Source organism: Phascolarctos cinereus, unplaced genomic scaffold (genome assembly GCF_003287225.1).
Source record: "Phascolarctos cinereus isolate Bilbo 61053 unplaced genomic scaffold, phaCin_HiC Scaffold_4;HRSCAF=312, whole genome shotgun sequence".
Lineage (NCBI taxonomy): Eukaryota > Metazoa > Chordata > Mammalia > Diprotodontia > Phascolarctidae > Phascolarctos > Phascolarctos cinereus.
This window is the reverse complement of record NW_027555847.1, coordinates 555,956,164-556,028,252: the sequence shown is the minus strand read 5'-3', so window position 1 is coordinate 556,028,252 and position 72,089 is coordinate 555,956,164. Positions and strand designations below refer to the sequence as shown.

At 37.7% G+C, this 72,089-nt stretch overlaps 1 protein-coding gene and 1 pseudogene across 1 annotated transcript; one reads left to right on the top strand and one right to left on the bottom strand.

Annotated features, from left to right (window-relative positions):
* Nucleotides 1-399: 399 nt before the first annotated feature.
* Nucleotides 400-6,622, bottom strand: LOC110208766 (diacylglycerol O-acyltransferase 1 pseudogene; annotated as a pseudogene).
* Nucleotides 6,623-34,687: 28,065 nt separating this feature from the next.
* Nucleotides 34,688-46,405, top strand: RBM24 (RNA binding motif protein 24). The gene is made up of 4 exons (XM_020986805.2): nt 34,688-35,235; nt 36,374-36,497; nt 38,131-38,185; nt 44,200-46,405. The coding sequence occupies exons 1-4, from the start codon at nt 35,068-35,070 to the stop codon at nt 44,558-44,560; spliced, it is 708 nt and encodes a 235-aa protein (XP_020842464.1). The 5' UTR covers nt 34,688-35,067; the 3' UTR covers nt 44,561-46,405.
* Nucleotides 46,406-72,089: the final 25,684 nt, after the last annotated feature.

Genomic DNA, 72,089 nt, shown 5'->3' with positions numbered 1-72,089 from the left:
GAAAGAATCCAACCATAGAGAATTACTACAGGAATAGAGAATACCAGGGTCCATCTTCAGAGGAGGATATTGAAGCAAAGAAACCCTCTTCAAATGGTCACTTGCCCAGAAAGAATTCATAGAAGAACTTTAAGATGACTTTAAGAATTAAATGAAAGAGATTGTGGAAAAACTAAAAAAAACAAAAAATAAGAACAATCCAAGAAAAACAAGAAGATTATGAAAATAAATTCAACCAAGTAGAATCTTTTTTTTTAATGCATCCAAACAAGATTTATTCAAGGATATTCTTTACACTGGCTACTAAAGAGGGATGCTATAGGCTTACGAATCTTCTTCTAGGTTTGAGTCACCACCGAGTGACAGTTCCAGCAATGGCTTTCCAGCTTTTCAAGGGCTCTAAGGTGATGACTGTGCCATCATGCTGGTGAAGGACCAAGGCCAAAACATCCTGAGGGGGACACTCATGAGGTACTCATGAAAGAAGGCCAGGAACACACCAATCTTAGCCACCCACTTATTGACCCCCATCTTCATCACTGGCTTGTAGAAGTGTCTGAGGCACCATTTGTGGACAGGAATATTCCAGTTCTGCCAAAAGTAAGTGACTGACTCTGAGTTCCACCAGTCCCTGTAGAACCCTCGGTCACCAACCTGCATGAGTTCAGCCATAGCACTGAGTCAGGAGTGGAAGAAAGAACCAGCAGAAAAAAATAAGCCAGATAAAGTGGTTGGGGACTGCCAACTTCAAAAGCCATTCTGTGATACAGAAATATACCATATCCCTGAATGGCTTCATGAGGTTCTGAATGTGGGGACCACCACTGCTGGATGAGCCCCACCAGTAGCTGAGTGAAGAAAAGCATCTCAAAGAGCTCACAGACCAGGAAGTGTTTCAGGCTCTGGGGAAATGGAGCTCATAGCACAGAGTGGGAGCAAACAGGAAGTAGTACAGATCTCAATAGGTCAAACTGGCAGGGTACTTCACCCATTGGACACCACATCCCCACTGGCCTTTTTGGTTCCTGAGGCTGCTTGGCTCTTGGCCCTGCACTGCCTACACCACAGGTTGACATGGTAGTACGAGACCATCTTGAGGAAGAGAACAGTGTAGATACCCAGAGCAAACACTGAGCCCACTGATGTAATAGATTTGATCAGAAAGACCACAGCTGCAGGGAAGCAGAGCAGGGTGAGCAGGTCGCCCAGCAAAGTTAAGCATAATCCTGAATGAAAAAAAAATGCACAGTTATTGAACGCCAGACTTTCAGGACTTTGTTAAAAAAAGAAACTGAACTTAATAGAAGATTTGACAAACAAGAGCTAAGAGAAATATAAGATACATACCAAAGACTAATTACAAAAGATTCACTAAGGACAGACTGTTTATGTATGTAAAATGTAAAATATATGTCTAAGATTGTTTTTAGTAATTGCGTAGTTCATTACAAAGATTAGGGTAGACCTGAGTATGATATGACTTTTAAAAGTAAAGCTATTTAGGAACAGCTGAAAAGAATAATTATCTATACAAATGAGGTGCAGGAGGAAGAAACAACATAGAGGAATTAGATGGTAGAGGAGGGCTCTTAGTTCTGGAAATCTATTTTCATCAGGAATGGGTTCAAGAGGAAACAATACACATATATACATACATATATATGTATGTATGTGTGTGTATGTATATATACATATATACATATATACAGAGAGAGAGAGAGGAGTATAAAAGTCTAAATTCAGAAAGAAATAAAATGAAGGGGTGAGAGGATAAGGGAGGGTTCTCTAGAGGGGAAGGTGAGGGAATAGGTTAAAGGGGGTATAAAAGGATGTTTAGATTTATAGGAATGGAAGGACAAGGGAGGAATCTTTGAAGGGGGTAGGTTAAGTAATAGGAGGGCAAGGTAGTGGGTAGAAGTGAAGTAGAGGAGTCAGGCAGGACAGGAAATAAGAGACAAACAAAAACAAACATCGGGAGTAGAATTTGTTAGGAAAAACATATCTATATGTATATATGTGCATATATGTTATATGTGTGTATATACCTATATATAAATATATCTGCACTTAATTGTAACCTTCTAGAGGTGAGGGGGAAGGAAGAAAGAAAAAAGAACAAAGTAAAATTGCATAGCAGAGAACAAAAGAAAACTTACAAGGAAGCAAAGAAAAGATGGGCAGCTCTCAACACAACTTGCAATATTTATTGTATAAGCTTTCTTGAAATAGAAATTTATTGCTATATATTTTGAATCCTCTCTTATGTTCTGCTATGCACATGACATGCTTTTTTTCTTTTCTTATTTTGTACTTAAGTTTATAATATGTTTCTTTTTCTTTTCTCTATTGCTTATTTGTTTTAGTATTTAAGTCTAAAACAAAAGGAGAAAAGAGTACTTAAGGGACTAAAGATTTAAGGGGACCTTGAAGATTCAGGACAAGAGAAGAAGCATTTAATTAATATTCCATGGATTCCCTTTAATTGAATTATTATTTTTGTCAAAGGGATAACATAATGAGAAGTTACTTGAGTGAGTACAGGAGTACTAAGAGACAGAATGGAGCTAGGGAGGAACCTCATTTCGTACAGAAATGAGCAGAGAAGTGATAGTAATTTCTTTAGTCTTTCAACAAGGAAAGGAGTACTGAGGGAGAGTAGGATAAAAGTAATGGAAAAGAGGGACTGGGTTGGGAGGAGATCAGAAACTGATTTCACACCCAGAAGAGGGAAATGAAAGAATGCAATTAAAGAATGTTCCTAGTTTCTCTGGGCAAGGATTTTTTGTACCTCCAAGGACTGCAGCCCAATCCAGGAGAGAAGTTATATAAATCCTGGCCTTAGAAGGGGTTAGTGATTGTGATAAGGGATGGGAATTAGATCAGTCCTCATGTCTGAGGAAGAAAAGTGGCTCTTACTACATGACACAGCTTCCATTAAATGCTATTTCACTCATGTATTGATAAATCTAAGAGAAAGGCTCAGCAGGAAAAGGTCCTAACCAAAAACAAGCAAACAAACAAACAAAATGAAAGAAGATCTACAAATGCAGTGACGTAGAGGAGCTCAAATTTGTTAATCCAAAAGCTTTACATTAAGGAGAGATATAGAATAAAGAATGAACAAGTACATGTGTGGCCAATGAATTGAAGTATATAATGCAGAATATACTCGTATGGGAGAATCACCCAGAAATTTATGGAGCCATCCAGAAATACTTATCTATTATACATTTCCTACATAACAAGTAAGCTGGATAGTCAAGGAGATTTCTGCTATTTTGGAAATTTGGGAGGGAAAGGGTAGTTTGGGATACTTTGATGGAAGTTAGAGCTCAAAAATTATGGTGGATGAAGAACAGTCAGATGAGAAGAAGGCATTAAGGAGATAAAAATAAGGAGCAGAACAAACTAAATGAAAACTTCATGGAAAGAGAAGAATCACAAGAATGTTACCTAAATTAGATGCTGAGTGACATGAGTGAAAGCTGCAGCTTTCATCCAGCCAATCAGTTCTTAGCAAAGCAATGCCTCTTTTCCAGTCAACACAGCTCCTAGCAAACAGATGAAGAGTCTGTCTGGTTTTAGTCAATTGTCTCAGCTCAAAGCAGCTGCGGTTTTTCCCTTCTGCATTCTGTCTTATTGTTTCTGATGTCTTGGCTCCTGCAAGCAATTATTCTTGTTACTTTCTCTCTCTTCTGTCCTTTGCTTCTTCCTACCTCTCCTGTGCTTAGTTTCTTTAATCACTGACTCAAATCAGGGTCTTATATACAGTAGCCCAGGTTGAATGATTCAGATCCTCAGTTCTATCAGGTATGACACAAAAAAGACAATACACACAATTTTCCTAAGGTGCACAAATGATTCTTTGATTTATGCTCTCTTAGCTATATTCTTCAATATTCTGAAAGTAATCATATGCAAATGAGTTAATGAGCCATAATTCATTGCATTTATGGGTAGCTTGTGTTACTCTAAGGAATACCATTATAGTATATCTCTTTAACTTCTAATAAGTATAAGTAGGATCCTTGTCCACATGTATGCCATACCTCAGCCTTTATTGAGTGGAGTATAATGACTCCCCTCTGAGATTACCTTCTATCTCCTCTCTCTATCTTGTATGTACATATGTTTGCAAGTTGTCTCCCCCATTACTCTGTGGGCGCCCTGAGGACAGGAACTTTGTGTCCACAGGGCTTAGTACAGAATCTGACACATAATAATTGTTTAATAAATGCTTGTTCCTTTGACCTGATACAAAATTAATCCACAAAATAATCAGCATTTCTATATAGTCATAACAAAAATAAAGAGGAAATAATAGATATCAATGAAATAATTAGATACCAATCAGGGAGCTAGAAGGGAAAGAAACTTTGGAGCCCATCTAGTCCAGTTCCTCATTTTACAGGTGTGGAAACTGAAGCCCAGGAAAATCACATGACTTGCTCAATGTCACACTGGTCCTATGTATCTGAGGAAAGATTTGAACCCAGATTCTCTGACTTCAGAATCCTTGCTATTCCCAATGTTCCATAGCAAGATAATTCAAAATTTAAATAAATACAGTCACAAAATACTTTATACAGAAATAAAGGATGACATATAATTGGATGGTTAGTCATTTCTCAGAGTTAGGTTGTGCCAATATTATAAAAATAATACTACATAATTTAATTTACAGATTCAGTGGTTATATATAACCAAGCATGCATTTTGTGGAACTAGACAAAATAATTTTTAAAAGTCATTTTCAAGAACAAAATGTATAGAACTTTGAGGGACATAATGAAAAACTAAGAAGAAAGTAGGAATAGCACTTCTAGATCTCTTAGTACATCATAAAGCATTAAAACTACTTAATACCAATTTTAAAAATACAAAAGTAAATCAATAAAATAGACTGCAGAAACAATTGAACTAAATAACCAAATGTTCAATAACATCAACAACTGGAGAAATAACTCTCTGTTTGACAACAAATTGCTGGGAAATCTGGAAAGCAGATTGACAAAAATAGATTAAGACCAGCTCCTCATACCATATATCACAATAAGTTCCTGTGATAGAACTGCAACTCTGCCACAATGTCTTTCCTCCCACCCACAACATAGGGAGGCTTTATCAAAAAGAAAAATCTGTCCCCGGGGATTGATTGGCTTCAAATTCCCTAACACACTTTCCTCTCCTCTCCCAATTCTCACCCCACCTCACTCCCCACAGCTAGTGTGGGGTAAGCCCAGGACATGGTCCATAGAACCATGTTGGCCCTGCTTCCCAAATATAAGAATTGTTGTACTACCTGAAAGTTGTGATCAAAAAATAAACTGGATACAATATTACAAGAAACTGTTAAAAAAAAAATTGCCCTGAAGTTCTGGAACAAGAGGGCAAAGTAGAAATTGGGGGGGGGGAACCCTACCATTCCCCACCTGAAAGAGATCCCAGGAGGAAAACTTATAGGAATGTCATAGCCAAGTTTCAAAACTGCCAGGTTAAGGAGAAAATATTGCAAGCAACAAGAAAAAAACAATTTAAATGCCATGGAAATAGTCGGGATTTTACAAGACCTAGAAGCTTCTATTCTAAAAGACTGTAGGTCCTGGCACGTTATATTCCAAAGAGCAAAAGAGCTGGGGTTGCGTCCCAGAATAATCTACCCAGTAAAGTTGAGTATAATCCTGAATGAAATAAAATGGATCTTTGATGAACTGAAAAACTCTCAGGTACTTGTAACTAAATGACCAGAGCTCAATGGAAAATTCAATATAAGGAACATTAAAGACTAATTATAAGGCATTCATTAAGGTCAAACTATTTATTATATAGTTTGAAAGAAAGGTTAGGGCTGAGTTGTGCATGATGGGGTGATTCTAAAAAACAAAATTGGGTAGGAAAAGGTAAAAGTGAGCAATGATATTATAAAAATGGGGCATGAAAGGAAGAACTAATACAGAGGAAGCAGGTGGGAATAGAAGGCTGGTAATGTTAAAACTTATTCTCATCTGGGTTGAAGAGGAAACAAAATGGGGAGACAGGGTTGGGGAGGGACGTTTAGAGGGGTGTGTGGATTTGGATTTGGGAGGATAGGGGAAAGGGGTTGGGACTCTTGAAGGGGTGGGCATTGGGCTTGGAATCAGAAAGACCTGAGTTCAAATCCAGCCTCAGACATTTACTAGCTATGTAACCTTAGATAACTTACTTAACCTCTGTTCCTGTTTCCTCATCTGTAAAATATCAGCTAACTACCAGAATTATTGTGAGGATAAAATGAGATAATATTTGTGAGGCACTTTACAAACCTTAAAACACTACATCACATTCTAGATATTAATATTATTATAGATAGATGAAGCATTTATTAAGAACTTGCTAGTGCTAGGCACTGCGTTAATTCCTGGAGTTACAAAAACGAACAAAAATACAGTCTCTTCCCTGAAGGAGTTTACAATTTAATAGGAGAAACAACATGGGCTTCTGGGAAATGTAGTAGTCTAACACTCCATCTAACATGACACCCAAACATCAAGAATACCATCAGTAAAAATTCATGCTTAAAAATGGTCTAAAAACTATGGGCCACTTCTACTCTACCTGTCATTCCAAAAGCAGAAGGAGCCATTTTGTGTTTTTCTTTGTTTTATTTATTGCCATAACCAAAAAAATTATCAGCTTCATCATCAGCCTACTGGCAATGAGCTTCCTTGTGCTTAGATAGGGTGTTCTTCAGGCAGCAGTCACAGTCTATCACTAGTACCTTCCTTGAAACCTATCTGATGTGATAGAAATGTTCAGAGCTTGCACTCAGTAGACATGATTTTTGAAAACCTAGGGCCAGCCACTATGAGGCATTAGAATAAGACCTGTCTAGTACATGAAGCATAGAAGTGTTACTTTGAAAGCAGTACCTGAATGACATTTTACAAACTTGATAAAAGACATGAGGCCAAGTTGTCATGTTATACATGATTACTCTCCTGTCAACTACATTATTGCTAGAGTTGAGAACTCCAATTCAAAGTCTTTCAATGTGTCCCAGCTCTCTAAAAAGTTGTCCTTTTAGAAGACATGAAAGTTTCACTATTCAGTTCAATTAAATTCAACAATAACTATGTTCAGAGCACTGTACCAGGTACTAGAGGGAGATACAAAGCTTAGAGAAAACACAGTTCCTGACCTTGTGGGAAATTATAGCATAGTACAGAAATAAAGCTCAAACACACAGGTGTTTGGAGAGGTGAAAAAATAGAGCTCTATGAGTTACAAGAGGGGTGGCCATTACTGGCGGAGTGATCAGGGAGGGCTTCCTGGAGAAGGAAACATTTGAGCTGCACTTTAAAAAATGAGTAGGACAGATAGAAGGAAAGCCAGGAGAGCAGAGTGTCATGAAAACCTAGAGGAGAGAATATCCAGGAGAAGAAGGTAAGCAACTGAGTTAAATGCTAGAGAGAGTTCATGAAGGATGAAAATTAAGAAAACAGAAAGTTCATAAATAAAAAAGGGACAAAGAATTTCAAAGGATAAAATAGATTTAAAAAAATTTTTTTTAGTTTCACAAGCAAAATCAATGCAGCTAAGATTAAAAGGCAAACACTTAACGGGAAAAACTCTTTGTACTAAGTTTCTCTGATAAAAGTGTCATTTCTAAGACACATAAATAACTAATACAAATTTGTAAGAATAAGAAACATGAATAAATTATCTAAAGATATGAACAGGGAGTTCTCAAGGTAAGAAATCTAAGCTATCATATGAAAAAAATGCTCCAAATCCCTAATAATTAGAGAAGTGCAAATTAAAACAACTCTGAGATTGTATTGCAATCCATCATATTGGAAAGGATGGCCAAATAAATAAATAAATAAACAAACAAACAATAATAAATAAATGAATGAATGATAAATAAATGTTGAAGGAACTAAGGGAAAATAGATATGTTAATGAAACTGGTGGAGCTGTGAAATGGCCTGGCCATTCCGGGAAATAGTTTAGAATTATGCCCCCAAAGTCACTAAACTTTGCATTCTCTTTGACTGTTACTAGGCCTATACTCCAGAGATAAATGAAAGGAAAAGGACTCATCTGTATAAAATTATTTATAGCAGCTCTCTTTAAGTAACAAAAAACTAAAAACTAAAGTGATGGCATCTATTGGGGAATGACTAAACAAATTATGTTATATGAATGTAAAGGAATTATCGAACCATAAGAAATGAAGAAATGGATAGTTTCAGAGAAACCTGGGAAGACTTGCATGGACTGATGCAAATGAAGTAAGAAGAATCAGGAAAACATTTTATACATAAACAACATTATGTTATACAGAAAAAAGCAAGTTTAAAAGACTTGAGAACTCTGATCAATGCAATGACTAACAATGATTCCAGAGAGCTGACAATGAAGCATACTACCCACTTCTTGACTGAGAAGTGATGGACTTAAGATACAGAATAAGATAGAATATTTTAAACTGAGCCAATGTGGGAATCTGTTTTATTTGACTATACATATTTATTACAAGGACTCTGTTCTCTTTCTTATTTTCAGCTTTATTGTTGTATTTTGTTTTTACATTACAAACATTTACAGATTATTCCTACTTCATGAAAGGTCTCTTGTAATAAAAATAAAACAGTTAAGTGAAACTAATAAGATCTCATCTGGAAGTGAACATACCATTTCACATCTGTAGTACTCCTGACATTTCTATTAAAAAATAATTAACAAAAATGTGTTTTCTTTCTCACTTACCCCCAACTCCACTGAGGGGGTGGGAAGAGAAAATTTAAAACAAATGTCTTGTAATAAATATGCATAGACAAGTGAAACAAATTTTCTCAATGGCTATGTACATATATATACAAAATATGCACATATATATATATATATATATATATATATATATATATATATTATGTGTATATACATAGATCTCTGTCTATGTGTGTGTAATTTTGTATCCTAAATCCATCATTTCTCTGTAATGGATAGCTTGTTTCATTATTGGTCCTCTGAATTTATCAATGGTCATTGTATGGAGGGGATTGGGAGTTGAGGAGGGATAGAGCTAAGGGAAAGAAAGGGAAAAAAGAAGGAAAGGGAAGGAAAAAGAAGAGAAGGGAAGGGCAGGAAGGAAAGGGGAAGGGAAGAAAAAAAGCAAAAAGGAAAAGAAACTACTAACAGCTAATAATAGCTAACATTTATATAGTGCTTATTATGTGCTAGGCACTATACTAAATGCTTTACAATTGTTATCTCATTTGATCCTTACAACAATCCTGGGAGGTAGGTGTTGTTATCCCCATTTTACAGATGAGAAAACTGAGGCAAACAGAAGGTAAGTGATCGCATGCAGGGTCACACAGCTGAGGCTGGATTTGAACTCAGGTCTTCCAGGCTCAGTCCTCTATCCATTGTACTAACTAACTGCCCTGCTGAGAAAGAAAAGAGGGTCATGGAAATATCTTTTTTTAATGCAGAGAAGAGAACAGAAGGAAGGCCAAAAATAAGCATAAACAGTATAACTTTGAAAGCTACAATTTCAATTTATCCTATACTTTAAAAGAAAAGCACAGCGTACATAAAGATCTGCAGTTTCATGTACTATCTTCTTTTTTCTGCTCTGCCATGTATATGGGAATACCTATTTGATTTGTTATTTGTTAAGTTCAGAACTTTTTTTAGTGAAAAAAAAACCTACTTGAATGGCTTGCTTCTGCCATCCACACATTTCAAGGCTGCCTCTAGCCAACATGAGCTCAAGAACACAAAAGAATTTCAATGTTAGCATTTAATTCTTGAAAAGAGTCATCAGAAAAGTAGATATGCTTACCAGAAAAAACCCCAAAGAAAAAAAATTATATTTTGGATTGTCTACTCTTTTGGATCATTTGTGCCACCATTTTCAGGGACAGCTGATAATCCAGAGGAGGCTGTGAATTTCAGTGCCCCTCCCCAGGGTTAGGCTATCAAAGAAATGCTAATCAAGTTGGTTGTCCTGCTCTCAATGCCCCAGAGACCCCAGTTTTCAGGAGTAAAGCTCTAACAAGAATGAATGGCGCACAGAATAATGAGGGAGGACTTTGTAGTACAGTCTAATGACATCCACTGATCTCTGACATGACAGGCATATGGTGTTTATCAATAAATAAAAAGGATATAATTACGTCGAGGCTGCAGGATTCAGGAGCTAGGAACATTTGGTAAGCTGGCAAGCTGTCTGCCCCTCTCTTTATTCTGACAGGTGGAATAAAAAAAAAGTCCCCACGAAATCCATTCATGGTAAATGATAGTGTTTAGTTGTCTTTCAGTTAACAGGCCATGTTATTGGATTTCCCCAATGAAACATTAGGTCATGTTCTAATTTGTGTCCATAGATGTATGTTTATAAATTATTTAAATTACTTTTGAGGTAATCTTCAATCAGTCCTTACCCTTTCAATACACAGACCCTTGGAAACATCACCAACCTGATGACAGAGACTTGTCAGCATTAAATTAAAATCATGGCATGACAGCTGATATAACTCTGATTATTACAACCTCCTATGGGCTATTTAAAATTGCAATAACAAACTCAGCTCTGGCCTCAGCTCCTACTGGTTGGCAAAAGTTGACTGACCCAATATTGGGGAAACACCTCCTAAAAGACCATGCATGCCAAGCACAAACACAAACCCAGCAGTAACCCTTTGCCCCTCCATCATCCACAACCTTGAGTCTGTCTACATGAGAGCAAACAGACATTTTGACAGGGAATAAAATGCTGTTCAACCAGCAGAAATAAGTCTTTAAATCTGTTCCTATAGAACCCGTAGAAGCTGTTGTAATGCATGAGAGGAATTCAAGAAGTGATTATTTATGATTGCAGTGTTTGGTAATTGTGATGCCCTAACACTGGCTAATTTTTTCAGTGCTACCTCTATTTGTATAAATCTTTGATCTTCACGGTGTAGATAAAACTTCCATGGACTCCTGTTAAGAACCTCTACCTAGATCTACCAGCATTATACTAATGCAATGAAACATGGCCATCCCTCTCTCTCACCACATGGCTAGTCCAGCTTTTTCGATAATATACATGATGCCAAATGGCTACAAGTCATGGAATGCTGCAGTCCCTGAAGATTATAGAGAATGGCAGTAATGGGAAGAATATAGCACATTAGTGGCAAGGAGGTAAACAGGAGAAAAATGTAGGAATGTCATCAGAGAGAGATGTAGGATCCTGTTACCTTTACAAAAAAAAAATCCAAAAAAAAAAACCCTAAAGACTATCTATAGGGTATATATTTCTTTGAAAATTTAAAAATTTAAGTGAATTTATTTCCATTTTGTATGATCCTTTGCCTCAGGTTCCTAATTTGTTAAGTGAGGTTGTTACCTCACCTACCTCACTGAGGTGTTGTGAGGATCAAATGAGATTATACATTGAAGTATATATACTTTGCAAACCTTAAAATGCTACATAAATAGTAGCTATTATTATTAACAAGAGATTTTTATAAACACAATTACAAAATGCTCTACAGAAGTAAAAAAAGATTTAAATAATTAGAGGGATGTTCATTGCTTGTAGTTGGACAATGGAAACATAATAACTATGATATAGCTAAATTAATTTATAAATGTAATGTTATACCCAGCAAACTCCCACGAAATTACAGTATAGGACTTGGCAAAATAATAAAAACAGCTGGAGGAATAAAATGCCTAGAATCTCAAAGGAACTAATGAAAAAAGTAGGAATGATGAAGGAATAGCACTTCTAAATGTCAAACTACATTATACAATAGTAATCATCAACACTATTTACTACTGACTAAAAAACATTTTTTAATCAGTGAATGGGAGTAGATAAGCAATATTCAGGAATAAGAGAATTAAATAACTCAGTGTTCAAAAATACTCCAGAACATAAACCACACCATACATGATAGAATACAACAAATTACAAACAAATTACAAGGGAAGAAGGGAAGGGAAGGGAAGGGAAGGGAAGGGAAGGGAAGGGAAGGGAAGGGAAGGGAAGGGAAGGGAAGGGAAGGGAAGGGAAGGGAAGGGAAGGGAAGGGAAGGGAAGGGAAGGGAAGGGAAGGGAAGGGAAGGGAAAAAGATTATAGTCAATTTGTGTCAGACAGTATGCTAAGTGCTTTACAATTATTATCTCATTGATCCTTACAGCTCTGGGAGGAATAAGTTGTCTAACTAAATCTAAATCTAAAATAGGTTATATCACAAAAAAAATGGAAACAATGAAAGGATTTTTACAGCTATGGCCAGGGGGAGGAATCAACCAAATAAGAGATAGAGGTGATCATAAATAATAAAAACTACTTGTTATGTAACTTTTTAAATGTTGCATGAATAAAATTAGTGAAATTATGATAACAATAAATATCAATTGGAAAAATATTACTGCATCAATTACTTCTACTAAAATTCTGACCCTGAAGATATGTATGGAATTATCACAACTACACAACCAAGAGTCATTCTCCAATAGAGAAGCACTCAAAAGATACGAAAAAATCTTCAAAAAAATAATTTATAACATATAAAAGATTGCTCTGACAATAAGAGAAATGACAATTTTTAAAATTCTGAGATTTCATCTAATACTCATCAAACTGGCAAAAGATAGAAATTACTATTTTTAAGAGCTTCAGGAAAAATACATTCTGATACCCTGCTAGTATAGGGTATTTACCCCTATGAATTGGTCCAACCATTACAGAAATAAATTTGGAATTATTTGAGGAAAGTAACAAGACTGTTCATTCCTTTTGACCCAGAAATCCCACTCCTAAGGATATACCCCAAGAGGGTCAAAGACCAGTATATTCATAGCAGTACTTCTTGTGATAGCAAAGGAATGGAACTTGAATAAGTGTCCATCAACAGAGGAATAGCTGAACAAATTACGGTACAAGAAATATTATTGTACCATAAGAAATTATGAATTAAGAAAAAAACTAGAAGATTTCTACAGACTAATACCGAATAAAGTAAGCAGAACTAGGAAAACAATGTACATGACTACAGTAATGTAAGTGAAAATAAAAATACAAAAAAAAAAAGGCAACAAATCATGCAATTATAATGACCATTCTTGGCTCTTGAAAAGAGATTCTCCATTCTTCTTCCAATGAAGAGGTAGAGGCCCCCAGATGTGTAACATTGCATATGCTGTCAGGCACTATTGTTGGGTTAGTTGTTTGGGCTTACCTTTAAAAAAAAATAAGGGAAGGCTCACTGTGGGGAGAGGAAAGATATATTTGCAAATGACTATGGAATAAAGACAACGATAATACTTTTTAAAAGTCTCATTAACATTTACACCGACATCTCCTCATTTCTCTCCTCAATGTACTGCTTTGGAACTTATCTGACTTATCCACCACAACCCAGGAAAATCTATCCCATAATTTCCCATCATTGGGAAAACCTCATCATCCTGCAAGTGCCAATCAACCCTGGGACTCACACTTTTCTACTGCTCTGATTGGAGGGCAAATCCATGAACTCCATTTAAGGAGGTACAGGTATCTTCTCATTTCCCACTTTGCTACACTCCTGCGGGATTTCTCTAACTTCTGCATCATGGCCCCTCTTACAGTACCTCCACTATCCCCTTTTCAACTTCCTTTTGTATGCTGTCTTCCCCCATTAAATCATAGGCTCCTTGAAGGTAGAAGGGAGGGAGAGAGAGAGAGAAAGAGAGAGCAACTAGGAGGTATAGTGGATAGAGCACTCCAACCTGAAGTCAGGAGGACCTGAGTTCGAATTTGGCCTCCAACACTTAGTAGCTGTGTGACCCTGAGCAAGTCACTTAAATCTGTTTGCCTCAGTTTCTTCATCTATAAAATGAGCTAGAGAAGGAAATGGCAAACCACTCCAGTATCCTTGCCAAGAAAACCCAAAATGGGGTCATGAAGAATTAGACATGACTGAAAAACAATTGAACATCATGTATGTATGTATACGTATCCCCAGCACTCAGCATGGTGCCTGGTACATAAGAGATATTTAAAAAATGTTTATTGACCATTTTTTGTTGTTCAGTCATGTCCCACTCTTTGTGATCCTGTGGACCATACTGTGCATGGGATTTTCTTGGCAAAGACACCGGAATGGTTTGCCATTTCCTTCTCCAGTATACTAAAGCCAGCAGAGGTTAAGTGATTTGCCCAAGGTCACATAGTAAGTGTCTGAGGTCAAATTTGAACTCAGGTCTTCCTAACTCCAGGCCCAGTGTTCTATCCACTAAACCATCTAGCTGTCTTATTGACTATTAAAGGAACAATAAACAATATATTAAACCTTCCTAAACATTCCTAATTAGCCCATTGCAAGCAGCAGTCAACAATATAAACTTTCAACATAATCTTAAATTGCATATTTATACCTAGCTGGATCTTCTGACCAAGAGTAATAGACCACACAATGGAGAATCTTATAACTGCTGTTATTAAACTGTATGTTTTAAATTATGTTGGCATCATCACAAGCAAACAATTCTCTAAGGAGGGATTCATCTTTCAGGTTTGACACGAGCACAATGGATAATGTTGAGCACCTCATTGATTTCATGGTATTTAAGGAAGCAGCTCTGTATTTTTTAGGAGCTATTCATAGTTGGTGAAAAGTTTATTTCTTGCACAGTCCTTAATCTAGTATTGTTGTTTATTTTTAGCTGCCCTGATAATAATTGTTGGGCAATTTTTGTTGGGCTAAAATAATTGTATCAATTGCCCTCTCACACCATGTGACAAAGTAGACTGAGGAACTATTATAAACTGATATAACTCTTATATTCTTTTTTTTGCAAAGGAATTTTTTCCCCTAAACCAGTACTTTAAAGTAGAGTGAGCTGTTACTAAGGGCTCTCTGTTTGAATTGAATTATATTATCTATGACTGGATATAGTCTTTAAAAAGGTAAAAAACTACTGAACTGGCATTCAGAAAGAGATGTATTAAATGATAGAAGTATGTGAGATAAAAGTATTCCTTTGACAAAGTGTGCACTAATTTCATTCTGATAAATTTTCATTCATTTCAAAAAATTCATTTTCTGATAAATTCCCCTTGGTCAACATCAATTAATCTCTCTAGGCCATGGTTTCCTAATCTGAAATTATGGAAAATCTGAAAGATAAGGGAGTTGGACTAGATGGTTTCTAAAGGCCCTTCCAAACACCGGCCCTGAAGTCAGGAGGCCCTGAGTTCAAATCTGGCCTCAGACCAAACACTTGGCACTTACTAGCTGTGTGACCCTGGGCGAGTCACTTAACCCCAATTGCCTAAAAAAATAAAATAAAATAAATTTTAAAAGGCCCTTCCAGCATGAAATCATTGATCCTCTGATCTTATGATAATGACATCCACAGGGGATATAATACCACTTTGAAACCTCCCAGACAGTCACCTAGAGGAGATATAGATATAGACACACACATACATATATACATATACACATACACACATCACACACATCCAAGGATTCAAATTGCCAAGCAGTCAAACTCTACTGCACAGAGCACAACTCTGATGTTGTGCTTCATGAGAAAGCAGAGTTGCAGAAGCTCAAAATAAATGTGAGATGCACAAATTTAGAGAAATCTCCACTCCAAATGTTCACATGGACTATTTGTGCCTCATCTATGCTATAGCGTTCCAAACTCTTACTGATCCAATAAGCCACAGTCTATCCCTTGACCACAACATAGCGATATTTTGCATTTTGATCCTCTTAGAGAAGGAAGGAAAACAACCATCTATCTATCTATCTATCTATCTATCTATCTATCTATCTATCTATCTGTATCTATGTGTATATATATGTACGTATATATGTGTGTGTATATAAACATATGTATGTGAATGCGCACAAACTCAGACCTTGTCTTTTATCAGTATTGTTAATTTCATGTGCTGTGAAGGTCTGGAGGAAGGGAGCATCATTTTGAGTTCTTTCAATGGACCTGGGAAGAAGAAGATGGAAGAAGGCCTCAGGTTAGAACCATAAATCTAGAAGACTATATCAGTGCCTGGGAAGGTGATCATCATCAGAAGGAAGGCTTGACTCTAAAAACTCTGTGTGCTTTCCCCTTGGCATAGAACCTGGGTAAGATGGGGATTCACTAGAAAAAAAAAAAACAGTTGTTTTGACTACTTATGTACTCAAACATGATTTGTTGTAATTTTTTCATCCAGTGAAATAAACCTGTTCTATTTTTTGTTTGTTACCCCAGAATGCTTGCATTCGGATGTTCCCAGGGGAAACCCAAAATGGATGCATGAACTAAAGACAGATTGTATGAGAAGACTCTGAGAATAGAGTAAACCAGCTACTTCTGCAAGAAGCCTTTCCCAATCCCCTTAATGCTAGTGCTTTCCCTCTATTAATTATCTTCAATTTATCCTGAATATACAAGGTGTCTCAAACATCTCAGTGTAGTTTTACGTACTAAAGTACAGTTTTAAAACTATACTAAGACTTTTGGGACACTCTGTATTTTGCTTGTGCAAGGACTTTCTTTTACTTTTTTGTATACCCAGTGCTTGGCACAGAGCCTGGAACATGGTTGTCACTTAATAAATGTTAGCTGACCGATGAACTGACTGATTTGGTCCTGGTCCATTACACAGTTAAATAGGTCAATCCCAAGTCAGAAGTTAATTCTACAGATAGCTTCAAAAATTCCATCAGCCATCCACAGTTTTAGGAGCTAGTCTACAACCCTTCTGAAATTTTCTAGTGTGGGTGAAATAATTATATCTCAGCATAAAGAAACCAACTATATTGGGGCCAAAATCATATATTCAATTTACATTTAATTTTTTACCTACTTACAGCATGTTTTGTTTCCTTAAAATTGCCCTTTTTCTTTTAAGAACTAGTGATTTGCCCAGTAATGCTTGCACAAAGTCCAAGGCATTCTGGGACAATCTGTACTTTATTTTTTGCGAGGGAAAATATTCACTGGTCTCTATTTTATTCTAAGAATAAATCAATAACAGCTTCTCACCCATCCGTATGTGTGACCAACAGAAGGAAGAGAAAGTTGAAAAAGAAACAGATTTCAGTTTCAATCTTTCAAGGGTCACTAGACAAAGGGGAGGAAAAACTGATTTTTAAAGTTGTAGGAAAATACTTGAAGATCACCTTTCAAAGTTGAGAAAAATGCTCAACCATGTGGTCATTATTGCAAAGAACTTTCATAATATTAATCCTCCCATCACTTGAATAGCCTTTAGTAGCAACACCATGGTTTCTCATTTTCATAAGTCAAAACATGTACTGTTCTGATGATTATGACATTCTGTGGCAAACATATTTTCTTTTTTTCCTTAATAGTATTTTTTCAAATTATATGTAATGATAGTTTTCAGCATTCATTTTTGTAAAATTTTGAGTTCCAGCCTTTTTCTCCCCTCCTTTCTTGCCTCCCCCATTCCCAAGACAGCAAGCAATCTGATATAGGTTATATATGTACAATCATGTTAAACATACTTCCACATTGGCATATTGTAAAAGAAGAATTATACAAAAGGGAAAAGCCACAAGAAATAAAAACAACAACAACAACAACAAAAGTGAAGATAATATGCTTCGATCTGCATTCAGACTCCATAGTTCTGTTTCTGGATGTGTTTAACATTTTCCATCACGAGTCTCTTGGGGTTGTCTTCGATCATTGTATCACTCAGAAGAACTAAGTCTATTTATAGTTAATCATCGCACAATGTTGCTATTGCTGTGTACAATGTTCTCCTCATTCTGCTCACTTCACTCAGCATCAGTTCATGTTAAGTCTTTCCTGGTTTTTCTGAAATCTGCCTGATCGTCATTTTTTATAGCACAGTGATATTCCATTACATTCATATACCACAACTAGTTCTGTCATTCTCCAGTTGATGAGAAAAACCTCAATTTCCAATTCTTTGCCACCACAAAAAGAGCTACTATAAATATTTTTGTGTATGTGGGTCCTTTTCCATTTTTTATGACCTCTTTAGGATATATACCTAGTAGTGGTATTGCTAGATCAAAGGATATGTACAGTTTGGTTTCCCTTTGGGCATAGTTCTAAATTGTTCTCCGGAATGGTTGGATCAGTTCACAACTCCACCAACAATGCATTAGTGTCCCAATTTTCCCACATCTTCTCCAACATTTATCATTTTCCTTTTCTGTAATATTAGTCAATCTGATAGGTGTGAGGTAGAACCTCAGAGTTGTTTTAATTTGCATTTCTCTAATCAAAAGTGATTTAGAGCATTTTTCAAATGATTATAGATAGCTTTAATTTCTTCCTCTGAAGATGGCCTGTTCATATCCTTTGGCCACTTACCAGCTGGGGAATGACTTGTATTCTTATAAATTTGGCTCAGTTCTCTATATATTTTAGAAATGAGGCTTTTATCAGAAACATTGGCTGTAAAAATTGTTTCACAGCTTTCTGCTTTCCTTCTGATCTTGATTGCATTGATTTTGTTTGTGCAAAAATGTCCTCTATCTCTTGTTTGGTTATAAATTATTCCCTTTTCCATAGATCTGACATGTAAACTATTCCTTGCTCTCTTAATTTGCTTATGGCATCATCCCTTATGTCTAAATCATGTACCTGTTTCGACCGTATATTGGTACGGGGTGTGAGATATTGGTCTGTGCCTAGCTTCTACCACACTATTTTCCAGTTTTCCTGGCAGTTTTTGTGAAATAGTGAGTTCTTATCCCAGAAGCTGGAGTCTTTGGGTTTATCAAGCAGTAGATTACTATAGTCATTGACTGTGTCTTGTGTAATAACCTATTCCACTGATCCACCACTCTATTTCTTAGCCAGTACCAAATAGTTTTAATGATTACCTAGCAGACATATTTTCAGAGCAAGTTGGGGATGGCAGTTTTCCATATCCAAATGGCAGAATAGTTTTTGACTTGGGCTATGATAAATAGGAGTCAAATACATACCACAAAAGCATTTTTAATAAAAGTATTGGATTGATTATATGTGCAGGTTATTTTATAAATGGGAAGATGGCTTTTATTTTGGTGGATATTATTGGGGTTAGGAAGCTAAAAAGAATTAGATACTAGAGGTCTAAAAATATTAATTTATTATTATAACATCCCTGTGTGAGAGCTTCAAAAGCGTATAACATCATTATGGATCCTTTTGTCTTGTAGATAAAATTTTTTTTAAACTACAGAGGTTTGGTAATTCACACAAGGACACCTCAGTCACTAAGAAACCTTAACAAAAACCCCAGTGTCTTTACACTTCAATGCTTGACCTATTCAGGATGAATTTTGATGCATCTATCTATTCCATTACTTGGCTCCATGCTATATAGTCACTGAAATAATACCAATTGGTGACTTACCTTCTGGAAGAATATTAGAAAGCTTGGGGATAGGTTTCAATTACTCACTCAACATAGGACTCCTGTCACACCTTATTTGAATCAGGAGGAAGATATTCCCTTCCCAGACTCTCATATTTTCTTCTTCCTTCCTCCTCCTCAACCTCCTTTGAATCATCTCTCCCAGATAAATAGACACAGTGGAGGTCTCCATGGTGCTACTCTGAGCTTGATAGGAAAAGAGGATGAATCTAAAAGAAGGATCCCACTTGGCTCCTGTACTGTTGCTTAGGGAATGTTACAATAAGAGAGCCAAATTTTGCTAAAGGCTGAGTTTGGCAAACATCTTTTTTGATTTTTTTTAGGACCAGTTATCCATTTTGTTCATGCCCCCTATATGGAAGTATGGAAGGGTGGAGTTGTGCAACTAATTTCTAGATGCCTGCTCCCCTGCCTCCTTCTTTGAAAGCCTGGATATAGCAGATGATGGAGCTGAGAAGCTAAGAAGTGAGCATTCTTCCCAGCTAAGATTTGGCAGGGCTTATTGGTGAGACTGCAGAGCAGTTTCCACTGTTTCCACTTCACCCTTTGCCTTTTAGAAGGAACTTAGTTCAAAGCTCATATCTCTATTACCTAGCGAACAATATCTTTCTGAACACCTCCCCTCCATTTTTGGGGGAAGGGCAGAGCTTAAGGCAAAAAGCACAGTCTATTTGCCATTGCAGGAAGCTCAGGCAGCGTTTTCCTTACAAACAATGTGTTCTTAGTTGCTTATCCTCAATGTTATTGCTAATGAATCTGTTCCCCCTGTTAAATAAACAAAAATCAGGAGGCTACCAAATTCTTGACTTGTGTGATTAATGATTTTTGCAATGATTTGGGAAAAGGTTTTGATCCCTTTAAAGCAGGGGTCCTTAATATTTGTGTGTGTGTGTGTGTGTGTGTGTGTGTGTGTGTGTGTGTGTGTGATAGATTCCTTTGGCAGCCTGGTGAAACCTATTAACTCACTCTGAGAATGTCTTTTAAATGCATTAAAAAAAAAACATTGGGGCAGCTAGGTTGCGCAGTGGATAGAGCACCAGCCCTGAAGTCAGGAGGACCTGAGTTCAAATCTGACCTTAGACCAAACATTTGACACTGACTAGCTGTGTGACCCTGGGAAAGTCACTTAACCCCAATTGCCTAAAAATAAAAAAAATAAATAAAAATAAATCAGATTACAAAGGAAACTAATCATACTGAAATAACTGTCAAATTGTTTTTTAAAAGTCCACAAATCCCAGGCTAAGAACCTCTGCTTTAAAAAGATAGGAGGTATTCTAGCTTCAGTTCAAGGTAAGATGAAGGAATAGGGGAAAGAACTGAACATTAATCCCACTTCGATGTCCCCCAAGAAAGAGGAGAACACCAGAGCCATGTGCCCAGGCCAAAGTAATTTTCCAATAATAGGAGAACACACAAGCAGATATGATAATTTATGTAGATCCTTAGACCTAATATACACAAACCCTTAAAGCAAATGCAAGTCCAGACAAGTTCCAGTCTCATGCGGGATATGCATTCTCCAAGGACCCCTAAATCTATTACAAGTGGGACTAAACTTTCACATTGCCTCTATACATATTAGAAATGTATTGTGTAATAGAACTTTCATTGCTATGAATATATTGCCTCCTAAGGTGAGTGCATGGATAAGTTCTGTTGTATTGTTAAAAATTCAATGACATAACCTTATGGCTATATTTCATAATATAGACCTCCTACATGATGTCAGTTTGAAGGTAGAGATACTTTTTGAAATCCAGTAAATTTGATTTAGTGGCACTTCCAAATATGAGTTTAATATGCTCTTCAGATTGCCCAAGCTACACACCTAAGAAAAGAATATGTGTCACACCACCGTGATCTCTGGCTGCTGTAGCTCAACTCAGGATCTTAGAGGGCTTTTCACTTCTTAGGGTGGCCACCCAAATTCTTCAGGCTTTGAAAGAATTGAGACTCTCTTTAATGCAATGACCAACCATGATTCTAGAAGACTGATGATGAATACTACCCAATTCCTGATAGAGAAGTGATGGACTTAAGATACAGCATGAGAAATAATTTTTTTGGACATGGCATGGCCAACGTGGAAATTTGATTCACTTGACCATTCATATTTTTTACAAAGACTTTCTGTTTCTTTCTTAATATATTGGGGGAAGAAGTGGGAAAGAGAGAAAATAAATTCTGGTTTGTTGAAAAAACATCAACCTGCATAGGTGTATTTTACAAATTATCTCAAATATATGGTGAAGTCTTTTATGCTATGTTTGTAGGTAAGATAGAGATATGTGGGCTAAACACAGGGACTGGTCAAATGACCATATTCAATGTCACCTGGAAAGAGGGTAGTAGAATTCCCCAAAGACCTGTTCTTCAGTATGTATTGTTTGATATTTTTATTAACATATCAATGACTTTGATGAAAACATAAATGACATGCTCATCAAATTTTCAGATGACACATAGCTAAAAAAAGATAGCTAAATGACTGTGTCAGGATTCAAAAACATCTTGACAGGCTGAAACACTGGATTAAATAACATAAGACCAAATTTTATAATTTTTATCAAGTTTTTTCTCATCAATGATGGTGAAGCCACCACATTTGGACTCTAACATCACAGTGCCTACTGGGTAACATGGAGAACATGAGAAAGTAGAAATGACACTAAAGAAAGCAATGATGAGGAAAGCAACAGGGCTAGACCAAATATAGCCAGAGAACATTTATCCTAGAGGCAACACAATCTTGAGGGCATAGAAGGATTGATTATCAAGATATCAAATGCAAAGATAATCCATTTTCTTCCCCAGGGAAAGCTCTGAGGAAAAAGCCATTAAGAAAACATTCTATTCAATTCAACAAGCATTTATTAAGTAGCTACTATTAACATTGTTCCAGGCTCTTGGAATACAAACACCACAATAAAATAGTCCTTGGCTTTACAGAGTATACATTTTACTGTTCAGTAGTGACTCATGAGCCTATTTTTTCCATCCATACAAAATCATCTTAATAACTCACAAACATACTAGGAGTATCCTTGATGATGATATGAGAAGGAAGATCTTCATAAATGAAAAGTATGTAACAGATCATACCTTTATACAATTAATTGGCTAAAAGATGAAGAAACTACAAGATCCTACTGTGCCTTTTATTTGTTAATTATAAGGAAACATTTGATTTAGCAAACCAAAATGCTTCCTAAAAGTCTCTCTTCTGACAAGGTACATCTCATGCATATGCTAAAACCAAGTAAGATTCCTTGAAAAATGTAGGAAAGGAAAGGAACAGCTGTTTATCAACTCTCTGTTGATTATTATTAAGCTAGGCATAAAAGAGGAAGATATACTCACCAAAGGTTGCCACAGTCATAGAGGATATCCAACACAGAGTCTTAATCAAAGAGGGATCTCAAATAATGAGATCCTCCATGTCCTTCTGTTTGTAGATGACATCCTAATTGCATCCATATCCAGAACATTGCAGAACCTCCTGTATGAGATCAATAATTGCTCAAAAGAGCTTAACTCAAATATATAAACTGGAAAAATCAAGTAGATGAGGAATGCTTATCACCCATACTATTGTATGTAGTCAGATGGACAGCCAATAAGGTTAGTCCATCAGTTCAAGTATCTTTGACAGACAATTCAGATGATCAGTGAACTGAGCCCAGAACTGAATAAGTATGGTAGTGAACTGGACTGACTGGGAAATTATACAATGTGATCCCACTTGACCCTAAGTTACTTCCCAAAATATCTACTTAACATCAATCTTCTGATCATGCTGCATAAAAACAAATAAGGTTCCAAAGATTTAAAATTGCAGTTCATCCAAAAGGCAATGAATGAATAGATGAATGGATGGATAGATGAAGCATTTATTAAGCATTTATGTGCACTACTATGTACAAAGCACTGTGCTAAGCACTGGAGATAGAACAAGAAAAGCAAGATATGAATGAAGAATAAGTAAAGTACATTGTGATAGAGAGTATGCAGAAATATATTGCCAAAAGAAAGAACTATATAGGAGAGATCATCAGAGAGGTACATGACTAGAAAAGATGGTGGAGCATTCATGTAATCAGGACAAAGGATAATCAATGAGCAAAAGAGCTAAAAGAAGGCTCTCAGCACATTTGAGTGGACTCCCTATGAAGGATTCATGGAAGGGAAGCAATAAGAGTTGCACAAGATTAAAAGTCATAAATGGGGTGCAAGCTAAACTATTGGAAGGAACAATACTCATGTTGATGAGACCACAGATCCACTGATATTTAAATGTCAAGTCATACAGTTGGGTTCATAAAATCAACTTCAGAACTTCAAGACAAGGGGGGTGGAGCCAAGATGGTAGAGTGAAAGCAGTGACTTGCTTAAGCTCTCCCCCAAACCCCTCCAAATACTCATTAAAAATGGCTCTAAACAAATTCTAAAAAGACAGAGTGAAACAAATTTCCACCCCAAGGAACCTGGAAGATTGATCAGAAAGGTATATTACGCCAGTCTGGAAGTGGAGTGCAGTGAGGCATGGGTGCGCAGGCTGCAGCGAACCTGGAGCAGGCCTCAGAGGACTGAATCACAGGCAGCTGTGGCGGCTTCCAGACTCCTCAATCCACAAATGCCAAAGACAACTTAGAAGGTCAGTGGGGAAAGTCTGTTTCTGCAGTGCTGAGAGAGGAACGCCAGATCTCAGCTCCATTCCCCAAGAGGGTGGCCCGGGGGGGGGCAGCTCCCTCCTGAGATTCCGGCCCATAGACTGAGGGGGAATCCAGTGGCTGATCAGAGAGGGATTGCAGGGATCTCTTTGCCAGTGCTGAGGCAGGAATCTCTTGCTTTGTCCGTTTGGATCTGGGTCACAGTTCTGTGTGGTGGTCCTGGGGTGAGGAGGAGTGCTGGCTTGGTGGAGCTTGTAGTGGCTGTGAAAAGGAAACCCTCCTCACAGTTACAGGAAGGAGTACTTGTGGTCACAGGCCAGGAAAGGAGTAAACACCTCGCCCCTTGTCATACCACCTTGGAAGAACTGAAAATTTACAGGTCCCTAAAAGTATCTCTGAAAACAGCTATACAAACCCCCAAAGCTTGGGACAGTACACTCTCCACATTGGAAGCAGACTCTTACCTTAACAAAGAGTTTAAAGCTCAAGTAATTAGCCAGGATCATGAGCAAGCAGCACAAAAAGAATCAGACTATATTATCTTATTTTGGTGAAAAAGAAGATCAAAATATACAACCAGAAAAAAACAAAGTCAAAGCTCCTACATCCAAAGCCTCCAAGAAAAATATGAATCAGTCTCAGGCCTTGGAAGAGCTTAAAAGGGATTTTGAGAAGCAAGTAAGGGAAGTAGAGGAAAAACTGGGAAGAGAAATGAGAGTGATGCAAGAAAATCATGAAAAACAAGTCAACAGCTTGCTAAAGGAGACCCAAAAAATACTGAAGAAAATAACACCTTAAAAAATAGCCTAACCCAAATGGCAAAAGAGGTCCAAAAAGTCAATGAGGAGAAAAATGCCCTAAAAAGAAAATTGGCCAAATGGAAAAGGAAGTCCAAAAGATTACTGAAAAAATACTTCCTTAAAAATTAGAATAGAGCAATTGGAAGCTAGTGACTTTATGAGAAATCAAGACACTGTAAAACAAATCCAAAAGAATGAAAAATTAGAAAACAATGTGAAATATCTCATTGGAAAAACAACTGACCTGGAAAATAGATCCAGGAGAGAGAATTTAAAAATTATTGGACTATCTGAAAGCCATGATCAAAAAAAGAGCCTAGACATCATCTTTCAAGAAATTATCAAGGAAAACTGCCCTGATATATAGAACCAGAGGGCAAAATAGAAATGGAAAGAATCCACAGATCTCCTCCTGAAAGAGATCCCCAAAGGAAAACTCCTAGGAATATTGTAGCCAAATTCCAGAGTTCCCAGGTCAAGGAGAAAATATTACAAGCTGCCAGAAAGAAAAATTCAAGTACTGTGGAAACACAATCAGGATAACACAAGATTTAGCAGCTTCTACATTAAAGGACCAGGGCATGGAATAAATATTCCAGAGGGCAAAGGAGATAGGATTACAACCAAGAATCACCTACCCAGCAAAACTGAGTATAATCCTTCAGGGGAAAAATGGTCATTCAGTGAAATAGAGGACTTTCAAGCATTCTTGATGAAAAGACCAGAGCTGAATAGAAAATTTGACTTTCAAATACAAGACTCAAGTGGAACATGAAGAGGTAAACAGGAAAGAGAAATCATAAGAGACTTATTAAGATTGAACTGTTTACATTCCTGCATGGAAAGATGATATTTGTAACTCATGAGACCTTTGTCAGTATTAGGGTAGTTGGAGGAAAAAATTAATGATATAGATGATAGATAGATAGATAGATAGATAGATAGATAGATAGATAGATAGATAGATAGATAGAGGGCACAGGGTGAGTTGAAGATAAGGGGTCATATCTGGAGAATAAAATTAAGGGATGAGAGAGGATTATACTCAGAGAAGAAGAAAGGGAAGGTAGAATGGGGTAAATTATCTCACAAAAAAAAAAAAGAAAAGTCTTTACAGTGGAGGGGAAATGGGGGAAGGTGAGAGGGAATGAGTGAATCTTATTCTCATAGGATTTGGCTTAAGGAGGGAATAACATACACATTCAATTGGTATGGAAATCTCTCTTACCCTACAGGAAAATAGGGGGAGAAGGGGACAGAGAGCAGGGATGATAGAGAGGAGGCAGATTGGGAAAGGGGTAATCAGAAGTAAATACTTCTGAGGAGGGACAGGGTCAAAAGAAAGAATAGAATAAATGGGAGGGCAGGATAGGATTAAGGGAAATAGAATTAGTTTTTCACAACATGTCTACTATGGAAGTGTTTTGAATAATTGCACATGTATAACCTTTATTGAGTTGCTTGCCTTTTCAATGAGAGTGGGTGGGGAGGGAGGGAGAAAATTTGAAACCTAAAGTTTTAAAAACATGTTTAAAAAAATGTTTTCACATGCTACTGGGAAATAAGAAATACAGAAAATGGGGTACAGAAGTCTATCCTGCCCTACAGGAAAATAGAAGGGGAGGGGATAAGAGAAGGGGGGAGAGATAGAAGAGAGGACAGAGTAGGGGAAGGGATATTCAGAATGCATTCCATCTTGGGGTGGGAGGAGGGGTGAGATAGGGTGCAAATTTGGAACTCAAAATCTTGTGGAAGTAAATATTGAAAATGAAAATTAATAAATTTATATTAAAAAAAAGAACTTCAAGACAAGGGACGTATAATTATACAAAAGTTTGGCTAGGAAAGATCTGGATATTTCAGTGTATCACAGACTCTATATGTGTCAATAGTGTGATATGGCAGCCAAAAAAACCCCTGTGATCTTAAGCTTAATGATGATGATGATGATGTGTTCATGTTTAATCATTTTTCAGTCATATCTGACTCTTTGTGACTCCACTTGGGATTTTCTTGTCAAAGATACTGTGATTTGCCTTTTCCCTCTCCAGCTCATTTTACAGATGAAGAAACTGAGGCAAACAGGGCTAAATGTCCTGCCCAGGGTCACACAGCTAGTAAGTATCTGAGGCCCGATTTGAACTCAGGTCTTCCTGACTCCAGGAACTCTGTCCACTGTGCCCCAATAATAATGATAATCATAGTTGACATTACTAATAATGATGATAATAGTAATAGTAATAATAATAATAGCTTTTATAAAATACTTTAAGGGTTGCAAATGCTTTACAAATATTATCTTGTTTTATCTGCACAACTATCCTGGGAGGTAAGTGCTATTATTATCCCCATTTTACAGATGAGGAAACTGAGGGAAAGAAATATTGCCACAAATATAATAAATGCCTAAGGCCAGATTTTTAATTCTGGTCTTCCTGAGGCCAGGTCCAAATGTCCACTGCACCACTTCATTGCCACTAGTGGTCCAGGACTAGGGAAAGTAATGACATCTGCCCAGGTCAGCTCATTTCAAGAGCATTGTGTTTAATCCTGGGCACCGCTGGTGGAAAAGATACTGATGAGCTAGAAAATATCCAAAGGAGGACAATCAGGTCTGGTGATGGTTCTTGAGCTCATATCCCATGAAGATCCTTTGAAGGAATTAGAGGTATTTAGCCTGGAGAAAATAAGACAAGAAGAATATGATTGGTACCTTCAGGAAGCAATAGACTTGTTCTGCTTGGCCCCAGAGAACAAACCAGGAACAGTGAATGGCAGTTGCAATGAGGCAGATTTAAGCTTCCTGTGAGGAAAAACTTTCTCATTATTAGAGGTTTCCAAAAGTAGAATGGATTGCCTTAAAAGTAACAAGCCGCCACTCCCCCCGTCCCTTGACTAATGGTCTTCAAGGAAAGGATGAACTTCTACTTGTTTGCTATGTGGTAGAAGGGATTAGATGGTTTCTGAGGCCTCTTCTCACTCTGCGATTATCTGAAACGAACAGCTGGAAATGTTCATGCCTGGAGAACTAGGATTGTATTTCGCCAACAGAATAAGGAAGAGAGATAGATTATGCCCTTTAAATGAAAAGATCCCTTGAGTGTTGTGTTTTGTTTCCTAACATTGGTCTTAACCCATTTAAATTCTTGCTGAGGATCATGATAAATATTCTGCACTATTACAATTTATTTGACACAAGCTGGACCAGAAAGTGAAGGGTGATGGGGTGAAGTAGGAATCTGGCTTTGCTCAACTCCTGGTTTCCAGGTCTTCTGATTGCCTGTGAACACTTAACATTTAAGATTTCAATCTTCAGTTGTGTCAGTAGCAATTGGCCAACAGAACTTAATGACTCAAGAAATCTAGGTAGTGTTATTAGTGTGATGAATGTCTCCATGACTACAGCACACATTCCCTCTTCATTCCCTCCTTTTACAATTCCTGGCTTCCTTCATGGCATAGTTATGAGCCACCTTCCACACAAGACATTTTCTTATCTCTCTGATTTTTAATGATCTCCACCTTGTAGGTGCTTTGTATTTAACTATCTGAACATATGTTATATCATTTCTTGTAAAGTGTAGGCTCCTTGAGGACAGGCATGCCTTTGTATCCCTAGCACATGGCCCAGTTACCCCAAACTAAAGTAAATGCTTAATAAATGTATACTGAATTAAATGAGCACTGAATTGGAAGTCAAGGGACCTGGTTACAAATCTTGACTATGCCATTTACTAGCTGCCTGACCTTGAAGAAATCACATTACCATTCTGTATCCATGGAGGGCATGGTTCATCTAGTCAAATCCCCTCATTTTACATATGAGGAAACTTAGGACCAGAGAGGTTATATTCACCTACACTCACTCAGCTTGTGTCACGAGTGGAATTGAAACTCATCTCTTCCTTACTCCAATCCTACGGCTCTGTCAAGATACTACATAGCTGTCCCGTCCCTGATCCAAATCTGTAATTTCATGGGTGTGGATATGCTTTCTTCATGCTCCTACTTAGAATTACAATCTCTTTCTCCACATCTTGATGGATGGTCTTCATGAGCTGTGGCTGAAAAAAATTACTCATCTTTGGTCCAGTGAGTCTCTCATGACTTAGCTAGGCTGAAACTCAGTTGACATCATGGGGTCTGTACTCAAAGCCAACTTGGTAGAACTTGACCAGAGCTTGTGTCCTCTAATGGCCTTCAAGAAACCAGGGCCATCTCCATGGCCCAAGAGATTAGGACTTTAGTCAAAAAAGAAAGTTCATGCAGAAATGTTCTAATTGGATAATTGTGAAAAAGAGGATTTCACAAGTATTGAAAAGTAAAGAAGGCAGACAAGACAGCATGGTCGTGCTACATGTAGCTGCAAGTTGAAAACTATATGATTTCATTGAATATTATATCCAGAAATGGTCTTAGATATCATATAATCCAACCTTCTAATTTCAAAGATTTTAAGAAATTGAAGCTTAGGTGATAGAAAAAGAAAAATAATGTAGGTGAAATCTGAGAGTTCTTTTTCCCAATGAAAAAGACTTCCCTTCAAAATTCCCTTAGAAGTCTAATAAGAATGTGAATAAATGTTGAAAGTAATGTTTAAATCATGTCATCACAACTTATAATGCAATTTCACATACATTATTAGGAAATAGTTTAAGTAATTTTACTAACGTTCCACTATTTGTGCCAGAGACTGCCCAGAACTCAGCCTGTGCTTTTCAGGGCAGTGTTCTCTCCACTATACAATGCCATTTTCCCCTGTAAATGGAAGGTTTATTTTAGTGAAACTGTCATAAGGAGAAAGCCAATTAATCCATCTCAAAGAGTACTTTCTCTTCCTTTAAAATATTAGGCAGTTATCTAAATCCAAATAAATTCCCACACTATTTAAAGGTTCAAAGTCCAAAATAGAGGCCTAAATGAAAAAATATAGTATTAATTTAATATGCTTGAATTCTGTTACTTCCCTTTTAGACTCAGACAATAGAAGTAAAAATGTGAGTATCTCTAAAAGGGGTATATGTAGGGCCACTTCAACATGGGCAAGGGAAAATGGAGAACAATCGGTTCAGGACTTATCCTTGCCCAAGCACTTTTGTCTAAATCATTTGGATATTTCAAATGAACATTGTTCTGTGACCTGAATTTTCCTTAGAACTACCACGTTTTTACACTTCATTCTAACAGCATAGATGCAGCCTACATGAATGCAACAGAGATGTAATTCTCCCCAGGAGGGTGGCCTCAACTGTGTTGGTTGGAGATGTGATTGCCAATTCTTCTACACACTAAAATAGCAGCATAACCTATTACACACACATTTGTTATCTGGCACAGAGATAGAATAATCTACCCGGAGAAGCAGAAATGGCAACTGATCATAAGAGTTCTGGAAAGGCCATAAACCTGTTGGTTTTGTCCCTAAGGGAAATCCTGGGTAGATTCTGGGTAAACATTTAATGAACTTTATAAAAAAAAATCACTGCACTGAAATCATAGTGTCTTTGGTGTCTTTTTTAGATAAGCTGCAAATAGTCTACTCTAATGAGGCATAATTATTCTGTAATGTCTCTCTGTTCTAAAAAAAAAATCTCTAAGTTAATCTGGCAGGTAGGTTTTTTTTTTAAAAAATAGTGACCTATGGCAATAATACATCTAGTCTCAGGCAACCTCCCAGGTCTCTAAAACCAAGCATTGTTTTCAGTTTTGTTCAAAGTCTTAATTTCACTTGTAAAAAAAACCTAGGAATATACTGATTTTCTTCTTCCTCTAGCTAATGGATATGAAATCTGAATGGGTTCTGTTCTCAGAGAGGTAATTAGATGAAAAGTAGGAATTTGAATGAAAAGTGGATAATAACATTTAAATAATAATATTTTATGTTCAATTTTTAGTGCTAAGAATTCACACAGATATTGAGAGCTGAAAGGTGGCCTTAAAAATGATTATGTATGACATACAAGGACTTAGAGGCTTAGAGGATTTGAGTGACCTTTCTAAGGTCACACAGGTAATGGCAGAAGTCACAATTCAGACTCAGGTCTACTGGTTCTTTCCATAATGTGGTCCTTTCCACAATCTCTTCGAAGCACATTTAAATACCTACATTGCCTCATATGATCCTCACAATAAGTTCTAGAAGTAGACAGATCAATTATTATTATTTAGACTATTAAGAACCAAAGCTCAGAGAGTAAGTGACTTGCCCAAAGTCATATGACTCTGTCACAGTCATTTATTAGGTGCCTAGGAGTTAAAATCTAAACAGATCATTTTATACTTTATCCTGGAAGTGATAAGAAGTCACTGGGGTTAATTGAATGCAGGATGAAAGGAACAGTTGAAATGGTCAGACTTTCACATTAGGAAGATCAGTTTGACAGCTGAGTGTAGTGACTGCAGTTGGGAGGGGTTGCAGGCAGGAAAACTAACCAGTAGGCTATTGCTATGGTCCACCCATAAGGCAGTAAGGCTGATATCAGGGTAGTGGCAATTTCTGGGACAATAAGGAGTAGGCATATACTAGAGATTTTAAGAAGATAAAAGGACTTAACTGATTGGATACGGGGTGGGGAGGGGTGAAGGCATTGAGTATGACACCCTGGTTGCAAACCCAGTTAACTGGAAGGATGGTGGTACACTTGACAATTCTAGGAAAATTAGGAAGAGGAGAGTATTTAGAGAAAAGTTAATGGGTTCTGTTTTGGAGATGTTGATTTTAAGATATCTAAAAAACATCCAGTTCAAAATGTCGTGAAGCAATTGGAGATGTGAAACCAGAGGTCAGGAGAGAGGCTAGGGATGGATAAGTAGATATGGGAATCATCAACATAGAAATGATCACTGAAACCATAGGAGGTGATGAGGACATAAACTTAGGGAACACCCCTGATTAGTGGGCCTAATCTAGAGTAGAACCTATGTCCTTACTTTTTGTTTTGGGCCTCTCCTTTAATCAAATATGATTAAACCTGACATAGTGAAAATTTGGGGTTTATGTGACATCTGTGAAAACTAATTTGAATTTCACTAGCATGGAAATCATTTATCAGTTTTGGAAAATTTTATGGATTCTTCACTAAAAAGAAACTTAAAATCGTATCTCATAACTACAAATACATGAGCATCCCTCACTGGCAAAAGCAGCTGGGAGAGTAAAAGGATCATCCAAGTATTGTTTTTCAAACCTGAATTAGTAATGTATAATCATGTTGAAATATCTGGTATTTAATACCTATGAAACATTGAATTCAGAAAGCTTATATGGGCTCAAGGCTACATGGTAAAAATGGCTTAGATTCATAAATGCAAATAGAACAGTTTGGGCCATTGCAAGTGAGCCTACCTTTATGCAGAAGGAGATGCTGACAAATGGACATGACATTAGTTTTGGAAAACAAGGAGCAATAGCCCCTAAGACTGAGGTGTATCGGTATCAATTGTTGGACAGATGCCTACACACACTGAATCACATAGCAACAAGGGGTATCAATTTTTTTTATTATCTTTCAGCTTCAGAACTAGAAAATTTCCATGCACCATTTTGTAGAAAATGAATTACTCTTTCATGAGATGTTCATCTGAAAGATGGAAACAACAGAAAATGTCAGCTAGCTAAGAAGGACATTTTCATCCTGGGTATGGTGGAGTTAAAGTGGCTAGATCTCTCTCTCATAGGAAGTAGTGTTTGAGGATAGAGCTCCCCAATAGGAACAAGACTTGGTCAGTTAAAAGAGATGGCTCTGTAATTAAGAGGAGTTAGGGAAGGTTTCTTGTAAAAAGTGGGATGTTTGTTGGCACTTAAAGGAAGTCAGGGAGGTCAGTAGTTGGAGTGGGAGAGGGAGAGAGTTCCAGGCATGGGGGACAGACAGAGAAAACGCCCAAAGCCAAGTGGAGAGATTAAGGGTTTTGTTCATGGAACAGCCAGGAGGCCAATGTTAAACTGAAATTTGTATGAGGAAAAATTTCCTAGCAATTAGAACTATCTAAAAGTGGAATGGGTCATTTAAATTACATGAGAATATTTTCATTCACAAGTTTTGTGATTATGAAACCATTTATTCCATTCTGTCTATGCTTAAGGTGTCTTGGTACACCTTATATCTAAACTTTATAAAGGTTTAGATTAGTTGTTCTAAATGAGCAAACTGCAGCAAAATGCACTAGCTTCCAAAGTACAATCTGTTGAAAATAACTTAAAAACAGACTAGGCCCTAACAATGGGGTCCCAACATTCATCTCACATTAAATATTTCCTTACAACTATCATATGTGACTAGAATAATTTTATGGCCTGATTTAACATACTCTTGGTAAAAAAAAAAATTCTAAAAGCTAGGAAACTATTTCAAAACACTCTGGTGCACTGATAGCCATGTATTTTCTGAAATATAGAGAGGGCATAGAGGCCTTTTAGAAACCTACCAGTGTACTTTATTAGTTAAGTTTGAAATCATTTTCGATTATAGCATAATAAAATGATAGCAGGTTGCATTTAAAACCATCAGCCAGACTCAAATAATGAACAATGGCTTACGTTTTCGTTTAAGAGAGAACTTAACTTTAAAACCTTCGGTCAGTTTGATGCGTGGATGGAAATCTGGATAGCTGATCTGCTAAACATTCATTTTATGGTATTTCAAAATAGAAATTGGTAACTGATGTCCATTACTACCTTATTTGATTCAATAGGGTCGTTAGCGTTAAAGGATCCGCATTCATTAAATGCCTACTATGTGCACAGCATTCTAAAGCAACTCCTTCTGCCTTTTAGCTATGCCTCCCCCACTTTACCTCTACACTGTCAGTTGCTTCCTGCTCCCTTCAGCACTTCCCTTGCACCCCCAAATCCTGTTGGCAGACGCAGCCTCTTCCTTTGCCTTGCGTAGAGTAGGAGGGCTACTCCCCACCGCTTCAGAACACAGACGCACACAGAACGGGTACTCTGGTGACTTTCTCTAAAGTCTCTAATGCACAGCCAGCCCCTAGCTTCCATATGCGTTTTCTCAGGTTTGGAAACCAAAGCAGCTTTGAACAAGGCTCTGTCCTCCGCGCCCCGGATTCCAGAGATGAGGCCGGGTCTTGAAAATGTGACTCGAGAAGAGGGAGAGCAGTCAGCACAAAGCGCGAACCCGCCCCTCAATCATCCCCAACTCTGCCCTGGCGCTCGCTCCCTGAGCCAAGCCCGCGCAGCTCAGCAGAGCGCAGGAGGAGAAGCAGCTGTTCACAACAGCTGGGGGGCGGCGGTGTCTGCTCCAGGTGGGGACCTGGCCAATCGCAGGCGCCCGGTCCGCCCCCCCTCCCCAGCCGGGCTCCGACCCCCCGGCATGGGAGGGGAGGGGAAGAAAGATAGTGGAGAGTAACTCAACACCCAGGACCATCCTCCGTCCGCTCTTAGGGCCCGGGGAAGGCAACTGGGAGAAGGGAATCCGCGGCGTGCCATCGGTCCCGGAACACCTCTCCCACCGCAGCTGCTGCAGGCGCCTTGAGTGACCGCCAGCTCTTCCTATTCTTTGGACACTCAGTAGAGTCACCCTAGGAGAAGATCAGAACCCCCACCCAGGAGATTTCTTTTAGATAAACAATCTACCTTCAAAAGCACCCCCTTCTTCCCACCCTTTGCCTGTGGAAGGGTACCTCGCTTCTCCTTTCGGGCTCCCTGCCGGGTGAGTGGAAATATATTGTGTTTGAAAAAAATATATATGTATTCGTACGCATAAATATATATCCATATGGTGTACTAATAAGAACTGAGAAGCGAGGAAAAGAGGAGAGTTTGGACTGTAACCGGCAGGGGTGAGCGGGAGACGAGCGTGGAGGAAGGCTACAGACTGAGGTTGCTTACGACTTTGGAAACCCCACGACCCTCACCCCGGTATTGAGATCTCTCCGTGGCTGCTCTGACGCCCACCATCCCCGACATACACGCGCGCACGCACACACTCACACTCACACTTACATTCGTACACATACATACACGCGCACGCTGCCCAGCTCTCCTCCCCCCTCCCCACTGGGCTTGCCTTTGGCTTCGGCTGGACTCGAGAGGGTGAGAGAAACGAAGGGGCGGAGGGGGCGGCGCAGCAGCAGCAGCCACAGCCGCAGCAGTAGCAGCAGCAACCGCCACCGCCGCTGCCGGAGCCGGAGCCGGAGCCCAAGCCGGAGCCGCGGGGAGAGCGGGAAGATGCACACCACCCAGAAGGACACCACATACACCAAAATCTTTGTCGGGGGGCTTCCGTACCACACCACCGACTCCAGCCTGCGCAAGTACTTCGAGGTCTTCGGGGAGATCGAAGAGGCTGTGGTCATCACAGACCGGCAGACGGGGAAATCCCGGGGCTATGGATTTGTAAGTAGGAGGGAGCGAGTTAATGGGAGAGGGGGGTCAGAGACCTTGAAGATGGAGAGAAGGACGGAGAGCGAGAGGGAAAGGGAGAACAAAGACGAGCCCCATCTGCCAGAAGAAACTAGGGATCCCCCTCGGGTAGGAGGGAAGTAGGGGTGCCCAGGAAGCCGGCGATTCGGGGCGGGGACCAGGGGCCAGGCTAATGTAAACCACAGGCTGAGCTGAAACTTTTTTTCGGCCAGAGGGAGTGGGGGAAAGGGAATGGGAAGGCCAGTCTCCCTAACCGCTTGGGGTTTTCTAAGGAGTAGAAGTGTGGAAGATAATCTATGTTTTTGTAGTGTTTCGGAGGATTTGATGTTGCAAGGAAAAAAGTTAGATCCTCTTTAGGAGGAGGCTGGTGACCAGGAGCCGCTACCCTGGGAAATGGCTTTTCCTACGTTGATGGCAGCAAGTTTAGCTGCCCTATGGCTTTGAAAAAGTATGCTCCGTCTCCTGGCGATCCCGATTGGGTCAGAGAGAGGGCACTCCAAAGGAGCTGCTGCTGTCTATCTATCCGCCCTACCCGTCCTAACTTCTCTCCTCCACCCCATCCCCTGTTTTTATTTTCCTTTTTTTTTAACCTGTAAAAAGTAACTGCTTTAATATAACCGAGTCTTGTGGCTGCTTTCCGAAGCACCATTTATGAGGCGGGGGTGGGGGGGGTATGCCTAATTAGGGTTGAACTTACTTATGCAGTCAAGGTCAGCAAGTTGCCTAAAGTTAGCAAGGTCACAGCTCCCATGCAGAACATCGAACAGCGTATTCTGGAAGATACTGATGAGAAAGGTTTATTCTTTCTTAAACGAGCCGTTTTCTTTAAACGGAGTGTTTTTCCTGGCCTTAGGATGGGGACCACCAGCAGTGCCAGGCAAGGGGGGAATGTTAAGACAAGGGTGATCAGGATTCCAAACCTCTGCTTGCTAGGGGCAGTGCTTTGCAGGCCAACGGGAAGGTTTTTTGGTTTTTGTTTTTTCCTTTTGTGGAATGAAAGGGATCATGATAAAGAAATGCTTGACAACGAGTGCCTGTGTGTGAGTGCTTAGTAAGTTTCCTTCACAGGTTTAATTTGTAGCATTTGTGTGTGTATATGTATGTTGCTAAGGTCACCATGGCTGACAGAGCTGCTGCTGAAAGGGCCTGTAAGGATCCCAACCCTATCATTGACGGCAGAAAGGCCAACGTGAATCTGGCGTACTTGGGGGCAAAACCCAGGATCATGCAACCAGGTGAGAAATAGTCTTTTCTGGTACTTGTGAAGAGAGAGACAATGATTCAAAAGACAGAACCCATTGGTTTATTGTAGAGTGGTGCTTTTCATTGGTCATTCTATAAAGAAACATTTTTTCACTTTAAAGATAAATGAAGATATGTGTAAACAGTTTTCCCATATATGCAAACACAGAGAAGTGTCTGTAAAAGCATAATCTTAGATAAAAAAGAAATATTATTCCAGATGGCTTTGTACGGACCCAGATTTGTAGGCCTTGCTCATACATGAATAACATGTGATTGCAGTTTATTCTTCTCATTTATCTGTAGGCACAATCAACATGTCCCTTATTTGTGCCAAATTTTTAATCCCAGTCTAGCTACACCTGTCTACCTAATACTCTTCTGGGCTGCTTCCCTTCTCATTTGACATGTGCTTGGGGAATGCAAACTAATCTGAGGACTGGCCTAAACAAACCATAAGTAATACAGGACATCTGCTGAGGGGGGAAACACCTTGTGTATTATAAAGCAGAAGTGATTATTTGATAATCTGCTGTTCAGGATTATTCAAAACTCTGCCTTCCTCCATTTGCATGGATAACTGAAAGTAGAAGATATAAGTAATTTTTAAAAAGCAAATTTTTATATTTAGATGCATAGGTTATAAGATTCTAAAATCTTGAGGATGGATTTCTACTTCAATACAAACTGTACTCAAAAAGTTTTTCCCTGCCTTAACAATGACAGGTGTCTCCGTATACCAACATAGGGGTAGATAACTGATATGCAAGGAATTTGATGGATATATTTTTCAGCAAGAGAAAAACAAAATATATATCTTTAGTACATTGTGAGTATATACCTATTAGAAAAAGAAAAGAGAGAATTCATTTTATTGGTTTTTAAAAAAATTTTTTATCCATAAAATCTACCCATAGTGTGGTAAGAGTGTGATGAGTTGTGACTCTGGACTCAGAGGACCTGGGTTCAGAGCCTACTTTTGGCCACTTACTAGCTATGTTACCTTGGGCAAATCGCTTTACCTCCTTAGGTCTCAGTTTCCTCATCTGTAAAATGAGAGAATTTGATCTGATGGGCTCTGGGATCTCTTTGAGCTCCAAATCTATGATTCTTTGACTATAAACTTGCATAGACCATTGAAGTCATGTACTAAGTTCAAAATAGTATTATAAATATTGAAACATAAATTTAGTATGCTATAGGATACATATTTGTGAGGGAAAACTCAACATGAAGCAGTATTGTTGTGCTTAGTTGAATTCATAAGCACTATTCATTGTGGCATCCTCCTGAGGTCTTTTAGAGTGTGTTTATGTCAGGGAAACTTTGCACATAATGAATGCTCTGCTTTCTGTCAGTTGTTGTCTTCATTTTTAATGATTTTTAAGCCAAAATCCAAACTAGTAGGCTATATGAAACTTTTAAAAAACTTGTTTAAATGTGGGTTTGTCCGCTTCTCCCATTCCCCAAACATAGTTTTCTCTTTTTTAAAAAAAATTACATGACTTAAATTAGTGTATCTAATGCAAATATAAAATGAAAGTTGTCATTGTATATTTTATGTATAGCAGTGATAAGTAGCTGTTGGAATGTTCATATAGAGAATGTAATATGTTTTGTTGTTAGGTTTTGCCTTTGGTGTTCAACAACTTCACCCAGCTCTTATACAGAGACCTTTTGGGTAAGTCAATCAAACAGGTTCTCCAAAACACAAGTATATCATCTGTTAGCCTGCCTTTGTCACACGTGGACAATATCATCCTGCCATTGAGTTTTCCTGATTTCTCTTTTAAAAAAACTACCTGTTTTGCTTCTTGATGGTGATGCTATAAATGTTTTTAGATAAGTCAAGTTATGTGATCAAGTATGCAGTCCTCCAATCCAGACACCTCTTGAGCTTATGATTAAAAAAAAAAAAGAGGTATGACTTGTGTACAAGACCACTGTGCCCCATCAATCTTCTAACTCTTCAGCTTGTCTCAATGTTATTTATCTCTTTCTAATCTGACAGGGATCGTATACAGTTAAGCTAACTGATCAGAAGGATATGATGATAAGATGTGGAATAGTTCTGTTTGGAATTAAACTCTGTAACCAGTAGACACAAACACACAAGCTAAGATGGTGATTAACGATGCATGTATGTTGTTGTTTTATTTTCATAATAGTCAATAGACCTCCGTGTGCTTTATTTTATTTATTACAGTAATGAAGTGGTGTTGATAGCTAAACGTGTGCTTTTTATTTAATTGAAAAGAGCTGTAGTGAAAAGTGTTTTTTTGGGGGGGAGGAGGGAGCTCTTTTTTGTTTTGGTTTTTGGTGGTGGTGTTGAGGAGTGTTGTTGACTTTGACTTTGCCATGGGGAGCAAAGGGTCTTTTTTTTCCTTGCTTTTAAGCTGTAGCCTGTGACTTCCTTTTAACCATATTTTTGTAGTGAGTGCTAAAATGTGTGACTTCACTATGTAAGAAAACAGATTCACTGCTTGCATGTTCTAGTTTCTCAGGTGGGGGTGGGGCAGGGGGGTCATTTTTTCTTTTCTTTTATTAATTTTTGGTGGGTATGGAGGCCTGTCTCTTAACAATGTATGTCTGCTTGGGCTTTTCTAATTTGGAGCGCCAATTCTTCCCATCAGATTTAATAATCAGACTATTTCTGAGTATAGTAGCACTAATATTTACTTCTTACACCTAACTTTGGGGGAGCCTACCTGTATTTCTTGCATTTCTTGATTTTGTGATTGGCAATGTTCTGTAACTCAGCTACCTGCTTCCCCCTCTTCCAGACAACGTATAGTACTGATGCTACCCCAGCTAATTTTTCTGATAACTGATAACTGATAACTGCATTCTCTATACTACACCGAGCTCCTTGTGTGGATGCCAGAAGTTAAGTTTTATAAACATACCAGTTGTTTAAGGAGCATTGTCCCCCCTGCCCAACTAATGGTTTCTTAATGCCTAATCTGAGTTTACTGCATATTTGTGGCCTGGAGCATTGGAATCTGGCTGCCAGGTTAGTTGTGCTTTCTACGCTTCCAGGTGTATATAAGGATGAATCGGCTGACAAGTTGCACTTTTAGTGTATTTTTCTAGCCCTCATCTTTACACCCAAGGACCTCCTCTTTTTTCTTTCTTTCTACCTAAACTTACCTTTTTTTTAACTTAAGTGAGGGAAGTATGAAGTAGTTGAAAAGTGCCTTATTATATTGACAGCCACTCATCAATGGTCTTCCACAATAGTTTGGGGATCAACAAAAAAATAACAAACTATATATACATGTATACACATATATATGTATATATATATATATATGTAATTCCTTATGCATGTGATTAGCATTTCTACTCATAAGTAATAGAGAATTGTGGGAAATAATTTGTCATGATTTGACAGATCTTATAGTCTGTCATTTTGGAACATAATGTTAACCAAGTAAAAATTTATTAATGCCTACTATGTATGCCACACTCTGCTAGACAGTAGATGATCACAGAGACATATAAGGCATGTTCTGTACATTCAAAGAGCTTATAGTTTATGTGCAGAGAGAAAACTAACACTCCTAAATCATTTAGGATATAACAAGCTGCTCAATTATATGGCAAGTGTGCTCAAAGAAGGAAGATCATTATTGGAGAGAGTGTTGAAGAAGGCTCTATGGAGATGATGGGATAAATGAATCCTAAAGGATGGGTAGAATTTGAATGGATGGGTTGGAGGGAGACATTTCTGGGTGGGGGTTGTAGGAGACACATTAGCAAAGGGGAAGAACTGGGAATGAGTCTGACGTTTTCCTATGATGGCAATAAGGAAACCAACTTGATCTTAACAAGTGGCATATATTGGGAAGTCATGAGAAATAAACTTGGATAATAGGATTGTGGTGAGATTGATGTCTATCAGAAGAGTTTGGTTTTAATGTATTAGGCAATAGGGAGCCATTGTATGTTCTTGAGCAGAAGATTAACAAAATGAACTTGAGTTGAAAGTATTACATGGAAAATTTAAATACAGCACATTTTTAGCTGTGAACTTTTATTTTTCACATCTAATATTAGATAGTAGCTACTTCCTGGTGATTATTAGCTGTAAAAGCCACCTATTAATGGATGAATAAATTATTCTATTTAACTTCACTTAATTCAATCCAATAAACATTTATTAAGCACCTACTGTGTGCCAGACATTGTGCTAAGTACTTATTTACAAAGGATACAGATTCCAAGTAGAATTAATCTTCTTAATTCAGTGAGTTACTCTGCTGTTCAAGCATTCTTAAATTGAAAATAAACTTGTTTTCTTTTTCACTGAATGGGCTTTTATCCTAAGTACTATGCCTAATCAGATGAGGTTATTTCAAATTGTGGATAAGTGGTACATAGTTTTTGTTGATATGTGTAAAAGGTTTTGGTATTGGTTGTATAGTTTAAGGTAATAATAACTTTACCATTTTTATTTGAAATTTAAATAGTTTCAAGTATACTGTGAATCACTAAATACTAAGCTCCTGACTACAGTTAGGACAGCCATCTCATGTGAACTCTGTAGAACAGTGTTTTGTTCTACTTTGTTTAATTTTAGAACAATGTTTTGTTAAGCTTCTTTTGGTTTGTGTTTGAGGAAGATTTCTCTTCCTTGGACCTGGAAGATGTGGCAGTGAGGGTGTATGGGTGGGGAATAAAAGAGTACAAAAGATGGTTGCCAGTCGTGTAGGCATTACTTCATTTTTGCTATACCTCCTAACCTCTACTTTCTGAGATTGAACTGGGGGAGAGAATTAGTAGAAATATGGCAGAGAGAAGTCTACTGCACCCCATGTAAAGGCTCTCCAGTCTGGAAAAGGGGTTCTCCTCATAGGGAGACCATTGTAAATATGCTACCCTGATATTCAATTTTACCCTGTTCCCAGGCTGTTTGCTTTTTAATGTTCGTGATTCAAATGCATTTATTAATTCAATTCAACAAGCATTTGTAAAGCATTTACTATGTACTAGGTCCTGTGCTAAGTACTGGGGCTACAAAAAAATAAAAATGAAAAAGAAACAGTCCCTGCCCTCAAGGAGTTTGAATTCTCCCCCATCTTCAATAGCTTTATGCCACAGTTAACTCATGTGCCACCCAGATTCTTCCTTTTTCCCTCACTTGATGTTCACAAGCAGTCTGATGCAGGTTGCTGACATGTGTTAAGACAAGTTTACTTACTCATTGGCATAATCAAATCAGAGAAAAGCTGTTCTCAGTGGGAAAAGATTGTCTCCGGCAATTGGGACACTATGGGACTCCCCTTATGAATGTAATTCTCTGGATATATCTCTGTTCCTTAAAAGAGAAAAAGTTAATAAGCAAATGTAAAAAAATCAAATCTTATGACACAAACTCAAACCCCATTCCCCCAGAGCAAAAATTATTCAAGTTAATAGCCTAATCAAAGATGCCAACCTAGTCACTGCTTCAGCTGCTTTAGGCCTGTAGGAGTCCAGTGGGGTTAATGTTTCAGTATTAGTGAGATCCATGCTTGCTGGCCTTTACAGCAGATACAGCAGAGTTTTCTTTGGCCTTATAAAGACATTTTACTCTGCTTGAAACCCTTGTCTCATGACATGATCAAAAATAGCCCCACTGCAGCCTGTGCTGTCAATCACCCATGTAAAATGGCATGATAGTGAAAGGTTGGGAGAGACCAATATAATGGAGAGAGAGAGAGATGATCCACAGGGATAACATTTCATAATGCCAATGCCTGTTACTTTTAGTGAGGTTAGTTGCTTAACTTAGAAAAAAATTACAAGAGTTTATGGGCAGGGCTTTGTGTCTAGTTCCTAACAAATAGTTAATATCTCTAAGTGTCCTCCAGAATACATGATGACGTGGTTTGTGTTGGCATAGGGAAGGAACTACAAATCTAGTAAAATTCACTGTATTTTCACCATTAGAATAAACTTTTGTGCTTTGGGCTGGCGTAGAATAACTATTGAAGTAGACTCAGTCTTTTTGTGAATATTTATTAGACTTGGTGTCTCCTATGAGTATTGTTAAAGGGAAACTCTGAAAAAGCAAGGTGAATAATACAAATATAATTTTGTAGGTTTTGATTTCTAACATTAGGATTCCTGAACGGCAAGTTTAAAGACAACCATTATTTGAATTTTCAATAGGTTTTGTTGATTTGCTAAATTTTGGATGAAATTTTGTCGTAATGTCTCTAGATATCTGGAGTGTTTTCCACTGGTGGTTATATTGTATAAAGGTGGAATCAATAGGTCACATATTTATAGGGGTATTTTAGTTAAGGATTAATGAAATTTCATTATTAAAAATTGAGATGTGCATTTTTTTGCAGCTCAAACTTGTTTTTTAAATCACATGAACTTTAAAAGTGAGATGGGAGAATGTATGCTCCTTGTGTATAATTTAAATGGGTGCTTGATTTTACTTGACAGGCTACATCTAAATTTTTATATGGTGTCACATAATAATAGACTTCATTTCTACACATACATATCAATGGAGTGACCATTCCTATAAAAAGAATAAAGCCACATCTTCTTTGATTTGGAGAAGAAAATGGAGAGTTAGTGAATGTGAAAAGAAACGTCTTTTTATTTAGGTGTCATTTTATAAACCTTTTAAAATTATATTTTATATTTTATTTTTCATATATCATATATCTTATTATATTTTAGATGCATTTTCCTACCCCCTCTACCTCATCACCTCCCCCCAACCCCTCTGTCTGTCTTGCATAGAGATAAACAAGCTGGCTGACATCAGTTGCCTGATAGTCAAACAGGTTTGATTGACCCTTGTGTCCTTACAAATTTTACCCTCAAAAAAAAAAGTGTGCTGCACATCTACTTGGGAACCACTGCAATGAATGTTAATAGCATTTCTGTAGCTTCCCACAACAGCCTTTTATGATAGAGTGAGCTGCACTACAGTTCGTTTGAAAAGTGTGATTCTGCCGTGTCTACCACACCTGTGAACTTTAAAACTTTTTTTGTCGCCTGCATTTTCTTATTTTTATTTTTTTTATTTTTTTAATAAGGGTGACTGAGGTTGCAGAGAAATTAATGTGTGCTGAGTCTGCATAGCAATTTTAAGTAGGGTTGCCATGATAATTAAACAAGGTCCATTTTCCTGCCTAAATATTTGGTTGAAATTTTCTTCAGTGAATCAGTATTGACAAAGTAGCTCCCATCCTTTGGACCTAACTGATGACAGGGTACTTAAAAAAAAAAAAGTCCAATGTTTGCAACTGAGAATTTTTCGAATTGTCAGAATTTTTTTCTCTTATAGAGTGATTTTAATTTTTTTCTAAAATCTGACTCTAATATTTAAGTCAAGAGCTATTAAATGCTTTTAAGTGGAATGTCGAAATCCTGAACCTTGACTTATTCCCTTAACTATTGATGAGGCTATTAATTCATATTTGGTGGTATTGAGCAAACAAATATAAATAAGAATGCTGTCATGATGTGTTTAGCTCCAGTTATTGTTGGCTTCTTTTTCTGAGCACTTACATATGTTTTGGGCTACTGCCAGAGTGCATTCATTGGACTGCTAGAATGTAGCTATTGTGGCAACCCTATGCTCATAATAACCACTAAATTTTGAGTTTGTTTTACTTCTGAACAACAGATCTTTTGTACGTAGGATCTCACTATGATCTGACTTTCTTTTCTATTTCTCAACAGGATACCTGCCCATTATGTTTATCCACAGGCTTTTGTGCAGCCTGGAGTTGTAATTCCACATGTCCAACCTACAGCAGCTGCTGCCTCCACCACACCTTACATTGATTACACTGGAGCTGCATATGCACAATACTCAGCAGCTGCAGCAGCTGCAGCAGCAGCAGCCTATGACCAGTACCCATATGCAGCATCTCCAGCTGCTGCAGGATATGTCACTGCTGGGGGCTATGGCTATGCAGTCCAGCAGCCAATCACTGCAGCAGCACCTGGGACAGCTGCTGCAGCAGCAGCAGCGGCGGCAGCGGCAGCAGCATTTGGCCAGTATCAGCCACAGCAGCTGCAAACAGACCGTATGCAATGAGTGACCAGCCATCTGAAGAGAGTTGAATTTCTTTCTCTATTTTTCCCCAGCCTTCCAGTTTTAAGTAGATAATAAGGTGGTTAACACTAACTAAGCAGCTTTAAGAAAAGTTATGCTACTGCAAATCAGGAGATTTTTATTCCACTGTCTTTGTACTCGAATCATGTTGCTATGGGAAAAAGGGGTGAGGGCCAGGGGAGTGGGAGGAATTAGTTTCAGGAGTCAATCCAGGAGACACTGAATAAACAATGCACTGCCATGAAAAGACTATAGGAGTAACAATAGAACTTCATTTGACAAAATAAAATAAAGGGGTTTTTGTTGGGGTGGGTTTTTTTTTAATAGTATCAGGGAAGCAAACTGCCTTTTTCAAATGAGAAAATGTTGTTTTGAAAAAGTTAAACCAGGGAAAAGAAATCAGAGTGAGCAATATGTAGCTTATATAACTTTTAAAACATATTTTTTAAAATAATTAAAGCACTGACTGTCATTTCTAGTTTTCACTATGGCCTATAGAACTTATTCAAGTAAGAAAGTGATTTTCTTGCTGTCTCATAATGGGCATCGAACAATCCTGAGGAGCATGGCCGTTTGGTAAAATGGTGGACAGGCACCAAAGCTATTTTCTCATCTGTCCTCTGGATGAGTGGAACTATGGAGCAAGTGATGTGGAAGTAATGGGTGCAACAGCTGTACAGACAATCAATAACACAGACAGTTCTGGAAAGAACACATCACTTGTGCTTGTTTGATGAGCTTGTCACATTCTAATCCCTCTCCCCATCCTGTTTCAATTTTGGGAAACTTTTAACTGCTGGTGTCAGCTATTCTGATTCTGAAATAGGATCAGCCCTTTACTACAACAGCCTTCTCTTTCTATTTATTACGTTGACTCGTGGCTTGTGAATAAAGGCAGGAAGAAGTTTGCAGAATTTGAACCTTTGAGAACTGTCTTAAGGAAACTTTTTTCTACCTTATTGAAATGATTTATATGATTTAGTATCTATTACAGAGTCCTATTTAAAACTATTTATTAGGGAACTCAGTAAATAAGACAACAAGGTTCCTGAGACTACAGTTCTTCAAGGGTTAATGATATGTGGTTTATACTGTGCCTTAATTGTAATGCTATTTAAAAAAATATTTATTTTGAAGTTTTACGATGCTGCACTCTAAAGAAAGGAACTTTAGATGTGACACTGTAAAATTATGTATTCATCTCATGGCATAAATTATTTAGTAGGTTTAGATGTAGCATATTAAATATTAACCTATTCAGCTAAAGATGTTGACTTAGATTTATTTAAATTCAGTATGTGCACTGTATGAGAGGGTACTCTTACATTAACAAGAGTTTAGGTTTTTTACAGAATGTGTTGCTAGTTTCATACTGCTTCCTCTTCAGTATTTTGCTCATGTAGATCTACTTTCCTGGCAATTCATTAGTCCAATTTCCCCACTATTTTTTATGTAGTTTAAAATGCTGCTTTACATTTTTCTCGTGAAACTACAATACTTGCAATTTTTATTCTTAACCTAAATCAAATAATATTTTACACTGTATTGGACTTTTTATACTTGAACAATTTCATACAAGGGAAGACAGGATAGCATTTTTATGGATTTTATCCATTTTCACTGGATTTATTTTAAGTATTCAAAATACTAGCCAGTGTTATGTAATGTAGACATGACTCTCCTGTGCATATTATTTATTCAATATGTATATTGCTTTATAACATTTCAGATCTTCTAAACTATTCACTTGTGTTAAATATAATTTTTAAAATCTACTGTTGCATTGTCTATAATTATGCAATAAAAGTGAAGAATGTCTCCTTTTAACTAGAGTCAAGTCATGATTTATATCTAAAATTCTTCGTGGACAAACAGCTTCCCAGAGACCAGGCTTTGGTACACTGGCATAAGTTTCATTAACTTATTATCACAACAGTGTTCTTAGCTAATGATAGAAGTCAAATCCCATTGTAGTGAATGCTAATTTGAATTCTTTAGGCTTGAAATTTTGTTACATTGAATTCTACTTAAAAGGGGGGGAGGGGCATCAACTGGGGCTTAGAATTTTGGACACGTAGAGATGTCCCATTATAATGGTAATGGCTATAAAGAGATTGGTCTTACAGTGCAAAATTGAGGGTCTAGTAAACAAAGAAATAGGTGCTGGTAATGAACAACTTAGTCTCTCCAATTAAATGACTGCTATCTATTTGGGATTTTTTTTTTTAATAATCTGACTCCTCTTCTTTAAAAACATTGTTCAGTAAGATGTGGAATATGCCATTTGCTGGCATGGACTTCTTAGGAATTCTATTAGGGAGACCATAAGGAGAAGTGATAAGATAATAAATTTCTAACTGTGAGGAACTATAGAATTCTTTAAATCCAAATCCATCTTTTTTTTCTTCTCTTAACGATATTAAGGGATATGCCCAGCATTATATAAGTACTTCAGGGATGGTGCTGGGAATTGAACTCAGGTCCTCTGTCTCCAAATTCAGCATCAAACCTACAGTACTCTGTTGCCTTATAAAATTTGACTTTAAGTCTTGTCTCTAGGTAAATATGAAATTGGTTTGTTCATTGGCCTTAAAGTTAGAATATTCCTCTAAGTGCTCAATATATTCAGTTTTTGATATATTGCTATATCCAGCATTCTGTGCTTCATTAGCTATGAACAACTGAATTCTATGGAACTTGATCTGATCAAGTTTTCTTCATAACTATTACCATCACAGCCAAAATCATATCATTTTGGAGTCTGAAAGCCTTTTAATGGTTTATCATATGATGTTTAAGCTCTTATTAGAGGCATTTGGCTAATTAGATACAAAATGAGTCAGAAAGAGCTGAGTTCAAATACTGATACATGCCAGCTGAGCAAGTCACTTTATTCTCTCAGTGTTCCAGACAATTCTCTAAAACTACAAATTACAAAGAAGGTGCCAAGCTTCATGAGCAGATAGTGTTATCTAATATAAACGTGACTCCCATGCTCACTGGGAGCTTACTACACGGGTGAAATTATAGACCCAGTTAAAAAAAAAGTTGGGGGAGGGGGGAAAGGGATTTTGTAGAGATCGAATTTTGCACTGAAGTAGCTCTCACCTGTCTTATTTTGGAATCTGATAAAGATTTATGAATATCCTCATTGGTTGATCATACTTTGGCTTGTTGATATTGCTATTTACTTGCATTTCTCAACATATATTTGCGTCCTTATAAGCCATATATTTCCACTCTCTCAACTGACACATCATCAGATTCAATAATTGAGAATGGCAAACTTTTTGGGGGGAGTGGGGGAAACATTTGCCAACAATATACTAGATGTTGGTGTTGCTAAATAATTTGTTGTTCAGTCATGTATAACTCTTTGTGACCCCATTTGGGGTTTTCTTGGTGAAGACACTGGAGTGGTTTGCTATTTCCTTCTCCAGCTCATTTTACAGTTGAGGAAACTGATGCAAACAAGATTAAGTGACTTGCCCAGGGTCACATAGCTAGTAAGTGTCTGAGGACAGATTTGAACTCAAGTCTTCCTGACTCTAGGCCTGGTGCTCTCTTCACTGTACCACCTAGCTGCCCCTTGCTAAATAACAGACACTGACAATACTAGCTTGAGCATTTGAAAATGGAGAAGAATATATTCCATCTCACTAAGTCCTTCAAGTAGATACTGGAATTATCTGATTTTTTTATTGTTAAAAAACTTCTAGTTGCACTGAAGAATGTCTGAATAAAGCCAGAAGTCTACCTCCCCATAACTGGATTTTTGTTTTCTTTAGTTTATTTCAAGAAAAATAACTAAATTAGATGCAGGTCAGAAGGTAGAAAAAGCTTTACAAGGGCTTCATCCCAAATTCTCATTTTCCAAACCTAGCATAAGAAAGAGGGAGAATAGCTATACCATATAGTTGAAATTCGCCTTGTTGCCATGCTGAGTAGCTCTCAGTAAGAATCAGCTCTAGTGTTAACCCAAAGGTGGATTTTACCTTTCTCTCTGCTAGAGGTGGGTTTTTGTGGACTGTTGAATAGTGCCTATAGTTGCTATTACTCTGAGATTCCAATAATAATCAAACTCCTAATTTAGCAAAGTCTTCAAAAAGGTAGAAGAGACTGGGGAGGGGAGACAAAGATGAATTCTTTTTAATAGAGGAATCAATATTTTGTTCCTTTGATTCAATGAATGTTTATTAACTACCTGCCATGTGCAATGTTTGGGGTACCAGGTGGCACTTCTTTCTCTGCTGTCATCTGCTCTTTCTAGTTTCTGGCTCCAAAGAGATATTCGAAATGAAGAGAAATTGAGATTGGGGAAGGTACTAGAAAATTACATAATTTGCTCTCAGCTTTTTTGTCCCTCGAAAATCTCAGCCTGTTTCCATGGAAAGTCTAACTTCATTTTGCTCATGCATTCAGACTACTTAGAAAGGGATTAATTTTTAGTACTTGTCACAAATCAAAATTTTGGAGATCTAATGGTAACCTTGGCCAAGTAATTTTATATCTCAGAGTTTCAATTTCTCAATATGTAAAGTAAGGCTGTTTATATGCGCTCCTCCTTCCTTCAAAGATTCTGTAAGGAGAAAATGAGATCATATAGTTTGAAAGTTAAAGTGGGGCCTAAGTCATCAAGTCCATCCCCCTCATTTTACAAATGAGGAAACTGAGGCCTAGAGATTAAGTGAGTTGCCCAAAGCTGAACAGCTGGCTCCAGGGCTCTGTCTTCTGTACCATACTCATTTTAACATGTGACAGAATCTTGTAATTCTTGGAAAGAAAGGCCTATAAATCAACAGCATTATTACAGAATCTCAATCCCTTCAATTTTCCTGCAAAATATTTGGTCATTCCCTAACAATGTCTTTACAAAATCCAGCCTCATGAACTTTCCCTCCCCCAACTTCTTTGTCCTCTGACAGAACAGTCTAATACAGCATGCTGTCAGAAAACTATTCATATCTTTTAAAGAAATTGGAGGGTTTTCCATTTTACCACTTAGTTATAATTAATTTGTATTTCAGTATAATATTAAATGAATATCAATTATTTATTATTCTATTTATTTGGTGGTTCCAATAATGTGTTCAAGAAAAGTTAAATATCTGAAACAGACATAAAATGAAGTCCTAAATGTTATAATTATATTAAACTGTAATTTTGCCAAGTAGAAAAGTTCATCTTTTTTCCCATATTCAAGCTATATTCATATGTCAACAGTTTTTTGTTTGTTGTTTGGTGGGTTTTGGTGAACATTAACCAGAAAGGACTTTTCTAATACAACTCAGATACTACTGAGACCCTACGGGGTAGGAGGACTAAAGAGTGTATATTGAGAGGGGATATGGTTTTCAACACTTTGATTTCACTTATGCTTACTTTCATGCATTACTCTGATGTATGGGATGAGAGGGATATAGAAAGAGATGATGAGAAAAGAGGGAACCCAGATCAAAATAATTTGGTAAAAAGTATTGTTATACAACCAAATGTATGTACTTTGTGCTAGGTGTAGAATAACTGGCAAATTGTATTGGTAAAGGGAGTTTCCTCACTGGGAATTCCCTTTGTCAATGAAGTCTCAGATCTCATGTTGGATTGGGGTGGTAAAGGACATCATCCAGATAGGTGACCAGAAAAGGAGGTGGAATGGCCATATAGTTGGAAGAGCAAGAGATGACATATGGCCAATCCAAGTGTTTCCTCTGTTACTTATATAATCTTGAAAGACTCCAAGGAAGACTTCAGCTCATTAAATGGATCCCTTATAGAGGAAGACATTGACAACGGTCACAGAAGATAAGATCACAAAGCTAGGTTTAAAATATGTATTGTTGGAAGGTATGTCCACATCGATGAGATCATAGATCCATTGAATTACTGAAGTATAACAATAGAGTGCAGTCACCCAATGACACATCGTGACTTGAAAGTATTGTGAGGGATGAGGAGAATTTGAGGATAAGCTCATGAGATTTAGAGCTGGAAAATGCCTGAGAAATGATCTAGACCTATATCCTTAGTTCTATGACAAACTTGAAATGGATTTGAAGGACTATAGAAATTGGGTGTATGGTTTTCTTCTTTGTTTCTTAATAATAATATATATGTATAGAGAGAGAGAGAGAAGAGAAGGAATCATATTTCTAAAAGATTTCTCCTCAGAGTTAAGAAGTCCACATATAGGAATGTAGTGTATGAGCATGGGTATAAACTTCTAGGAATAGATATTCTAGCAGTCCAAGAAAGTGCTGTGGTTTTCCTCTAATAGAACTTAAGATGATAGAATCCCAGGAGGTGAGGGCTTGGCACATTGAAATTCTTTTATCTGTTTTTGTTGTTCCACTCCTATTTTAAGAGAGTCTACACATGAGCAGGAAGATAAAGATAGGTGGATGAAGGGACACAGCCCGTTCTCCAGGACTCACTTGCAAAGTAGCCAAAGATCATTATTTCTAAGGGCACAACCAATTAATAGGACCCGTGCACCCATAGGCACCTGTTACACTGAGTCCCTTTCTCAATCACGCCATTGTCTGCTCCTTATAGATCACCTAATAAGTCTCTTACATGATGACATTTAGAATAATTAGTGGCAAGTTACATGGCCTTAGAAAGAATATAAACCTTCCTGGTGCTATCCTGCTGACAGCTTATGAATATTAATTCCAACTCTTAAACTGCCTTTTATTAGATACACTTAGTCCTGAGGATTGGCTGAAAAGAAAAACTCACAAGATGTTTAGCCTGGAAAAGAGAAGACTTGCAGAGGAAATGATAGTCATCTTCAAGCTTTGAAGAGCTGTCCTATAGAATAAGGATTAGACTCATTTTGCTTGGCCCAGAGGGCAGAACTAGGAGCTATGAGTGGAGGCAAATTTGGGCTTAATGCAGAGAAAAACTTGCTAGCCATTAGAACTTTCCAAAGAGGAATGGGTAGTCTTAAGAAGTAAAGGCTTCTTTCAAGCCCCAGCTAAAACCCCACTTTTGCAAGAAGCCTTTCCCACTCTTCCTTAATACTAGTATCTTCCTTCTGAGATTATCTTCACTGTATCCTGTACGTATCTTGTTGTTTGCATAATCTCCTTCCCTACATAAGACTGTGAGCTTCTTGAAGGCAGAGACTGTCTTTTGCCTTTCTTCATATCTTCAGAGCTTCACACAGTGTAGGTTCTTAAATGCTTATTGGCTGATTGACTAACGGATGATCTTCTATATGAAGGTCCAAAAGCAAAGGCTACATAATAAATCAAACCTTTTATTGGAAGGACAAATACTGAAGCTGAATTTTGAGTATTTGGGCCACCTAATGAGAAGACAGGATTCATTGGAAAAGATCCCAGTGTTGGGAAAGATGGAAGGCAAAAGGAACAGGGGAAGGCAGAGGATGAGATGGATAAGTAGTGTCATAGAAGCAATGAATATGAGCTTGGGCAGACTTCGGGAAATAGAGGAGCATAGAAGAGCCTTGGCTGAACAAGGTGTGGTATATGAATGTAATGGAATACTATTGTGCTATAAGAAATGATGAGCAGGCAGACTTCAGAAAAACCTGGAAAGAGTTACATGAACTAATGCTGAGTGAAGTGAGCAAAACCAGAAGAACATTGTAAACAGTAACAGCCACAATGTACAATGACTAACTTTGATAGACTCATATCTTCTTAGCAATGCAAGGATCTAAGACAACTCCAAAGGACTCATGATGGAAAATTCTACCCACATTCAGAAAAAGAACTATGGAGTCTGGATGCAGATCAAAGCATATTATTTGCTCACTCTCTCTCTTTTTTTTTGTTTCTTCTTTCTTATGGTTTCTCCCATTGGTTCCAATTCTTCTTTACAACAAGACTAATGTGAAAATAGGTTCAATATGAATGTGTATGTGGAGCCTATATCAAATTGCATGCCATCTTGGGATGGGGGGAGGGGAGAGATGGGGAGAAAATTTGGAACTCAAAATCTTATGGAAGCGAATGTTGAAAAGTAAAAATAAATAAATATTTTTAATTTAATTTAATTTTTAAAAAAAGTAGGGCCTGGTGTCCATGGGGCCACAAAGAGTCAGACATGACTGAATGACTGAACAACAACAAAAAGAACCAGTTGCTGAATATGGTATATGGATGTAAAGTACAGATTGGACTACATTTCAGGTATTTCTCAACTCTGAAATTCTGTAATATGAGCAAGTGACTGATAATAAATGTATTATAATTCTTCACTTTAACTGAATCTGACTAAAAATGAAGTTTTTCCTCAATAGGAATTAGCTATTCTAGATTAGGTAACACAAGATTACAGTGACTTCTAGCCTTCAGGGCTGCTGTGGCCTAATCTTTGTCCCCAATAAACAAAGTTAAGAGTTCACCCTTCTTCTAGTTGACTCCCTTAGCCTTGCTCATTAGCAACTGCTCCATTGGCTTTTCATTGAGGTTGATGTGTAAAAGTCTTCATGTTAGCCTTTCTTTATTATTCCATCAGTATCTCCACAGCAATGCTTCAAAAGCAATCAGTCAATCAGTATTTTTGATTTTGATTTTGATTTTGATTCCTCTTTGGATTTGGTATTAAAATGTACGTCGATACTTATATGGCAACTGGTTAAAGGCAATGCAGAAAGAAAAGTTTCCTAAGTTGTGGTGAGAGTTATATACTACATATTTTGTTTTTGTTTTTGTTTCTTTTGGAGGGGAGAAAAAAGCACTGACTACTTTTAAATTCTATTTCATTTTTCAATTTTTAAAAAAGTCTGCTTTCTGTCTACCCATCTTCTCCATTGAAAAAGCAATAAAAACAAAGTCCTTGTAACAAGTATGCACAGTCAAGAGGAAAAAAAATCACATATTGGTCATGTCCAAAAAATAGATGGTTCAGTCTGTACTCTGAGTCCATTACCTGTCTATCAGGAGTTCTCTGGAATAGTGATCAGAGTTACTAAAAGTCATTCAAAGTTTTTGTCTTTACAATGTTATTGTCATTATTGTATAAAATGTTCTCTTGATTTCACTCTGTATCAGGTCATACCAGTTTGAAAACATTCCCCTTCATCATCTCTTACGTGACAATAGAATTACATTCATATACCATGTTTTGTTTAACACCACCTGATGGGCACTGCCTTAGTTTCTAGTTCCACCACAAAATAGTTACTACAAATATTTTTGCATAGATGAGTACTCTTCTTCTTTATTTGATCTCTTTGGGGTATAGCCTGCAAGGTTTAGCCTGCTGTTCTAACCATCAGACAAATATTCATTTTTAGGAAACTTTCCTTCCTTATCTAAGAACTGTATCGAGGCTTTAATACTGACATTAATCCAGGTGCATTTAAACCCTTCCTTTCCTTTATCAGCACCAACTTTCCCTCCTTAACATCTCCCTATGTTTTGCTGCCCTTTGTGAGTGTTCCTGGACTTCTCAGAAATGTTAACATTTACCAATGCTTGAAATCACTCACTTTCATACTTTACACCAAAAGCCCTAAACTGTAATCTGAGGTGCCCCAAAGAAAGTTAATGGACTCAATAGAAACACAGTCACAGAGATTCCATGGCAATGTTTGCAGGAGAATATATAGGGAGTTAGGATCCTGGTTTCATGCAACCCACTGCCAAGGATAGGGACTAGACTTGTGATTTCATTGATATAGGGAACTCCCAGGAGAAGAAACACCCTCTACCAATGCAGGATGGCATCTTTTCTTCAATTTATAGTCTTACAAAGTTACCTGGAGACTATTCTACAGAAGAGATCAAAGAAAGAGGAAAAGGACCCTTATGTTAAAAAATATTATAGTAGCTCTTTTCATGGCAGCAAAGACCTGGAAAGTGAAGTTGTGCCCATCAATTGGAAATAGGTTAATGAATTATATATGAATGTAATGGTCAAAGAAACTTGGAAAGACTTATATGAATGGATACAAATCAAAGTAGAACTAGGAGAACAACTTAGACTTTAACAACATCTTTAAAAAAAAAAAAAGAACAACTTTGAAAGACTTGAGACTTCTAATCACTTCAATGACCAATCATGATTCCAAAGGACTAGGAAAAATGAAGAATGCTACCTGCCTTCTGACAGAGAGGTGATAGATTGAAGATGAGAATGAGATACACATTTTTTGTGATATGAACAACTTGTGAATTTGTTTTGCTTTCCAATGCTTATTTGCTCTGAGGATTTTGTTTTTCTTTATTTCTTTTTCTAGTAGGGGAGGCAGAGAAAATAAACGTTTGTTAATTGAATAAAAAATTAATGAAAAAAAGAAAGTTACCTAGAACACTAAGAGGTTAATAGACATGTCCAAGGTTATATAACCAGTATGTTTCAGAGGTCAGAGTTCAACTCTGGTCTTTGCAATTCAAAGACTAGTTCTCTATCCACTATGCCAGACTGTCTTTCAAAAAGTAATACTTAGTATTACTAAGTAAAACACTTAGTAATAGTGACATTAATAATAATTAATATTTCATCTTAATAACAATTGTGTCTCAGGACTCTGAAAAAGAAATAAAATAGTTCTAATGCTGCTGTGGGGTAAAGAAGAAACTATCAGAAAATAAGAGGCCAATAAATATCAAAGTTTCATAGGTATTTTTGAGAGCTAAATAATTCCAAGTATGTTGCATATATTACTATCCTTGCTCTGTATAGGCAGAAGTAGTAAAAAAAAAAGCTTTTCAAAGTAAAGAGCAGTAAATTCTGATTGCCTGTCCACTCTGTTGAAGTCGCTTGTAATTAATAGTCCTGTCAAGGGAGAATAAAACACCTCAAGTAATAAAAATAAAAAGTTTCTACTTAAAAATCTGAGAATATTGGTGAGAGAAAAGCCAGCATTTGAGTAGAGAAAAGATTCATAACCTGGGATGCGTGAGGGTTTTAAAATATATAGATATAGATACAGACATCTGTATTTCAGTATAATTGGTTTCTTTCATAATCCTATATATTTTATTTTACACATTTATTCTGGGAAGGAGTCCATAGGTTTTACCAGATGGCCAAAGGGCTCCATGACACACAACAAGATGAAGAATCCCTGGAAAGAGTAGGGTATATGATTAATTTTAGGATGAGCAAAGACATCTTAGGAAAAAAACCAACAAGAACAACACAGAACTTGGAAATGAGTGAATAGGAAAAGCCAACAGAGAAAGAAGCTCCTGATGTGAATAAAACAAGAAGAATAGGAAGAAATAGCAGGTCTTTTGCCTTCTCCTTAAATATGTCTATGTCCTGAGCATATTGAGATCTTTACAATTCTAGCTTTTACAACAGCTGCTTTCCTTATCTGCTTTGGCATCCTTTCTTTAGCCTACACAAAGCCACTTAGCTCTCAAACAGTCTCTGCTTCAGACAGCCATGTCTTTCAGCTGCTTAGAGGCCACATCCTTTAAATCTCCCAGCTGCCCCTCTTACCTCTCAGACTCTCTTGCCTTCTGTGTGAGAGTGTGTGTGTGTGTGTGTGTGTGTGTGTGTGTGTGTGTGTGTGTGTGTTTAATCTTCCCCAGCTGCCACTTTTGGCTTACTGGTTGTCTCTCAGTTTTCTTAGAATGAGATATTTCAGATACAATTGTGTGGGGAAAGTAACAGTTAAAATAATGCATTTTCAAAATTAGCCCAGAACTCTATTTAGAAGAATGTTACCTCAGCTTTCTTATGACCAATGCTCCATGAATCAACCCACAGATTTCTTAAGGCCTTTAAGATACCACAGAGGTATGAGTAAAGAAACTTGAGAAGCCCACATGGTACTAAATTGTCCAAAATGAAGAGATTTCACTGCCTTTGAACTACAGAATCTCTGCCTGCTCTAGCCTCATGGAGTTTATGTAACACCCTCTCAGTTGGATAAGATGCTAACCAGCATCCCCACCGTGTTCAGAAATGTAAATGCAAAAAGGTGTAAAAAAAAAATCACATTACATTTAAAACCCTTTCACCCCCTGTTTTCTTGCTTCTTCTCCAACTTCCAGCTGAGTTCTTCTTCCATAGCCATTGTGATTGCTGTTCCACAGGGTAATTCTGAAAACATTTTTTGAGGGATGTTACACATTTTCCAGATTTTTTTCTTTATTGGGGTTCATGAACAAGAATATAAATAACATCTGGAGGTTATTTGCTCACTGGGGTTTGATATACTTCACAAGGCACAAAAAATCAATGCTGACTGATTAATCAGCATTTGTTAAGCACAATATTATGTGCCTGGCACTGTGCTAGGAGCCAGGCATACTAAGAGAGAAAGGAAATAGTCCCTGCCCCGAGGAGCCTTGTATTTTGTTGAGGAGACAGGTGCACACATAAAAGTACATGCAAAATAAATACATGGTAATTTACTAGGAAAGACACCAACTGCTGGGAATGGGTCAGAACAGGAAAGCCTTCATGTTAAAGATGGCACTTGAGGTAAGTTTTTGAAGGATAGTAGGAATTCTAAGAAGTAAAGACCAAGAGAAAGTGTTTTCCAGCCATGGAAAGAGATACAAAAGTGTGGAGATGGTAGATGGAATTTCATCTGTGAGGAATAGCAAGAAGACCAGTTGGATTGTACTATACCGTAAGTGAAGGTGAATAATGATATAATGAGGTTGTTGTTATTTTTGTTTGTCCTTTGTTCTGGTCAAGACGACAAGATTACATAGAGGCTGTAGTCAGATAAATCTCCACAATGACAGATCATTGGCAAAGTTTCTAGTCTCCTAACCACACATAAGATGAAGGCTCATTCCTACTCAGGAACTCAGCCCCTAAGGCTACAAAACATATGTTTTGTTTCCCCCTTATTTCCCTTTCCTGTTAGACCATCCAGGATCCCTTTTCTATGTGAACCCATCCACCTTTAATGAATTTTTCCCTTAAATTTTCATGTTTAATGATGTTGGCATGATGGTAAGCTACCAGGTTTTTCTTAAACAAGAGACATTAACCAATATTGACCTCTGACTATAGTAGAGTAGAAGGTTGCTTTCTCAAATTCATAGTGGTAGCATTTTATAGACAGAGGGCCTTTAGAGATCATTTAGTCCAACTCACTTATTTTACAGATGAAGAAACTGAGGCCCAGAGAAATTAAATTACTTTCACAGGATACAAGGTAGTTAGTGAGACAACTAGGACTAAACCCCAAGTCTTTAGATGGTTATTACATCTGTATCACACCAAGTGTAGGGACATATCTAACCATAGTAGGACCCAGAGTACCTAGAATAGTGCTGTATACATGTAGATGTTTAATAAGTATTTGTTAAATTAAATTTTGGAGTTACGATTTTGATGGGCCCTTTTTCAAACAAGCAAGACACTTTTTTGATGCACAAAGTTCTCTGTGAGGTTTGTTTTGTAGGAACTATACTTTCTGGGTCTTCTGGACATAATTCAAGTTCTTGTGGTGAATCAGCATCAGATCAGAAGGGTCCTTCCAGGGCCATCTGGTGGTTTAGCCTGAACTAAACACAAATTTCTCCTTTACTACAACTTGAAAAATGGTTACTCAGCCTCCATTTGAAGACTATTAGTGATAAGGAACCCACTGTCTCCCAAGGCACCCTGTTCTCTTTTGGGACTTCTCTAATTCTTAGAAAGTTTTTCCTTATGTCAAGTCAAAATTTGCCTTTCATCAACTTCCTTCCCTTATCTCTAGTTTTGCCCTTTGGGGCCAAGTAAAACATGACGAATGCCTTTTCTACCCTATGGCTCCTCAAATACTTGATAACAGCAATAAAATATCACCCCTTACCATCCTGTATAATGAATGATTTTCACAGAATCACAGAATTTGAGAGTTGTAAATGACTTTGGTGACCTTCTAATCCAAATTATCTACAAAAGTCATCTCCATTATAACATATCTAACAAGTGACCATTCAGCCACTACTTGATAACCTCCAAGGAACCACCACTTTTCAAGGCAGGCCGTTCCACTTTTGGACAGTTCTAATTGTAAGGAAGGGGTTTTTTTTGGGGGGGGGTTCTGGATATCAAGGTTAAATTTGCCTCTTTGTAACTCCCACCCACTGTTCCTGGTTCTGCCTTCTGAAACCAAACAGAAAAGGTCTAGTCACTTATCAATATTATAGCCCTCCAAATACTTAAAGACAGTTTATCATATCTCCCCTGATTCTTCCCTTCTCCAAGCTAAATATCCCCAGTTTTTTGAAGCCATCCTCTGGAGGCTCTACAGCTTATCAGTGTCTTCTTAAACAGTGCTACTCAGAACTGAAAATAATATTCCAGATGATTTTTGTTCCATGCCATAGCAAAATCTGGAAACATTATCTATATAGTATTCATCTGAACAAGCAGTCCGATAAGGCTATCAAAGAAAAAAAGAAATGAGATTTGTTTGGCATTATTTGTTTTTAATTAACTCATCTTGGGTTTAATGAACATTTCCTTTTCTAAGTGCTGACAAATTATCCTTTAATAATATGTAATAGCTGTTCCAAAAGAAGTGATAAGCAGGCAGACTTCAGAAAAACCTGGAAAGACTTACATGAACTGATGCGGAGTAAAGTGAGCCAAGCCAGGAGAACATCGTACACAGCAACAGCAACATTGTGTGATGACCAACTTTGTTAGACTTAGCTCTTCTCAGCAATGCAAGGCTCTAAGACAATTCCAAAAGACGCATGACAGAAAAGGCTATCCACCTCCAGAGAAAGAACTATGGTGCCTGAATGCAGAATAAAGCATACTATTTTCTCTTTTTTTTTGTTTATTCTTTCTAGTGATTTTTCCCTTTGGTTCTAATTCTTCTTTACAATATGACTAATGTGGAAATGTGTATAATATGATTATACATGTATAGTCTATATCAGATTGCACCCCATCCTGCAGAGGGGGGAGGAGAGGGAAGGAGAGAAAATTTAAAACTCAAAATCTTACAGAAGTGAATGTTGAAAACTAAAAATAAATAAATAAATTTCAAAAAATAATATTATGTAATAGTGGTCATCCTTTCTGGGTAACATGCTTAGATCTGTGAGCACTCAATGGACACATATGTTATGGGTCCCTTTCAATAGCACATGTGCTATCAATGGAGCCAGTCCCCTTCCGGTGACACATGTGCCCTGGCCCTTTTCCATAGGGCCCTTGTTAAAGAGCACAAGCAAAAAGAGGTTTATTGTTGGTTCCTCATATGCACCCTCCCCGGGAACTTGGGGTTACATAAAAAAGGATTGTCCATCAAGCCAGAAATAGCAGCTGACTTGGTAGAATTTAAAAGAAGCAATTCTATCTTCTTGAATTCTCTCTTCCTCTCTATTGAGAGTTTTACCCATGTGTGATCTCAGAACCCTTTGAGCCTCTTTCTTGGATTTCCCATTGTGGGAGACAGTGGTGGAATTCCTCACACTACCTCAGCAGTTATGCTGGCTGTTCATACATAGCAACAAGAGCAGGTACTGACTAGATGAGATTGAAAGCATATGGAATGCAGCAGCTATATGGGAAGGCCTTGGAGTCAGGAAGACCTAAGTTCAAATCCGGCCTCAAATACTAACTAGCTGTGAGACACTAGGTAAGTCACATAACCCTGATTGCCTCAAAAAAAAAAAAAAAGAAAGAAAGAAAGAAAGAAAGAAACTGCATTGAAAAGTCCTAGTGGCTTTTCTGCTCAGAGCACAAGTGACCAACTCGCAATCTTGAGAAATGGATTTTTCAAGCCTAGTGAAGCTACCTTGGGAGCCCAAGAAATATTATTTTCTTCAATTAGTGAAGCTGCCCTTCAAGAGGTTCTCCCTTAAGCTACAACCTCTTACAGAAGATGCCACAGACAGGATAATAAGCCATACATACCAGATTTTCCAAAAGATGAGGGCCTTGGATAAGTTGCTCAGGCAATAGATGAAAGTGAAATGCCTATTTAGCAGTTCCACAATGTCTTTCATGTTTTAATGTTTAAAAGATGAACTCACTGGGAGATTTTGACCCCTTCGTGAACCAGTTCAATTCTACACTATCCCTTCTCTTAGGTCCTTTGGCCCTTTATTTTCCTATCAAAGATCTCACCCTGCCAAGCTTCAGCTTTGTGTGACTCCCACTATCAAGTACCTTTGTTTCTACTCATGGAGTTCATGAGAATGAATCTCTATCTGCTGTCCACAAGCAGCTTTCTTACTGCTTACAAATGTCTTCCCCATCCTCAAAAAACTCTCACTTGATCCTGCCATCTCTGCTAACCACCCACAGTCATTGTTTCCAATTCTTTTCCTCTTATTCACTTGAGATATCTCTACAATCTGACTTCTTACCTCAACATTCAACTGAAACTAATCTCTCCAAAGTTACCAATGATCTCTTAACTGCAAAATCCAATGTGTTTTTCTCAATCCTCATCCTTCTTGACCTCTCTGCAGTCTGACATATTCAATCACCCTCTTCCTCTTGATACTTTCTTCTCTCTAGGTTTTTATAACATTGATTTCTCCTGGTTCTCCTCCTACCTCTCCATTCCTTCTCATTCTCTTTTGCTAGGTCTTAATTCAGATCACACTTGCTAGAGGTGGGTGTCTCCCCTCTTCCTAGGCTCTGTCCTGGGCCCTCTTCTGTTCTGTTATGTCCCATGGATTCAATTTTCAACTCTATGCAGTTGATTCTGATATTTATCCAGTCCTAAACTCTCTCCTAAATCCCAGTCTCAAATCTCCAACTTTGTATTGGACATCTTGAATTGGATATTCCATAGACATCTTAAACTCAGCAAGTCAAAGGCTGAAGTCATTATCTTTCCTTCCAAACCCTCCCCTCTTCCTAATTTCCATATTGCTAACAAAGGTACTTATCATCCTAGTCACATAAATGTTTGTTGACTTGACTTCAGTTATTGTATTGCATTTTAAATATTTGTGTCATGCTTTAGGTATTTACCAATGCATGCTCATGAGTCTTTTGTGTATATTTTAAGCATTGCTTTGCGGTGGAGGAAATAAATAGCTATTCTATACCTGATCTATTTTGCTTTTTTATATTAAGTATCTTTGTAGAAGAGATTCTATTAATCCATTTTGGGGAGGTCCTAGAAAAGACCCAAATCTAATTTTTAAGAGTTTTCCCCCCAGGGCACTATGTTTGGGACATAATCAGGCAGAGAATACAGAATAACTTTTCTTTAGAGTTCAAGCTTCCCTTGGATTAATTGGTCCCTAGGAATCCAGAGTTGGGGACCCTTAGTGGCAGAATGCATGCTAGTCTCCTGGGACTCAAGTAGCTTTATTGATCAGTTAGTCAGTTTATAAATACATTCTAGAATTTTTCCCACAGTCAAAGTCATGGTCATCAAGCTGCATTTTGAAGAATTCACATTCTCTATGTTTTAGAAAATTGTCTCCAGTCCTGTCTCATCTCTCCTACACTCAACAATTTTTTTTCAGGGATCAATCATAGTATCCCAAGTAATCACAACCATAAGTTCTTTCACTAATCACTGAGTTAATTGAGGGTCATTAGGTACTCTGTTATAATTCCTAGATTGTCTTGGGTTTAAACTTAATAATTATTGTTCTGGGAATTAGAGGCTGTAACCCAGTTGAATTCTCTCAACTTTCCCCTCCAAACAACTTTAAAATAATGTCTCAAATCAAAATTTGAGTGGCAGAGTCAACAAAAAGTTGGGGTGAGATATTTTTCCAGCCTAAGAAAATCTAGGAGGTTGGTAAGAGAGGTTTGTGACACCAGGGTGGAGGCCTGTCCAGGGACACACTCACTGGGGCAGCAACAGCAGCCAAAGCAGCAGCAGTAGCTTCAGGAGTTCTCAGCCCAGGGACAGTAAGTGGTCAGAAAGAGATTACATTGCTGGCACCTAGTAAAGCTGGTGTTGATTGGCAACTCTATTGCTATATGCTGTTCTGGATTGTAGTCACATCTCAGAAAGAAGCATGTTTGATCAGTTACAAGAAACGAGAGCCTCTGGTCACAGTTTCAGGGCCAAGAGGAGACTAATGCTTGTGGCTACAGGGGCCAGGGAACCTGGTCACAGTTCCAGGGCCAAGGAGCACTACTGCTTGTGGCTGTAGGGGAACAGGATCCTTCCTCAGTAAAAACCAAAGTACAAACCAGGAGAGCAATGATCAAACCTCTTCCCTGGATCATACCACCTTGGAAGCACCAAAAATTTGCAGACCTCCAGAACTAGCTTTGAAAACAGCTGCACAAAAAGGCTCAGGCTTTGATAACTTGCAATTGAGACAGTGCCTCCCCACCCTGAGTTGAGCAGAGCCCAACTTTCATATAAAATTTAAAGTCAAGAAATAGGCTGGAAAATGAGCAAACAAAAACCAAAAAGAATTTGATCATAAAAGCTACTATGGTGGCAGGGAAGATCAAGACATAAACTCAGAAGAAGATAATGATGCAAAACCAGCTATAACCAAAGACTCAAAGAAAAATGCTAACTGGACCCAAAGCCAACAAGAATTCTTGAAAGAGTTCAAAAAGAGAAGAGTAGCAGAGGGAAAATTGGGGAAAAGAAAGGAGAGTATTGCAAGAAAATTATGAAAAAAAGAACTAACAGCTTGGTAAAGAGGCACCCAAAAAATTTAAAGAAAATAACACCTTGAAAAATAGAATTGGCCTAATGGTAAAAGAAGAATAAAATTTCACTGAAGAAAGGAACTCCTTAAAAAGTGAAATTGGTCAAATGGGGAAAAAAAGGTAAAAAAAATCTCACTGAAGAAAATAGTTTTTTTAAAAAAATTAGAATTGGGAAAATAAAAGCTCAACTCCATGAGATATCAGAAATAATAAAACCAGGGCAGGTAGGTGGTGCAGTGGATAGAGCACCGGCTCTGGATTCAGGAGTACCTGAGTTCAAAGCTGGCCTCAGACCAGACACTTGATACTTATGAGCTGTGTGAACCTGGGCAAGTCACTTAACCCCAATTGCCACAAAACAAACAAACAAAAAACTCTATTGGAAAAAAAAAGTAAATATAAAACCAAGTCCACAGAATGAAAAAATAGTAGAAAATGTGAACTATCTCATCAGAAAAACAATTGACCTAGGAAAATAGATCAATGAGAGATAATTTAAGAATTATTAGACTACTAGAAAACCATGATCAAAAGAGCTTAAACATCATATTTCAAGAAATTATGAAGGAAAACTGTCCTGATATCTTGGATCCATAAGTCAAAATAGAAATTGAAAGAATCCAACAATCACCTCCTGAAAGAAATCCCAAAGTGAAAACTTCCAGCAATATTACAGACAAATTACAGAGATCCCAGATCAAAGAGGAAATATTGCAAACAGCCAGAAAGAAACAATTCAAATATCATGGAGTCAGGATTGCACAAGGTTTAATAGCTCCCACATTAAAGGAGCAGAGCACTTGGAATATGATATTCTGAGAGACAAAGGAGTTAGTATTACAATGAAGAATAACCTACCCAGCAAAACTGAGTATACTCCTTCAGGGAGTAAATGGATATGTAGTTAAATAGAGGATTTCCAAGCATTCCTGATAAAAAGATCAGAGCTGAATAGAAAATCTGACATGCAAACACAAGACTCAATAGAAGTATAAAAAAGTAAACATGGAAGAGAAATCATAAGGCACTCAACAAGGTTAAACAATTTACATTTATATGTGGGAAGATTATTTATGTAACTCTAAGAACTTTATCATTATTAGGGAGGCTATTAGGAATTTACATAAACAGAGGACATGGGTATAAGTCAATTAAGTTGGAATGATCTCCAAAAAAATGAAGTGGGGGGAAGAGGGATGCACTAGGAGAAAGGAGAAGGGAGAGGTATAATGGAGGAAAATTTTCTCACAAAATAAGCAAAAAAGGAAAAGCTTTTACAGTGGAGCAGGGAATAAAGGCTGGCAGGCAGTGCTTCAATCTTATTCTACATAGAATTGATTCAAAGAGGGAAGAATATTTTTATACACCTTAGTTGTGTATAGAAATCCATCTTATCCAATAGGGAAATAGGAAAGGAAGGGGATAGAGAAATGGGGGAGAATGAGAAAATGGAGGACAAATTAAGAGAGGCAGAAGTTAGAATCAAAACAGATTTGAGAAGGGACAGGAGAAGAGAGAGAGAGGAAAAAGAAAGAGAATAAAATGGGATAGAGGAAAATACACACTAATCACAACTGTGAATGTGAATAACATGAGCTTGCTCACAAAATGGAAGCAGATAGCAGAATGGATTAGAAACCAGAATCCAATAACGTGTTGTTTACAAGAGATACACTTGAAACAGAAACACACACACAATTAAAATGAAGGGCTGGTGCGCAATCTTTAAAAAAAGTGGAGGTAGCAATCATAATCTTAGACAAAGCAAAAGCAAAAATAGACCTAATTTAAAGAGGTAATTAGGGAAACTACATTTGGCTAAAAGGTACCAGAGGCAATGAAGTAATAGCAAGAAAATTTTATAGCAAGTTTCTCTGATAAAGGCTTCATTTCTCAAATATATAGAGAATTGAATCAAATTCAAAAAATTAAGAGCCATTCCCCAATTGGTAAATGGTCAAAGAATATGAACAGCTAATTTTCAGATGAAGAAATCAAAGCTATCTATAGTCATATGAAAAAATGCTCTAAATCACTATTGATTAGAGAAATTCAAATTAAAACAACTCTTAAGTCCCACCTCACACCTATCAAAAATGACAAATGATGGAGGGAATAAGGGAAAATAGGCACATTAATGACATACAGGTGGAGTAGTGAACTTGTCCAACCATTCTGGAGAAGAATTTGGAACTATGCCCAAAAGGTTATAAAACTGCATATACCCTTTGATCCAGAAATACCACTACGAGGTCTATATCCTAAAGAGATCAAAAGAAAAGGGAAAAGACCTGTATGTACAAAAATATTTAAAGCAGCTCTTTTTGTGGTAGCAAAGATTTAGAAATCAAAGAGATATTCATAATTGGGGAATGGCTAAATAAGTTTGGCATATGAGTGTGATGGAGTTCTACTGTGCTGTAAGAAATGATGAGGGGATGGTTTCAGAAAAACATGGCAAGACCTATATGAACTGATGGAAAGTGAAGTGAGAACTGGGAGATCATTGTGCACAGTAACAGTGATGTTCTAATGATGATCAACTGTGAAAGACTTGGCTACTCTAATCAATACAATGATCCAAGACAATTCCAAAGGACTCATGATGAAAACAATGCTATCCATTTCCAGAGGGAGAACTAATGAACTCCGAGTGCAAATTGAAATACACTTTTCTCTTTCTATACTTTTTGCTTTTTTTGCAATACGGCTAATATGAATATTAATATATGTGTGTGTGTGTGTATGTATATGTGTGTGTGTGTGTGTGTATATATATATATATATATATATATATATATATTGCATGATTTCACATGTATAATTGATATATTGCTTGCCTTCACAGTGGACGGGGGAGGAGTGGGAGGAAAGAGAATTTGGAACTGGAATCTGCCTGTTCTCCTGGCTATGCTAAGGCATATGAGGGGTCCTGGTTTGGCACTGGCCTGCTACACCACACTGGGGCTCAGGATGTCCTGCTGGTTTGCTGAGGTGAGGCTTGCTGCTGGCTTGCTGGGACACTTCCTGTCCTGGACTACATTCCCCCCTTATTCAAATGAGACAGACCTTTCTTGCTGATCTTCCAAGTTTCTTGGGCTAAAAGATTGTTTCACCCCATCTTTTTGCTGCTTAGGCTGTTCCAGGATTTGTTTTGGAGTGCTATTTTATGGTTGTTCAGAGTTACGGAGATTATGGGAGAGTTACAGCGATTTACTGCTCATTCCATCATCTTGGCTCCCAGAAGTTTCCATGTCTTTTAAAGATCTCAGTTGGTTGAGTTCCCTCTATAGCAACATTCACCTCCTTAGATAGCTTCCCTTTTTCTTCCTCATTAAAATTATTACTGCCATTAGAACTATATTATTTAGAGCACTTTATCCTTCTTGAGTCCAACTTCCTCTATATACTCTTAAGCCATGTGATCCCAGCTGTCTTTGCTCTGAATACTACAAACTATTCTTCCAAAAAACTAGGGTGCTTGTCAGACTATATCCAGAAGATACAATCCAGGTATATAACACATATACATATGTACACATATATATACACCCATGTATATTATATGTGTGTATATACATGTGTATATATACACAACTGATTTATTCTTTTTGACTGTCTTCAAATTAGAATCAATCACCATAGCTGAATCTATTGCATAGCAACCTACATTTATTTTAAAGACTGCCCAAAAGAACAGATGTATTATATCATGGTCCATTCATCTCATCTGCATAGACACAGCCTCACTCTTGTCAAAACAAAGTGCAATGATACCTGTCAAGAGAACAACCTCTATTAGGACACCTGCTGAAAAGACCTCTTTCTCAGTGTACATTTCAAACAACAGAGCATCGAGAACCTATATTCACAAGCCACCTGCCAGACCATTTTCTTTCTTCTTAATTAAATTTTATTTATTTTTATTTTTTAGAGCCATTTTCAAAGGAATGACAAATGGTACCCTTAAACAGGTTGCATTGTTCAGCTAAGTCTTGATTAGTGCAATTAATTAATTTCCTGCCATGGCTGATGCATTCAAATTTGCAGTTATAATTATATGAAATATGGTCACTGGTTCCAGCCCAATGAAAATATGCAGTGCAAATTCAAATTATGCCACCACTTTAAGGGACAGATTCATTATTTCATTAATCAGGACCTTGCTATACAACCACCTTAGATCAAAAGTAGTGTTTTCTCTGGGATTTTCATCTTGCTCTTCTCCTCTGCTGTCTTTTAAGAATTGTTCCCTGTCCCATAAAACTTTGAAGGAAGCACATGAGCTTTTTCTTCAAATACTTTTGCCCCTACCAGGGACTACCTTGTTTATCTATAGACATCAGTTCCTTTGCCTATCTTTGATGTAGATGTCATTGACCTACTGAATGGGAGTCAGATAAATGACAAAGGGCATCTTTCTAATATTTGACATGCTGGGTCTTGGGAGGAGTGGCTTATGAAATCAGGAGACTGAGAAACATTAAAAAAGCATTATATTTGAGACATCACAGGAATGTAAATCAGTTGGGTTGCATCTTCCTAGCACAAATAAATGTCATATATATAACATCTTTCAATGTAAGCCTCAAAAATTTAAAATAGCAATGAACTCCTAGTCAGAAAATCTAAAATTAAGTCCTAGTTCTCACATTCACTGGCACTGTTATCTGGGTCAATTTACTTGATCTCTTTGAACCTCAAATTTCTAACCACTGACCTCAGTCTCCTCATCTGTCAAATGAAAAAAAATTACCTAACCAATAGAGTTGTTGTGATGATCATGTGAACTGGAGATTTGGAGTCAATCTAGGGATTTGGGTTTAATCCTTTCTTCTCCTACTTATAACCTGTATGACTTTGGCCACATTATTTACTTTCTCTTGGCCTCAGTTTCCTCATCTATTAAATGAGGAGGTTGGATTAAATGTCTCATGTCCTTCCCAGATCTAAATCTCCTACATTTTGTAGTAAGTCTAGTCATGCGATGAGCAGTAGAGATAAATTGAAAGGGCTTCATCTTCTGGTTGGCCACAGGATGACACATTTTTCAGCCACTGCAAAACCACCTTCTAAATTCTTGAGAGGTTGTAATCAGTGCCCCTGGAGGGAGTAATAATGAAATCACAGATCTTTGAAGTATTAAAGTTGAAGAACAATAGTGAAATAAAAGATATTACCTTGTGCATTAATTCAAACAGATTGGGGGATTCCTTTGTGTAAAAAAAAATAGAAATTATATTCTTTAAGGAAAAAAATTATTCAATTCCCTATATAGCTTCATGCATCTCGGGTTTGGGGCATTCTAATATTTAATCTAGGTATAAACATGGACTATCTTGCTCTTTCTCCTGACCATTGTTTTAATCTCCCAGCTTAACTGTTTTTGGGGAAACTTGGATTTTTTTATTGATTGGGGTTTGAGGGGTTTTTTTGGAGGGGAGAGGTACAGATCTGTGATTTCATCTGGATAAAGAGCTCCCAGAGAGGAAACACCCTCTATCAAAGCAGATCAACAACTGTTCTGTAATTTATAATCTTAGAGATTTGCTTAGCCCATGAAAGGACAAATGATTTGCCCATAGTCACATTACCAGAGGCAACATCTGAACCCAGGTCATTTGGACTTGAAGGCCCAGTCTGTATCTGCTAACTGGGGTGTATGGGGTGTTCAGGGAGGACTAGCACCTCTGGTATGAGAGTTTGCTGAGCCCTTTTCAGGGCTGCTCATCCACCTTTGGTATCCACCTGTCACCCAACTCTCACCCAAGGCTCCAAGAAGCTGTAGCATGTAGCATGTAACATGGCCACACTCTGGTAAAAAAAAAAAAACCCTCTCAGCAGATGGGCTACACCAGGTTGAGGGTAACCAAGAGGCCTCAAACCAAATCAGGAAGATGTCTACCCCAAGCATGTGAAGACTTTCCCCAGCATAATGGGCAAATGAGAACAATTTGCTCTAATGGTCACAAAGGTGGCTGAAGCAGGTGCTGTAGAGTGCTTAGAGCTTGGTCAGGCATCTAAGACACCAGGGTCAGCCACCACATACCAGGCCATTGCCTGTCTTGTTTTGACTCTTGTCCTGCTGCTGACACTTCCATGAGTCTGGAAGAGAGGATGAGGCTGATGACTTTGCACAACTCTGCCTCACTTAGATCCAATTCATGCACAAATCAAGACACCACCCATGATGTCATTGGTCCTCTTTGAAAACAAAGAACTAACAACAACATTTACTAGCTACATTGCCTGTCATTGGGACAGTAATAGATTGAATTACATTTTATACTAAAGCACTCCAAGAAACATGAGTAGCCACAGTTACTGTTAAATTATGTTATATATGTATATATGCATATATATGTGTACATATATGTATGTATGCATGTATATATGTATATGTATATATATGAAGAATGGTATCTTTTCCCTAAATTGCAGTATTATTGCATCATAGATCAAGATCTGAGTTTGAATTCATATCATTGGGACTGTATTAGAACTTTAGGGAGAATTAGTGTCTGCAGAGCACTAAGGAACTCATTTGATCAAAGGGGTGAATGAGTTATCTAAAGAAAACAGCATAGTAAACAAAAAAAAAATTGGACACCTGAATCTTAATCTGCCACACACTCACTGTGTGACCTTGAGCGATACCAATGTTAATTATTAACTACCAATGATCAGGAAAGGCAGCATCCTAATGTTCATTCTTTGGTTCTATTATTTTAGTTATGATGCTTTCCATACTACACCTAAGACAAACCAGAAAGGATGCTGTCTTTCAAATGCCTACTAGTATATCTAGTTAGAGAAAAAGCACACATTCTCTTTTTGTAATCCATTGTTGTCTTATAGCCTCATATTGAGGGAGTTCATTAAAATGTTTAACCAAAGGGAAGAAAGAAGACATGAAAATGAAATGAAGTCAGGGTGACCTGGGTAAGGGGAGAAAGGAATCAGAAGCCACTCTCAGGGTCTGAGCCCAAAGTTACCATACTTAACAAGTCATCCGGAATGTCTGAACTAGTGATCTCTAAACCAAGTTCAAAGACAGTTTTTCTCAGCTTCACTACTCATCCTGGGCCCATGCACACTGACACCTCAGAAATTCACCAGGCCAGGGAAAGTACTTCTCTGTTATTTGCAGAAACTGGAACAGCTGTAATGCCACTGCCCTGGGTCAATGTCTTTATGGTCTGGTGTTAGGGGATGCCTGGGCATTTGTGAGCTAGGACTGCTTGTGTGCCCTATTTGTCTAGGATGACATGCAGCCCTCTAAAACCACTGAAAGCCATCAATTATCCATGGCTATGTGGAGAACCTTATTAATAAGAAATGCTGTTGTTTGGAAAAGGCCAAGTGAGCCATCGATGCCCTAGTTCCAAAGTAACAGAATAGGTTCCCAGTGACATAGCACTCTGAACTTTCCATCTTACATTGCCAGATAGTTGAGATGATTAGCAATTTTGGAAGATGTATTCACCATACTATTTTGTGATCTTAGCCAGACAAGTTCCTAAGGATCCTTATAATGGAATTCAGCTTGGACTGGAGTAAAGTTTAGGCAGAAGAATTATTAGTCATTCTAGGTCCCAAGTTTTTGTATGGGGATGTTGTGTTAGTGTCCAAATGTTTAGGCTGGCAGGATCAGATCCAGGGTAATAAATGTGGGAATTCTATTGAGAATCTCTACCCCGTTTTAATAAAAGCCCCAATAGTTCTTAATTTTTACTTTACATTTTATGACTAATGTTTTGTGTGACCTTACATTAACTTCAATTTAACAGTGATTTATTAGATTGTTCACTAGAGACAGTTTGCAGAAAGCATTTCATGAATGTGTCATCATGAATGTGTCAGTAGTATGTTATCCGAAAATGACAGCTCCCAGAAACATTCAATTTTCTTCCTGAAAAAAAAAAAAAACAGTATAAGGAGCAAACAGGAGAGTCAAGTGATTCAATTTAATTCAATAAGTCCAGCTCAGCCGTTCCTTAGTCACTATCTTCCTCAGCTTTCTCCTTCCATTAAGCCATCTACAAACCCAGCTCTTTTTTTTTAAAGTTCTTTTCATCCTACATCTCTTCATCTTGTGTTCTTTCTAACTTCTGATGTACTGGTTGCCCTTTCTAGAACATTTAGTTTCCCCGAAAATATTGGTCCAGGAAAGACATTCTCCACTGCCACTCCCAGACCCTTCCTTCTGCCACCATCCTTCAGAAGTGTCCTCCTTTAAGGTTTTCTCCACCACGGGCAGAGAGAGCCAAGATGGTAGAGAGAAGCCAGGAAGTTGCCTGAGCTCTCTCCAGTTTCCCTTGGAAACAACATTAAATCAAGCCTATAAAAGAATTCTGGAGTGATAGAATCCATCAAAAAAATGGAGTGAAACAATTTTCCAGCCCAAGATAATTTAGAAGTATTTCAGGAAAGGTCAGTCTTGCCTAAGTAAAAGGGGAGCACAGCACAGTGTCTAGACAAGCCAGTGGGAGGCTTTTAGCCACAGCATAGATCAGCAACTAAGCCCCTACAGTTCTGGCTCAGCAGGCCAGTGTCACAGCAGGCCAACCGTAAGGCCTCTAGCCATAGAGCAGCAAGCAAATTGTCAGTCCTAGAACACAGGGAACAATAGGTGCAACTAGGCCAGCCCACCCTAGAGCAATGGGCAAGCTGCCAGTCCCAGATGCTCCAGAATAGATAGCCAGTGACCAGAATTTTGGCCCACAGTGTAAGAAGCATGGGACAGTGATCCCCTGTATCCGAGTTGCAGAGCTCGATCTCCAAAATAAATAAAAAACAAAAAAGATCCCTGACCATTGAAAGCTACTATGGCAACAAGGGAGACCACAACATAAACTCAGGAGAGAACAATAATGTTGAAATGCCTACATGTGAAGCCTCAAAGGGGAATATGAATTGGTCTCAAGCCCAAAAAGGCCTCTTGGAAGAGTTCAAAAAGGATTTTTAAAAT

Bases quoted from the DNA above. Each gene is read 5' to 3' on its own strand.
- RBM24 (XM_020986805.2), top strand. From the start codon at position 35,068: ATGCACACCACCCAGAAGGACACCACATACACCAAAATCTTTGTCGGG. The intron at 35,236-36,373 runs GTAAGTAGGAGG...TATGTTGCTAAG, and splicing joins AATCCCGGGGCTATGGATTT to GTCACCATGGCTGACAGAGC. The intron at 36,498-38,130 runs GTGAGAAATAGT...TTTTGTTGTTAG, and splicing joins ACCCAGGATCATGCAACCAG to GTTTTGCCTTTGGTGTTCAA.